Raw genomic sequence first — 72089 nt, 5'->3', positions numbered from 1 at the left:
GGAAGAAGAACAAAGAGTTAGCCTAGAGAGCGAGAGAAGCGGAAGCTACAACTAAGGCAGCTGAAGAAAATCAAGAGCCAACACCTAACTTGCGCCCCGCTCCTGAGCATTATAAATCTTTTACAATTCGGGAGTGCAACTTAGTGCCACACACAAACCCACAAGTGAGGCAGAAGGAGTTTATGATGGTCCTGCTTAAGTAAAAGAAGTAGACTTGGCTAAACTAGGAGAAGATCCTAAGCCTGTCTACATAGCCAAGGACTTAAATAAGACTGACAAGGTTGAACCTGTAGCTCTTCTTAAGGAGTATAGGGATTGCTTTGCGTGGACATACCCTGATATGAAGGGAGTTCCCTGTAGAGTGGTACAACACACCAACCCCATGGTACCCGATGCTAAACTAGTCCATTGCAACCCTATCCAATGAATCCCAAATATGCAAGCATTGTTAAGAAAGAGATCGATAAACTCATTAATCGTGGATTCATCTATGAGATTGAACACTCAGAATGGGTCTCACCCATTGTAGTTATGCCCAAGAAGAATGGAAAACTTAGAGTCTATGTTGATCTTAAGAAAGTCAATGCTACCATGCACTGAGATCACTACCCCTTCCATATTCAGAACATGTGCTCGAACGAGTTACGGGCAAGGAGGCTTATAGCTTTTTGGATGGATACTCAAGCTATAATCAAATTTCGATTTCACCTAAGGACTAAGCCAAAACAACTTTTGTCACTAAGCATGGTGTGTATGCTTAGAGAGTTATGCCATTCGGTCTAACCAATGCACTAACCACATTCCAAAGACTTATGAATACTTCTTTTAAGGACTTCTTAAGAGAGTTTCTCAAAGCTTTCTTGGATGATTTGTGCATTCATTCATCTTGGGAAGAGCACTTAGCGTGCCTAAAAGGGTGTTTGAAAGGTGTCGATTTTATCGCATATCCTTAAACCCTTACAAATGCCAATTTTGGGTGAAACATGGAGTTATTCTTCGACATATAGTGCCCAAAAATGGGATTTCCACTTATGAGAGAAAAATCAAGATCATCTTGGAATTACCCCCACCAACAAACTACAATGGAGTCCAAAGATTCATGGGCCATGTTGGCTACTACCGTCGGTTTATTCTTTCCTATGCAGAAATAGCTCGTCCTTTGTACAAGCTATTGATAGTATTTATATGCACCGAGGAGTGTCAACAAGATTATGACGCACTGAAGCAAGCCTTGGCTAGTGCTCCAATCTTGTGAACACTTAATCGAGATCTCATCTTTCATGTACACATTGATGCCTCTGATTTTGCAATTGGATGTGTCCTACCACAATCAAGTGAACACAAATTGGACTATCCTGTTAGTTTTGCAAGTTGGCAACTAGATGAGGTTGAAATCAATTACACCACTGAGCGTGAAGGTTTAGCAATGGTTTATGCTATAAATAATGTTGGCATTACCTTCTTGCTAACAAATTTGTTTTCTATGTTGATCAAGCCTTGTTGTATCTGGTTAACAAACCATGCTCCACGGGAAGGATTGCAAGGTGGTTGTTAATTCTTCTTGAGTTTGATTTTATAGCAGTGGTGGTACGACCTGGGAAGAAACATGTCATGGTTGATCATCTATCTCGTATACCTAATGGTGAAGCACCAAATGGAATAGATGATGATCTACCTACTACTACACTGTTTAAAGTAGAGGCTATACTACCAAAGTGGAGTGAGAGAATCGTTAACTTTCTAGCTAAAGATTTTATAGAGGAAAAAAAGTTAAGGAAAGATCTAGCAACGGAAGTTGCTTAAAAAAGCAAAACCTTACCAATTAATTATTGGGACTCTAAGGATGACATATTAAGACACTGCCCCAGGGAGGATAAATACTTATCATCATTGAGTAAGCACACCAAGGGGTAGCTAGTGGACACTTTGTAGGTGATGTTACGGCAAGAAAATTACTCCAATTGGGGTATTGGTGGCCCGCGCTCTTTAAAGATTGTGTACTATTTGTCAAAGGATGTGACAAGTGCCAAAATTGTGCAAAGCCACAGAAGAAGGACATAATGCCACTGCATCTTGTCTTAGAGTCAACCAACCATTTGACTTTGACAGGATGCCATTGCAAAAATGGGGCTTGGATTTCATTGGCCCTATTAGTCCTGGTGCATGTGACACACAAGCACGCTTCATCATTGTTACCATAGATTATGTAACCAAATGGGCTCAAGCAAGAGCTTCATGAAAAGCAGATGCCATGTGGCAACTACTAAGTTTCTCTATGAGAACATCGTTACCCGCTTTGGTTGTCCTTTTGAGCTAGTGAGTGACCAAGGGAAACACTTTATAAATGATGTAATCCAGGCGCTCACCACAACGTTCATAATCTCACACTACAAGTCCACACCTTACTACCTATAAGGAAATGGTCAAGCTAAGAGCACCAACAAAGTCCTCGTTTCCATATTAACAAAAACTATTGAAGCTCGATAGTTGTGTCGATCGAAGGAGGTACACTAGGTGCAGCTTCACTTGTGTGTTGTTTGTTACTATGGGCTACCTTTTTAGATGCACTAAAGGGTGTCGATGATTTCCCCTCCTTATCTCAATTATAAAACCTCCTCTTGTTATAGATACAACCTCATCCATAGTAGCTTTATCTATGTGTATTGCATAGTTTTGTGCAGATGCATGGAGTTGTCAAAATATAGGCAGTTCTATTTTGAGATTTTAATATGAACATGAAACTTAGTTGCATATACACTTTAGTTTCATTTATCTTCTAATACCCAGGGAGGGGAGCTGGGGAACAACTAAGATTTAGGTTTCAATCCCCCTAGGCTTGTTATAGAAGGAAGGTTTTTTGGCACACTCAGCACATCCACGACTCAAAAGCATTTGAGGGTTGCTCGATAAAAGGTGTCCTTGAAGGGCAAGAAGTCGTGCTTTTACCATGTTATCACATGTGTTCCACATTATTTTTATGTTATGATCATAGTTTTGTGGGGATATATTTACAAGGAATACTCTTATTTCAATGTACGCTAATTCTTGGATATTATAATGGTTTTAATATATTGATCGTGCTTGTCTCATAAAGATGCAACTAGTGCTAGTTAACCCATGCGAGAGAATGCTTGAGTCATGTAGAAAACAAGCGTAGAAAATGAAAGACAAGTCATCAGCTATTTTGAGCACCTTAGGGACTTCTTGGATGCTAATTTGGGATGGGAACCAAAGTAGTCAGGCCAAGTTTCAGAATGCCATAGTTGGTCTCCGAATATCATACCTCTATTCATGGGTTTCACGCTATGGCTTCATTATGTATGTTTAAATGACAATATTGAAATACAATCCGACCTCAATGCCAAGAAAGTATCTCAGCTCACCCAAATCCTTTATAACAAAATTCTTCTTGAGGAGACCCTTTGCATTCTCAACTTCCTCTCCATTGTCACCCCCAACAATCAAGCCATCCACATAGATGGTGATTGTAATCCCCTTATCACTCTTTTGCACATAGAGTGAATGATCAACATTTGCCATATGAAAGCTAATAATGATAAGTTACTGTGCAATCTTATCATGCCAAGCTCTTAGTGCTTGCTTTAAGCCATACGAGACTTTACGTAGCTTGCACACATAATTTGGGCAACTTAAATCCTCATAACCAAGTGGTGATTCCAAATATCCTTCTTCTTGTAGCTCACCATACAAGAATACATTTTTTACATCTATCTAATGTAAAACCTAGCCTTGTGATGCAGCCACTAAATAACAGCTCTCAAAGTTGCCATCTTGGGCAGCCTTTTGATGCAGCCACTAAATAACAACTCTCAAAGTTGCCATCTTGGGCAATGGGAATAAATGTCTCCTCATAACCAATGTCGTAGATCTGAGCATAACCTTTGGCAACCAATCTCACCTTGTACCTACTAATACTTCCATCTAAGTTGTGTTTTACTTTGTAGACCCACTTACATTAGATAGCCTTTTTGCCCTCAGGTAAAGGCATCAATTCCCATGCCTTATTTGAATCCAATGCAGTCATTTCTTCGTCCATGGCTTTCTCCCAATGTACATGCCCAATAGCATCCTCAAAACATATGGGTTTAACCTCCTACACAACCTTTGCCATGTATGCATAAGGGTGAGATGCATAACCATCATACATCAATCTTTTAACATGGTTTTTGACCCTATTCAACTTGTGTGGTCCTGGATCTATTCTTGGCGTCTTTGTAGCTACCTTAGTCTTCCTTACACTAGGTTTCCTAATAGCTAGAATCCCAATTTCCTCATCAAGGGTCTTGTCCAAGCCACTAGACTCTCCATTAACATATGGATGCTATGCTGAAATGCTAGGCATACCAAGAGACTCATCCACCTTCTCTTTACCTTTATGTGATGCACTTGATGTACCTACAGGATGGATTTTCTGATGCAACCTGCCACTCCATGGTCTATCAATAGACCCACTTCTAGAGGACTCTCTTGGTCTACTCAATGATTGTGATTGCTGACCTATATTTTGTGCAATGACCTGATCAACCCCAATTGAGTCTTTTACAACATTATACCAAGTGCTCATCTCATCGAACAAAACATCTCAACTCACCCTCATCTCATGTGTGACAAGGTTAGCAGCGGTACCCCTTTTTCTCAAGGGAGTAACCAATGAACACACATTTTTCAGCCTTTTGGATCCAACTTACTGCATAGGTCATCAAAAATGTGTATATATGCGATGCAGCCGAATAGCTTCAAATGTGACAAATCTAGTTTTCTGCTAGTATACTTTTCCTTTGGAGTCACACCATGCACTGCGCTATGGGGGTCTTTGTTCATAATGTAAACTAAAGTAATCACCAACTGCTTTAGCCCAATAATGGTGAGACATGCTCTTCTCATCTATATCAATGCATGAGAAACCTTTGCAATGTGCCTATTCTTCCCTCAGCAACACCATTTTACTAGGAGTGTACGTGCATGTGAATTTTCTCTGAATTCCATGCTTTCTCAAGTACTCACACTGAACTCATTGGAGAAGTACTCTCCCCCTCCATTTGACCTTAGGCACGTGTTTACAGGTTAAGTGCCTACAAACCTTAGGCACTTAGTCTATAAACTTGTTTGCTTTTCAGCCAACATTCTGAAATTCTAAAAGTGAGTAAACACTTCACTTTTCTCTTTCATGAAATAGGCTCACACCTTCCTTGTATGGTCATCAATGAAAGATACATAGTAATGACATTCTCCCATTGTCGCCTTTGTCGGTCCTCATATATTTGAGTGCACCACATTAAGTGTTCTCTTACTCACATTCCTATTATGTGGAAATACATTCTTTGTTTGCTTTCATACTTTATGCATTCCATCCACCTTAAACTTTCTATAATAAATTTTAAATTCTACATAGACTTCAATCTGCTCATGACCAATACATTTGTGCCTAATATCTATATCGGCCACAACACCCATACTAATATCTATATCAGCCACAACACCTGCACCTTGTACAAACATAGTAGCTTTCACCTCAGGCATGCTTACATCCAAAGTAAACATTTTGCTCACTCTTTTGCCCTTTGCAACCAAACAACATTTGTTTTGGAAGTCCTCAACATAGCAGACCTCAGGGTTAAAGTGTACCCACAAGCCCTGCTCAACCATCTGCCCAAACCCTACTCAACAGAAACCAAATTCTTTGTTATGTTAGGCACATGAAGTACATCAACCAAGAACCTCATCTTGTTATCCTGCATAGCTAATTGTTGGTATTAGGGCCACGGTTAACATCAAAGCCAACTATGCAGGTTTAAAGATGTCCATGGCTAGGAGCCAACTATGAAGGTTTAAAGATGTCCATGGCTAGGGGAGAGAGAGAGAGAGAGAGAGAGAGAGGTAATAATGCCCATGATTGTGAGACTCAATGAGGATTAGACGTTGAACCTCCACCAAGTGCATGCTTTTTATAGACAAGTAGCCTTATCTTTTGACTCAATCAAATCTAGATTAAGCCTCCTAAGGAAACTTCCAATATATTGCATAAAATCAAATCTAATCCTAAAAGGTTGTTCACACCCAAACACACAACACACAAATATCCTACTACACTCATAAGGAGTGTTCACACACTATACATTAGCTACGGCTTGTCCTTTGTGACTTTGGAACCTGTGTACAATGATAAAAGTTGGGAGAACATGTGTTATCTCCCAACAATGATAAAAGTTGGGAGAACATGTGTTATCTCCAACAAACCCCCTTGCAACAGATGTTTTAATGCTTAGGGATTGATACAATGTTAGATACACATATGTTCTAACAAGTGATACACATCTGGATACATTAGGGATCTAATACCCATAGGATTGATACAAATCCTATATGTTTACACATTCCATAGTGCTCAACTTGGAGTCCTGGTGTAGGGGGCGCTTACAACATGCACCATTTTTTAGGAGTATGATTTATTTTTTTACATTAAGGAAGTCGCGAGATTCGAAGGGTTATCCAAAGTGAAGAGACAGCGTCAAGTTGGTGAGTGATGGATACAGCCACCTAGATGCCTATTTGTGCATAAGATACCCATTGGGGCTCGAGGCTGCCTACATCTTCTTTCCTAGTGGGTTCATGTTTTTTGTGTGCATTCACAGGGCAAGAGAATAAAGGGAGGTAGTCAATACATGGTGCAAAAAAAAAGATGGAGGAGGTTGTACACATAATTATTCGGGAGGTAGGCAATGCATGGTTGTAAGGTTCCTTCCTTTAAAAATGGGAGAAACACTTAAGATAGTCCGCTAAGTCTTATCTTGGGAAAAATTTTCTATTCATCAACACCTTGACCCTGTAGCGATTCAAGGATACGATTCATAGGTATGACCTAGCTCTATCCCGCAGGGGGAGCGTGATTTTCTAAACATCAAATCACCCATAGGGCAATTGATCAAAAATTGGGCAACTACTAGACTTGATTTCTAGAGACAACACTTTTTTCCTCATCTTATGCAAGGCACAGCCGCTGACCTAGTCTTGTAGAATAGAGTTGCCCAAGAACCTAACTATCTAACGTAGGGCTTTCACTTAATCTGTTGGAAAGCTACCCGACTAATCGGGTCCACCCGTCCGTAGGATGGTGCCGTCAGGGCATTCCATCCTCCCACTTTCCACCCTACTCACGCATCAATTTGTTTTCTAATTAATACTACCACACTGTTTGACATAAATAAACATATTCCTTAATTAGGGCCCTTCTTCACAAGGTTCGTTAAAACAGCCTTCTTACACAATACAATCATACCAAAGACAAGATGCAATTATATAAAAAGTTTATACATGAATCCATTTTCATACAAGCTAATCCGGCTCTCTTATTCTTATTCTCCCGATGATCTAGAATTCGGCCTTCTAGCCTCTACATGCTGGGCAAAACCCTACGGGACCATACACCTCATCGTCGACCGACCGCTGGCGAGGACTCAAGCCAGCCTGTCGTCCTCTCAGGCTCCATCGCTTGATCCTCCCGCCCCTTAGAGGGATGTCTGCACACTAGGGTGGGCTTATTTACCGCACTAGCCTGGGCCCTCAGAACTAGGCAGCCTCATAATCTCTTGCCTCAATCGGCGATCCTTATTCTCCCAAAGGTATGAGGGATACCTTGGGCCATTCTCAGGCTTTGCTAATGACGCCGCCCGGCTACACAAGCACGGAACGGAGTTAGCGTTGAAGCCAAAAAAAATCTTGAATTCCAAAGATAACAACTTCAATGCAATTTTCTAAGTATAGCATTCACAATCCATGAAGATAGCAATTTCAACGCAATTTATCGAAAACAACATCACATAATTCGTAATTTCATATAATTTTTATGTCCTCATTTTAAAAGAAAAAGACACCATTCATTAATACTAATTTAGGGAAATATCTCTTATTTTGAAAATTAACCAAGCTAACCTGGCCACCGTTTCCTTGAGGGGCTTGAAAAGGGAGGACTGGAGCCGCATTGGGCGCATCTCCCTCCATCTCGTTGTTACGTGCCCCTCTTGAGGCAATATTTTGCCGTCTCCGAGATGAGGCCATCTTAGTTGTCACCTTGTAGAGCTCGCTGCTACGATCGAAACGCTTCTGTCGGATCTGAATTCCGAGCTCGTTTGCTCACCGTATGAGCAAAAGAATATGGCGCACGAACCCTCGCTTGAGTCAAAAAACCCTTACTAAAGTCTACGCAAATGGGGGGGGTTGTGAGATGTCCTTAAGGGCAAAGGCAAAAACGTGGAGAGGGCTGGGAGGGGTGGCTGCAAGCCTCTCTGTAAGTCTATTCACACGGGGGGGGGAGGGGAGGAGAAGAGTTAAGGACACTGGGCCATAGCAAGAGGAGGGTGGAGGAAAATTGGCTTATCTGAAAAGAGCCAAATGAGGGGGTGTGAGAGGGGTGGCTGCAAGGGCGGCTGTACTTGCAGCAAGTACGCTACGGCGGTACGGACGACGACACAACAGGGCATACGCTACACAGAAATGCGTGTCGACTGAGGAGCACCCCGGGGGTTTATATAGCTGAGGGGTGAGGGTGCGGGCGCTGCGCAAAGCAAGGACGAAAGGACGGTGTACCTTCAAAGGCTATGGATCAGTGGCCTGCATGGGTCTACGGGAAAGGTACGGTGTCAGTTGTCTGGGAAAGGAGTGGTACGCATGTACCTTATCCGGTCTGGGTGTCCACCTAAGGGTACGCGTGGACCATACAGTGGGCGGCCGTCCTTTGGTTCTTGGGCGGCCGTTGTACGGGCGCCCTAGTAAGTGTGTACGGACCAAATTTTGGGGCGGGGTATCCAAATTTGGAGCGCCCGCCTCGATTTACGTGCCGGACCGCCCCGGGGGGGGGATTTTTTTGTCCGGGAGGTTCTCTTGGTCGCAGGGGTTCAGACCGTTCGTCAATCGGACGTGCGGTCGTGCATTTATTAAGGTTTAAAGGTCGCCGTTTTTTAACTAAAATGATTGAAATTAGCGTATAGGCTTGATCCGGTGTCCGTTTTGGATGCTGTAAAATCCTATATTAGGGTAAAATCGCGCGCAGATTCCAAATTTGGGCTCAGAATTTGAAGATTCTAAGTAGAAATGACTCAAATAATAAAATCATTGATACTTATACCATAAAAACTCATAATTACATGGACAATTCTTTATTAGTGAAGATGGGTACGTTACATCCTTCCCCCCTTAAAGAAATCGAGATGTCCTCATCTCGTCATGAATTGGGGATAATCCTTTAAGAGTGTAGCTTCATCTTCCCAAGCTGCATCCTCTTCAGGGTAATCTTTCCACTGAACTAGATGTTCTACAAGAGTTCTATTTCGGAGTTGCCTTTCCCTAGAATCTATGATGCTACTGGGCTGTAATTCAAGGACTCCTTGAGTAGGGATTACAACTTGTTCATCATCAAGAATATGATCAAGACTAGGGACATATGGCTTTAACAAACTTACATGAAATACATTATGGACTTTGATATGGGCTGGGAGTTGGAGTTTATAGGCACTTTTACCTAGACACTTGATAACTGTATAAGGACCACAATACCTAGGGCTGAGCTTCTTATATTTCCCAAGTGATAGAGAACTTCGTTTGGGTCGCACTCGTAGAAGAACTTTGTCTCCTTCCTTGAAGATCCTTTCAGACCTCTTGTTGTCAGCATAATGCTTTTGTCGATCTTGGGCAGCTTTAATATCCTTTTGGATAGCCTTGGTTTGTTCCTCCATCTCTTCGAGCATTTTCCTGGATGCCTCAACTCTTATGGTCGGATCAGAGAAATTTAGAGGAGACAAGCATTCTTGCCCATAGAGTGCTTTGAATGGTGACATTCCTATGCTTTGATGATAAGACGCATTGTAGGCAAATTCTACCAGAGGAAGGTATTGAATCCACCTTCTGGGTTCCCGTCCACAGTATGCTCTGAGAATGTCTTCAATTACTTGATTGACTCTCTCAGTCTGGCCATCGGTCTCTGGATGATAAGCTGTGCTAAAGCAAAGTTGAGTCCCCAGAGCTTGAAATAAAGACTGCCAGAATTTTGAGGTGAAGTCAGAATCCCGATCACTTACTATCCTTTTTGGGAGACCATGAAGTTTGAGGACTTCCTTGATGAATATTCGAGCAACATCAGAAGCTTTGTGAAGGTCTTTTTTGCTGGTATAAGGTGAGCTACTTTGGTAAGTAAGTCCACTACTACTAGAATGGAGTCATATCCTCCTTGAACAGTTGGGAGACTTGTGACAAAATCCATACTAATGCACTCCCACTTCATTTGGGGAATATCTAAGGGTTGAAGCTTTCCAGGCATCTTGACCCTTTCAGCTTTGATCCTTTGGCATGAGAGACATTGTTTCAAGTACCGAAGCACATCATTTTTCAAGCCTGCCCAATGAAAGCTCCTTCTTACCGCATTTAATGTTTTTGCATAACCTAGGTGTCCTGCAGAGCAGGGCTATCATGAGCTTCATGGAGGATTAGTTTCTTTAAAGCAGGATCCTTAGGGATACATAGCCTGTGATTGAAGTAGAGGCTTCCTTCATGAGTGGAGTATCCCTTGATTAGATTCTTTTCTTTCTCTGAATGTCCCCCTTCTTCTACTAACTTTATCATCCTCTGATAATCTGGGTCATGAGATGAGACTTCTTCCACCTTGACCAGTATGGGATTATTTGGCATTGAAATTGCATTCAAGAAAGATTTGCGGCTAAGTGCATCAGCTACCACATTATCTTTCCCAGGGCGGAATTTGATGTCGAAATCATATTCTTGTAGAATTTCAATCCATCTCCTTTGCCGCATGTTGAGGTTAGGCTGGGTGAAGATCCACTTTAGACTTTTGTGGTCAGTTACAAGCTGGAATTTGCCTCCCAAGAGATAATGTCTCCATAATTTGAGGCAATGAACAACTGCTAAGAGTTCCAAATCATGGGTGGCATAGTTTGCTTCATATTGCTTCAGCTTGCGGGAAGTATAAGCGACTAGTCTGCCTTCTTGGCCTAAGACACCACCGAGTGCTAGACTACTAGCATCGGTAACCACTTCAAATTCCTTGGAGAAATCAGGAAGCTTTAAGACTGGGGCAGAAGTAATAATGACTTTCAACTGATCAAAGCTGTTTTGATGGATTGGCAGCCACACTATTTTGCAATCCTTCTTAAGAAGATCTGTCAAGGGTGCAGCTACCAAGGCATAATCTTCGATAAAAATCCTATACCAACCCGTGATTCCCAAGAATCCACGAACTTCACGAACTGATTTAGGGGGTGGCCATTCTAGAATATCCTTGACCTTGGTGGGGTCTACTGAGATGCCATCCTTGGAGACGATGAATCCAAGATACTCAATTTGATGAGTAAAGAAGGTACATTTGCTCTTCTTGGCATAGAGTTTGTGTCTGCGCAGCAATTGCAGAACTCTACGCACATGCTCCTCATGCTCTTCCATTGATTTGGAGTAGATTAGGATGTCATCAAAGAAAACAAGCACAAACTCATCCAAGTACGGGCGGAATATATCTTGCATTGAAGGTTGCAGGAGCATTGGTTAACCCGAATGACATTACAATAAACTCATAGTGGCCATAACGGGTATTGAAGGCTGTTTTGGGTATATCTGCTTCCTTGACTTTGATCTGATAGTAACCAGACCTCAAATCTATTTTTGAGAAGACTTTGGCCCCATGAAGCCTGTCAAGAAGTTCATCGATGCGAGGGATAGGATACTTATTCTTGACAGTGACTTGATTTAGCCCTCGATAATCTATGCAGAGGCGGAGAGTCCCGTCCTTCTTTTTTTGGAAAAGAACAGGTGCTCCCCACGGAGAGCTACTGGGGCGTACAAATCCTTGTTCAATGAGTTGGGAAAGTTGCTCCTTAAGTTCAATGGCTTCAGGAAGGGACATTTTATAGGGAGTTTTTGAGACGGGTTGAGCTCCAGGGATCACCTCGATTTCATGGTCGACATTTTATAGGGAGTTTTTGAGACGGGTTGAGCTCCAGGGATCACCTCGAGGAGGCGGTAACCCTGTAAGCTCGTCAGGGAAGATGTCAGAGAATTCTTGGAGCCAAGAGGGTTCTGTCTCCATACTAGGTTCAATAACTTTGTTGAGTTTGACTAAGAAAACTTGCTGACCCTTACGTGTTCCCTTGAGAAGATGTTTTGCCTTGACTACCCTAGACTTAGGTTTTCCTGTGATCCCGTGAACAGATATTACTTGGCCATGCTCATTTTCAAAAGTGATACTCCCCTGGTTACAATGAATGCTAGCTTTGTTTGCAATTAACCAATCCATCCCAAGGATTCCATCATAAATTCCTAGTGGCAAGACTCTAAAGTGACCATGAGTTTGCTCATTACCCAGCTCAAAATCAAGGTTTCCTATAGAGTGGCGAGATACTACTTCTTTCCCACTGGCTAACTCTACAATCATTTTTCTAGCTGTTTTTTGACTCAAGTTTAATTTTTGCAAGCACCTAGGAGAAAGGAATGAATGGGTACTGCCACAATCAATCAAAAGCTGAAATGGCTTACCGTGATGAGTGGCGGGGGCTTGGATTACACCAAATTGTTTATTCGGACCTTGGTGTTCTACCGCCGCATGGACGGTGGCGCTCTCTTCTTCAGCCGTTTCCAAGGTCAGTTCTTCACTTATAACACAGGCAGTTCTAGCAACTGTTCCTCCGCGGGCTCTGCCATGGCCACTGCCTCTTGCACCTTGGTGGGTAGGGGTTCCACGGCCTTGATTTCCTCTATTACCTTGGGGGAATGATGTTGCCATCTTGGGACAGTTGGCTCTAAAGTATCCCGGCTCATTGCACTCAAAACACAGAGGGCCTTCTCTGGAAGAAGCAGCATACGAGCGGGGGGCAAAAGAGTTGCCTTGTCGCCCTCTGTTGTAGTAGGGAAAATTCTGTTGAGGTTTCTTGTAGGGTTGATCTCTAAGGTTTGCCTCAGGGTAAGATCTCTTTTGATTCTTCGGTTTGTTAGCCTTCATTTCTTTCACAAGGGGCTTAGCTCGTATGAGAGCATCCTGTAATGTGCTTGGCCTCATTGCTTCAAGGCGGGAATCTAGGGGTTCATTTAGCCCTTAGTAGAAACGAGCCACTTGCTGGGAAGTAGTCATAGCTGGGGCATACTTCCGAAGGGTAATAAATTTGGAATAGTAGTCCTCAAGAGTTAAGCTGCACTGTTTAAGACTAAAAAACTCATTCATCTTTATGGACTCATGGGATGGAGGAAGATATCTTTCCTTCACTGCCTGCTTGATGTCTTCCCATGTTTGAGAATGCTCGGTGACTTCCTTGTCACGGCACCACTGTTTCCACCAGAGTTTAGCATCTCCAATGAGGCGAAACCGTGCGAGCATAGACTGATTTGCTACTCCAGTACCAGCAGAGAAATAATCGTCCATCGCCTCAATCCAGACTTCAGCATCCTTCTCAACCTTTGAACCTTCTCCTTTAAAGGAGGGAGGTTGCATTTGCTTGAGCAGGAGCTTCTTCTCCTGGGTATCGGTGTAAAGCGCATTGGGAGGTGGAGGGTGGTCGTCCTCGCCATCATCGTAAAAACAATTTTTAAGATATTACAAGATTCATATTTGCACAACGCTTAATTTTTGGAGAGTAAAACATTGAAATTATTTTATTTCCAAATATTTACAAGGACAAGTTTTATTACAAAGTTCTGAGACTATAATCAGTCTTATTTGCTATGAAGGGAAATTCCTAGGCTTGACTATGACATAAGGGTAGAGCGGTCCACATAGGTGAATTATGGGGGTTCCGCTGTAGTTTCTAAGACTCTAAAAACTGATGGTAAGGGTGGTAAACTCTGGATTGGGGTAGGTCCCAACACTACTACTCTATCAGCAGGTAAGACCCGCATCACTTTGTCATACACCCAACGATCCTGAGGTATGCGAACCCCATCTATAGTCACCGAGGTGTCAGCCCTGGGGGTACCGACGAACCAAAATAAGCGGATCATCTTCAGCTTCTCAATCCAACGAATCCGCTTAAGGTCGGTGGTGAGGTTCCCAATCTGATCTGCTCGGATGATGAAGTATCTCGGCCCACGACTCCAAAAATCTCTACCCCATCCTCTCTGAATACGAGAGAAATGAGGGAGGGATATCTTCTCTAATATCTGCACCATGGTGTCGCGGAACTCGAAATTCGAGGAGTGACTAGCAGTCTCGAAGATGCATTGGAAAACTAGAAATTTGGAGTAGGCATCTTCCTTTTCCTACAATCATTCAAACATCAATTTAATTTATTTGTTTTAGTAGGATGTCTTTACTAATTAGCATTATGTTAGGTAAAACATTTATTACAAAACAGTCCTTAAACTGCAATTCCTAGGAGCCAACCTTGCTCTGATACCAATTGTAAGGTTCCTTCCTTTAAAAATGGGAGAAACACTTAAGATAGTCCGCTAAGTCTTATCTTGGGAAAAATTTTCTATTCATCGACACCTTGACCCTGTAGCGATTCAAGGATACGATTCATAGGTATGACCTAGCTCTATCCCGCAGGGGGAGCGTGATTTTCTAAACATCAAATCACCCATAGGGCAATTGATCAAAAATTGGGCAACTACTAGACTTGATTTCTAGAGACAACGCTTTTTTCCTCATCTTATGCAAGGCACACCCGCTGACCTAGTCTTGTAGAATAGAGTTGCCCAAGAACCTAACTATCTAACGTAGGGCTTTCACTTAATCTGTTGGAAAGCTACCCGACTAATCGGGTCCACTCGTCCGTAGGATGGTGCCGTTAGGGCATTCCATCCTCCCACTTTCCACCCTACTCACGCATCAATTTGTTTTCTAATTAATACTACCACACTGTTTGACATAAATAAACATATTCCTTAATTAAGGCCCTTCTTCACAAGGTTCGTTAAAACAGCCTTCTTACACAATACAATCATACCAAAGGCAAGATGCAATTATATAAAAAGTTTATACATGAATCCATTTCCATACAAGCCAATCCGGCTCTCTTATTCTTATTCTGCCGATGATCTAGAATTCGGCCTTCCAGCCTCTACATGCTGGGCAAAACCCTACGGGACCATACACCTCATCGTCGGCCGCTGGCGAGGACTCAAGCCGGCCTGTCGCCCTCTCAGGCTCCATCGCTTGATCCTCCCGCCCCTCAGAGGGATGTCTGCACACTAGGGTGGGCTTATTTACCGCACTAGTCTGGGCCCTCAGAACTAGGCCGCCTCATAATCTCTCGCCTCAATCGGCGATCCTTATTCTCCCAAAGGTATGAGGGATACCTTGGGCCATTCCTGGGCTTTGCTAATGACGCCGCCCGGGTACACAAGCACGGAACGGAGTTAGCGTTGAAGCCAAAAAAAATCTTGAATTCCAAAGATAACAACTTCAATGCAATTTTCTAAGTATAGCATTCACAATCCATGAAGATAGCAATTTCAACACAATTTATCGAAAACAACATCACATAATTCGTAATTTCATATAATTTTTATGTCCTCATTTTAAAAGAAAAAGACACCATTCATTAATACTAATTTAGGGAAAAATCTCTTCTTTTGAAAATTAACCAAGCTAACCTGGCCACCGTTTCCTTGAGGGGCTTGAAAAGGGAGGACTGGAGCCGCATTGGGCGCATCTCCCTCCATCTCGTTGTTACGTGTCCCTCTTGAGGCAATATTTTGCCGTCTCCGAGATGAGGCCATCTTAGTTGTCGCCTTGTAGAGCTCGTTGCTACGATCGAAACGCTTCAGTCGGATCTGAATTCCGAGCTCGTTTGCTCACCGTATGAGCAAAAGAATATGGCGCACGAACCCTCGCTTGAGTCAAAAAACCCTTACTAAAGTCTACGCAAATGGGGGGGGGGATTGTGAGATGTCCTTAAGGGCAAAGGCAAAAACGTGGAGAGGGCTGGGAGGGGTGGCTGCAAGTCTCTCTGTAAGTCTATTCACACGGGGGGAGGGGGGGGGGAAAGAGTTAAGGACACTAGGCCATAGCAAGAGGAGCGTGGAGGAAAATTGGCTTATCTGAAAAGAGCCAAATGAGGGGGTGTGAGAGGGGTGGCTGCAAGGGCGGCTGTACTTGCAGCAAGTACGCTACGGCGGTACGGACGACGGCACAACAGGGCATACGCTACACAGAAATGCGTGTCGACTGAGGAGCACCCCAGGGGTTTATATAGCTGAGGGGTGAGGGTGCGGGTGCTGCGCAAAGCAAGGACGAAAGGACGGTGTACCTTCAAAGGCTATGGATCAGTGGCCTGCATGGGTCTACGGGAAAGGTACGGTGTCGGTTGTCTGGGAAAGGAGTGGTACGCATGTACCTTATCCGGTCTGGGTGTCCACCTAAGGGTACGCGTGGACCATACAGTGGGCGGCCGTCCTTTGGTTCTTGGGCGGCCATTGTACGGGTGCCCTAGTAAGTGTGTACGGACCAAATTTTGGGGCGGGATATCCAAATTTGGGATGCCCGCCTCGATTTGCGTGCCGGACCGCCCCGGGGGGCGATTTTGTTTTTGTCCGAGAGGTTCTCCTGGTCGCAGGGGTTCAGACCGTTCGTCAATCGGACGTGCGGTCGTGCATTTATTAAGGTTTAAAGGTCGTCGTTTTTTAACTAAAATGATTGAAATTAGCGTATAGGCTTGATCCGGTGTCCGTTTTGGATGCTGTAAAATCCTATATTAGGGTAAAATCGCGCGCAGATTCCAAATTTGGGCTCAGAATTTGAAGATTCTAAGTAGAAATGACTCAAATAATAAAATCATTGATACTTATACCATAAAAACTCATAATTACATGGATAATTCTTTATTAGTGAAGATGGGTACGTTACAATGGTGCAAAAAGAATGATGGAGGATGTACTACAAGAGAATAAAGGGAGGTAGGTAATACATGGTGTAGAAAGAATAATACATGGTACAAGAGAATAAAGGGAGGTAGGTAATACATGGTGTAGAAAGAATAATACATGGTACAAGAGAATAAAGCGAGGTAGGCAATACATGCATGGTACACGAGAATAAACGGAGGTAGGAAATACATGGTGAAAAAAGAATAATACATACATGGTACAAGAGAATAAAGGGAGGTAGGCAATACATGGTACACACGAATAAAGGGAGGTAGGCAATACATGGTACATGCGAATAAAGGGAGGTAGGTAATACATGGTACACGAGAATAAAGGGAGGTAGGCAATACATGGTGCTGAAAAAATGATGTAGGATGTAGTACACAATCATCCTTCGAAAGATTTGAATCTCTACTGGTAAGGAGGAGATTGTGTCAAAGCTTTGCACGGCATTGCTTACAAAAGAGTTGAAACTAGATGTGAAAGACATCACAATACACCAAGGAGATGAATCAAGTAGCCATGTACAAGGATGTAACCAATGGGAGCTTGGTGGGTGCTGCCTTGATCGTAAGCATCGCGTTCGCATGGCCTCCTCTTAACTACACCACATATTATGACCTAGTTAGACAATCTGACTTCATGGTGTGCGCATCATCACATATGCATGCACGTGTTTCGGGCCTTCAATAGCCTCTTCTTCATCTTCACCATCACCCCTTAGTAAGACTAGAAGGCTGACCTAGTTGTCCACTTTTTTTTTTGTATTATGAGGGACATATTTTTATTTATTTTAGTGAGGGAATGGACAGACCACATGCCATTTAGGCACGTGGGATGAGGGGGCGGGTATTGAACCCAAGCTGTCGCGGTGTAGGGCAAGTCCTCCTCTGGTTGTCCACTTGCACCTTTATGAATAAAACAATTAAGGATCACTATCTACTGGCTATGCTAGGTCTCAATCGACGTTGTAGCTCATCGAATTTGTGTTAGTTTCTGAAATAGCAATTGTATAAAATTAATTGTATACTAATCTACATGCCTTAAGTACCATACTCATAGTTTTAAAAGAAAAAAAAAGAGGAAAAAATCACCACTATTTGATTAACAGATGATTGGGGGTTGACTAAAATAAAACAAAAAAACGTCCCAGGACCCAAAAAATAAACTCTATCATTCTGCGAAGTTCGGAGGCCCCCCTGATGCGCCATGGTCCGGCGTAAGAACGTCGCGCGTCCGTGGGAATCCGTCGGGGATTGCGTTTCCGCCGCCAGATCTCCAACAGTCGGTGTGTGAAGGAGCAAATGGAAGCCATACCGGACCCCGTGTTGCAAAACATTCTGTCCCGCCTGGACGTCCCCTCCTTCTGCTCCGCTGCATCTTCCTGCCGCCTCCTCTGGTTCTCCGCGGCCCAAGCGATCCACCGCTTGGAGAAATTCCATCTCCTGGTAAGTCCCCTCCCAATCAAGCCCTTAATTTTTATGTTTAAAGAGTGATTTTGCACCATAGAAAGAAACCATGTGATGGACTCATGGAGAATAATTGTGCTATTTGGTAGTCATAAAGGTGCTTAACCTTATGCTTAGTGGTCCTTTGGAAGTTTACTAATTGCTTAAGCTTGATGTAGTAATTAAGTGCTTAACCTTGTACTCATGATAGTATCATTAAGAGAGAGTTGTGCTTAGAAGACTGTGGTAGTTATTAAGATGTTAACCTCGTGCTGAGGCCATGGTGTTAGTGATTGAATGCCTGACAATTCGTTCAGAGCGAGGTGATGCTTAACCTTTTGCTCAGCATAAAGGGTGAAGGTGACGGCTTTAGCATTTGGTTAGGACCTGACATATCCTAGGTTTGTGGTCTTGTAGGAGCTTGCTCCAAGGAATGATGAATTGAAGCGATTGCTTTGTCACAACTCGGATGTGCGGAGTCTCAAGCTTGACTGTGGGCATCTGGATGATCAAGCACTGAGCTTCATTATAAAACCTCATCTGGAGGAAATTCAGCTGCTAAACTGTGATTGGTTTTCTGCAAGGCTTCTCTCAGAAATCGGACAGCACTGCCCTAGTTTGAGGTATCAGGTCTTTCATTTGTTTTTATTACACTTGTTTTTTGACTTATCATTGTCAATAAAACCGAGCAGGGTGATGCCCCATGTGAGGAGGGTAGGGAGATTTGGGTCTATTTTGTGGACGAAGGTGGGCCCTTGGCAAGTTTGTACCCAGTCTGGAAGGCAGCATCAAACACCATAAAATGTGTTTTGGCATGGGTTAAGTTAAGAGAGAAGACATGACTTGAATTTGAGTGAAAGGGAGGGATGGTTATGGGAGAATCATATTGCACGCTAATTAAGGGGGGGTAAGGCAGATGAACCGGCCATCAGAATAACAGATCCATGTGCACATGGGTAGATAGGGTGTGAGCAAAAGTCCTTGATGTGAGCCCTCCTTTAAGCAAGCAAAGATGTCCACTAAGTGAATAGTGGTTGGCCACAATTGGTTCACAATCTTGCACAGCCCCCTTGTCTCCAGATCTTCTAAAAAGTGACCTTTGCATGCCTTCATGCAGTTTTTCCAATAAAAAAGCTGCTGCTTTTTTTAATGCTTTCTCCACGCTCTTTTTCTTTTTCCCCGCTTTTTGGGTTTTTGGACATGCACATCAACCTCTCCTTCTAACAAGGCTGGTTGCACCTCCTTCCGAATAATCATCTTCAGATTGTAGCTATGCACGTCTCCTAATCTAGGCACATTCTAAGTGACTATGTGTGGTAGACTTGTGCCTAATGTGCAAGTGAAGAACAGAGAAGAGAGAACAATGGAATAGACACACATGCTCGCATGGCTTCGTCTTCGCGTTGTTGGATCTCTAATGCACGCATCTGCAACTCAAGAATCGAACTCGGCTGTGGTTGTGACCCTGCAAGAGGGTCCTTGTGTAGAGGATCTGGAATCTGGGATACAGAAGGAGAGGGAGGAGGAGATGGAAAATACGACGCTGAAGAACGGGTGCGCTCTTCCAGAGCCAGGATCTGCGCCTTCTGCTCTTCCAACTTGGTAGTCTGGTCTGCGATTGCTCGCATCATCTGTTGGAACATCTCTGTAACACTCATGCCTGATGCCCTAGCTGGGGTGCCTGGTGCACTTTGGTCCCAAGGTTCTTGGTCTCTCTCGTCGTCGAAGCTCGCCATGGCAGGAAAACGCACTTCCTTTCCGGAGTGCAATTTGACCATCCACTATGTGTGCGGGAGACTTTCGGAGGCTGAAAACCAACCGTCCTTCGAGGGACAGGAGTCACTCCGAAAGGGGTAGTCCATCGGAGTCTGAAAACCAACCACACGAGCGAGAAAAAATTTCTGGTTTCTTGCTGAATCTTTACACTTGAAGTAGGCTCTGATACCACTGTAACATGCGGAAGCTTCGGGGGAGATCGGTAACTTCAATGCTCGCGACGAAATTAACGCACAAAACTGCAGAAAAATAGAGAGAGAGAGAGGGAGAAGAGGACACAGTATTGGGTCCGTATTGGGTCTCGAATACCCTCTGTAGGGTCCCCACCACGAATGTTGTATTTGCTTTTATTAGAATGATGCAAAACTGAAATAAAAGATTGAACCTGAACCTTCTTGGCTGAGATAGATCTCTGCCCTTGACCTTCAATCCTTCACCCCTTCTACGTTAGCTTGTTGTTGGCTGTCTTGGCCCTTTGATCAGCTTCAGCTCTTGGTGAATTATGAGACGAATGGACTGAAACATGCAATGGGTATTTATACCCCTTCAGGGAAGCTAGTCAGCTGGATTAATACCAGTCGGCTGACTGAAAAATGCTCCACGACCAAAAAATACGGCCTTAAATGCTATAAAATCTGCGCATCACTTAAATCAACTGCTGGCCATCAGGCGCCTTAGTTTTGGCTGCTGGGCAGTCTGTGTGGGCTACCCCACACCTGGCCTATAGCCCTCTAGGGTTGTGTACCCTGTCGGCTGGCTGTCCTACAGTCCTTCCATGGCCATCCCATGGCTGGTGGGTACAGCCAAGGCCTTCCTGGCCCCTATGGGAGTGGTTCTACAACTCCCCCATGCCCATATCTGTCTACACAGTGATCTGGCATCCATTATGATACTAGATACACAGAACCACTGACATCATTTCAGAGGGAGACTCATAGCACGGACTGGCACTGTTTCATGTGTAGGACAATGCACACCTGACCTCAGATGACTGGAATGGAACCCTGCGTGAGGATTATGTTGTTAATCCCTCATATTGTGTACTTATTACTACTTAAGTACTTAACTTAGAGAACAAAAGACTTCAAGAGAACACTTTAGAGAAGATTGAATTGAATTGATTAAACTGAGTACAATAGGTCTCTTATATAGGAGATGAAGAGACACATTTGAAGAGGCATGTCCTTTGACGAAAGGACATGACCATAGACGAAAGGATACAACTTTAGGCTAAGGGATGTGTCTATTCGATGTAGAGGCACAACCATTCATCAAGGGATACAACCATTCGTCGAAGGGATGTGGCTATTCGATGAAGAGGTACATCCTTTGGCGAAGAGTCGCAACCAGTCAAGGGCAGGGGTTCCCTTGGCTGGTTACTCTTTGCATCTGCAACAGGAATCAGCAATGAAGAGAGGATCTGATACATACATTCGTCACAGTCGTGACATTCCCTCCCATTCAAAATAAAACCCATGTGTCAAATGATAGACATCCGTTTGTCAAAGAACTCCTGAAGAAGATTAGGGTACTGCTGTATGTCTTCATCTGTTTGCCAAGTGGAATCAGACTCATCCAAATCCATCCACTTTACAAGAAATTCTGTAGTCAACTTTCTTCTTGTTTCCTTCTGTCGTACGTCAAGAATTACTTATGGAACAAGGATAATATGGTCATCTTCAATTTCTGGTACATATGAAGATAAGTGTGGAACAGGCGAATCTCCTTGAACATACTGTTTGAGCCAAGAAATGCGAAAAGTCGGATGAACCTTCCCCCATGAAGGTGGAAGTTCCAACTTGTAACTGACAACTGAATTTTTCTTAAGAATCTTGAAAGGCCCATAGAAGCGAGGTCGCAACTTTGGAAAAACTGATTTCATTGTTTTGTAGCGGTGAGGTGCCACATATAACAAGACCAAATCTCCTTCTTGAAAATCTGCATGTCGACGATGCTTGTTGGCCTGTTTTTGATATTTTTGTTGCACATGGACCAATTTATCTCGAACTTGCACAAGCACATCTTGCATCTCCTGAACCAACTGATCTGCCAACGCCACTTTGTGTTGTAAAATAAAGTTTGTAGGCACAAGAGGAGTATGCCCATATGTTGCTTGAAATGGAGTTAATCCAATTGCTGAATGATGGAAATTATTATAAGCAAATTCTATGAGTGGCAAATAATCTTCCCATGATGCCAAACGGGATTGAATGTAATGTCGAATCATGTCTTCCAAAATCTGATTGACTCTTTCAGTCTGTCCATCTGTTTGAGGATGATAGGCTGAACTGAACAACAAATTCGTGCCAAGAGATTTGAACAAAGATGTCCAACAATGTCTAGTGAACTTTGGATCTCTGTCAGATATGACGGTCTTCGGCAAACCATGCAATTTGAAGACATGTTGCACGAACAATGACGCCACATTTGGGGCTGAAGCAACTTTCTTGCAAGGAATGAAATGCGCCATTTTGGAAAATCGATCAACCACCACAAGAATCTGAGCATTGCCTTTGGATGAATGAGGCAAAGTGGTAATAAAATCCATACTGATACTTTCCCATCTCTCATTGGGAACTGGCAACGGTTGAAGTAACCCTTGAGGAAGTTGTCGAGAGGCTTTCATTATCTGACATGAATGACAAGCTTTGACAAATTTGATAACATCTTGTTGCATCTCTGAGGCCAGAAGTATGTAGCAGACAAAAGCGGATATGTCTTGTTGATACCAGGATGAGCAGCATAAGGAACTTCATGATGCTCTTGAATGAGAATCTTCTGCAATGAAGTATTGTGAGGCACACAAATGCGATCAGAAAAGAACAACTACTCATCTATGATGGTGTAGGCTGCAAACATGTTCATTTCTGCAGGACTGGGATTAGAAGATTTGAGAGCATGGAACGCATCTCCAAAATCTCTATCAGTCAATTACTCATTTTTGAAACAAGCAGGGATTTCCATTTGCACACCTGTGATGGCAAAATTAGTGGCTCGAGGCATGCGGCGCAAAGCATCTGCAACCACATTTTGAAGACCAAGAACATACTGGATAATCATGTGGAAATTAGCCAAGAATTCAACCCATCGGCCTTGTTGAGAGTTCATAACAGGCTGAGTGAAAATGTACGTCAGAGATTGATGATCTGTATGTACAACTGAATCTGCTCCAAGAAGATAATGTCTCCAAGTCAGATAAGCATGCACGATTGCCAAAAACTCCTTATCATACACAGGATACCTGCTTTGAATGGCTGAAAACTTCCTGCTGTTAAAAGCAATGACACGATCATTCTGCATCAAAACTCCACCAAAAGCACGATCTGAGGCATCGGTCATTACATCAAAGGGCTGGGTGGGATCTGCAATGGCCAAGACCGGGGTTGTCGTCAAGGCATGCTTGAGATCATTGAAGGATTGCTCAGCTTCAGAAGACCACTGAAGTTTGTCCAGCTTTGTCAATTCTGTCAAAGGGGCAGCAATCTCTAAAAACCTATGCACCTTGTTGTGATAAAAGTTAGTAAGTCCCAAGAAAGATCGAACATCTGAAATGGTGAGAGGCAAAGGCCAATCCACAATCGCTTGAATCTTCTTAGGATCTACTGCAATCCCAGTAGCAGAAATGATGTGACCAAGATATTCCACATGGTTCTTGAAAAATTCGCTGCTCTTCTTGTTGATGTACAGCACATTGGTGCGTAGTACTTCAAAGACAATCTGTAAATGCTCTTTGTGATCGACCATAGATCGGCTAAAAACCAGAATATCATCGAGATAAACGATCACAAACTTGTCCAAGTATGGCCCAAAAATTTCATTCATCAAGGTCATGAAAGTGGCCGGGGCATTGGTTAACCCAAAAGGTATGACCAAGAATTCATAATGGCCATATTTTGTCCGAAAGGCTGTCTTGTATTCATCACCATTACGGATACGAATTTGATGATAGCTGGACTTCAAATCAATCTTAGAAAACACCTTTGCACCAAGCAGCTAGTCGAACAACTCATCGATGCGAGGCAAAGGGAATTTGTTCTTGATTGTTAGTTTGTTGAGAGCACGGTAATCAATGCAGAGCCGCATTGATCCATCCTTCTTTTTGACAAGTAAAACCGGGGCTCCGAAGGGACTTTTGTTGAGACGGATGTGACCTTTGTCCAGCAACTCTTGTAATTGCCTTTGTATCTCCTGAGATTCAGAGTAAGAAACACGGTATGGAGCTCGGGTTGGAGGAGGTTGACCTGGGATAAGATCAATCGGGTGATCCACAGGACGACGAGGAGGCAATGTCATCGGAAGATTATTCAGAAACAGATCCTGAAAAGGCCTGAAGAAGGGTTGCTCCAAGTAAGCTGTTGTTGATGACGAGGCTTGAGCACTAGTTTCTGCTTCAATCTCCCGTAACATGACCAAGGATGTTGTACAGTCACGTTTGTGGACGAGGCGCTTGACTTGCAGGGCAGAAACAACAATGATGTGTTTGGCACTGAAAAGGCCACGAAGTTCCAGCTCTCGACCATCATGGTATAACTGGATTGAATGAGAACGAAAGCTGATCACTGGATTGAATTCAAGAACAATCCACGGGCACGCTAGCCAGGATCAATACAATCAATGAATACAAAACAAACAGATATGATGATGTAGGATTCCAAGTTGATGTCAATGTCGAGGCACGAGATCTCTGATGCCGAGCACACCACGAGGATGACCCACAAGTATCTCTCACCGGGCTAGTACCAAAGCTAATATCCAAATCCAAATCCAATGAATCCATGTAACATGCGGAAGCTTCGGAGAAGATCGGTAACTTCAATGCTCAGAAATCAATACTCTTTTTGCGAAGACTGAGTTAACGCACAAAATTGAATGAAGATGTGTAGAAAATAGAGAGAGAGAGAGAGAGAGAGAGAGAGAGAGAGAGAGAGAGAGAGAGAGAGAGAGGACATAGTATTGGGTCCCAAATACCCTCAGTAGGGCCCCCACCATGGATGGTGTAGTTGCTTTATTAGAATGATGTAAATCTGAAAAGAAAATATAGAAATCTTGATCTTTCTTGGCTGAGAAATTTCTGCCCTTGACCTGCAGTCCTTCACCCCTTTGCTTTAGCAACTCCTTGGCTTGTCTGGCCCTTGTTTGCCTTGGCTCTTGGTGAAATATGAGATAACACAACTGAATTATGGCTCACCTATTTATACTCCTCCACAACAGCAGTTGGCCAGCATCATATCCAGGCGGCCAGCAATAAATTGTCCCACGACTGAATATTCAGCATTTAATGCTTAAAAATTCACATAAAAAACTGCGCTTCTTTCCCTAGTTGGCTGGGCATCATGCTCTTGAATCTAGATGGGCTGGGCATTGAATCTAGACTGCCTTGGGGATTGGGCAGCCTGTTGTTGGAAGGTTGGCGATTTCGAGCTTGTGATCTATGGCTAGAAGGTGCCTTGGATTATCCCATAAGTGGAAGCATGGGAAGTTGAAGAGCCATATATAGGCTAGAGTGGCACCTTTGTCATAATCATCTCCTCCGGCCGGTGTTTTGGGAGGTAGCTCACCAAGAGATGGGAGCCCGGTGGAGGGATGCTGCAGTGCCCGTTGGGGATGTTCGTGGTGCTCGATGGTGATGCGTCTCCTACGTGCGTTAGTCTTCCGCTGCGCATTCTGACATGGTATTAGAGCCCGGTCGTGTGTGGTCCTGGGCGGCTCAAGCGTGTGTGGTCCTAGGCGACCCCCTCGTGCCTCGGTGGCTTGCGGAGCTCGAATCGAGGGAGGGTGTTGGAGGGTTGGCGATTTCGAGCTTGTGATCTATGGCTAGAAGGTGCCTTGGATTATCCCATAAGTGGAAGCATGGGAAGTTGAAGAGCCATATATAGGCTAGAGTGGCACCTTGTCATAATGATCTCCTTCGGCCGGTGTTTTGGGAGGCAGCTCACCGGGAGATGGGAGCCCGGTGGAGGGATGTTGCAGTGCCCGTTGGGGATGTTCGTGGTGCTCGATGGTGATGCGTCTCCTACATGCGTTAGTCTTCCGCTGCGCATTCTGACACCTGTATGGGCTGCCCCTAACTTGCCCTACAGCCCTTATAACACTAGATGTGTTGTTGGCTGCCCCTAGGGCTGTCCTACAGCCCTTCCATGGTTGGTGGGTTCAGCCAGGGCCTTCCTAACCCTCATGGGGGTGGTTTCACACTATCCCCATGCCCACACTAAGACTTGGGGTAGCCCTATGAGCTAGTCCCTTTTCCTAAAAGCAAACCCTAACTATCTACACAATGATCTGGCATCCGGTACCATACCAGATACACAGAATCACTGACATCATTCTAGAGGGAGGCTCACAGCGCGGACTGGCACTGTTTCATGTGCAGGACAGTGCACACCTGACCTTGGACTCATGTGCAGGACAATGCACACTTGACCTCGCACGATTGCCTAGCTGACTCGTCCCGGACTGGGCTCACATGGGACCAGTTTACCATCCTAGGTATTGCATCTTCTGTACAGATATGTCTACGTGGCATCCAAGTGCGGGATGCACGTGACATCCCCTTCTGCTTAACTTGACGGAAGCTGCATAGCCTCCAAATAATCCATCAATAATGCTGGATCGTCTTCGAAAAACTCTTTGTCAAGCCATACCGCTTCGTGGGTCCCTTGGTCTTAAAACTTCGTGAGGAACTGTCTGTGTCTTCGGCTTGAGCCATGCTTGAAACGGTGTAGAAGGATCTGTTCTGGAACCATAACTTCTACTTCATCAACAATATCTGGTTCTGCCTCGTCTTTAACTTCTGGAGAGATAGGACTTGCATATGGCTTTAACCAACTGACGTGAAACACATCGTGCATAGTCCAACTCGGAGGTAGCTTTAACTGCATAGGCACCTCATTAATCTTCTTCTGGATGGGAAAAGGTCCGAAGCTCCTGAAAGACAACTTTGGGCATCGCTTGTCCACCTGCTTCAACCTTTGCTTCATAATCCGAAGATAAACCCAATCCCCTTTTGAAAACTTCATATCCCTTCGGTCTTTATTGGCCTGTCGAGTGTAGGCCTCTTGCGCTTTAGCCAACCTGTCTTTAACTGACTCTAAAATCTCCTGGTAAGACTCCGTTACTCTGTTCGCTTCAGGTACTGAAGACGAGGTCTTGGTCAACAATGACTTGAAAGGTCTTCCAAATGCTACCTCATATGGAGTCCTGCCAATAGGTGAAGAAAAAGAATCATTCAAAACAGCTTGAACTAAAGGCAAATAAGATTCCCACTTATCTTGCTGATCGTGGACATAACACTTAAGCACATCAAAGGCCAACTGGTTGTATATCTCTGTTTGGCCGTCCGTCTGTGGGTGGAATGCACTGGAAAAATTCAATTTAGTACCAAAGTTATCAAATAATGCCCTCCAAAAATGATTGGTAAACTTGGCATCTCAGTCTAACACTATGGTCCTAGGAATCCCGCCAATCGGGTACCAATGCCGAATGAACAACTTGGCAACATCCTTGGCGGTCACATTGGCCGTGCAACAAGGAATAAGCATAACAAATTTGCTAAATCTATCAACAATAGTTAAGCACTGTGTATTACACTTACTCGGACTGGGAGGCAGATTTGTGACAAAGTCCATTGAAATATCTTGGAAAGGACCCTCCGGAATTGGCAAGGGCTGTAACAACCCTATCTTCTTTCCACGAGGAGCTTTCACCTTTTGACAAATATCACAGCGTTGTACATATGTAAACACATCGCACCTCATCTTTGGCCAATAATATTGCCGTTCTAATTTCTCCAGAGTCGAATTCATGCCCCTATGACCACCAGTAATGGCGTCATGGGCATCATGGAGAAGAGCTGCCTTGAACGATTTCATGACACAGAGTCAGCCTTTGTAGAAAAGCCAACCATCGCGTATCAGAAAGTGGCATGGTCCTGTGGCATCCAATGCTTGTTCCCAATGTGTACCGAATTCCTCGAAATCCGCGTACGTGTGCTTCATGTCATCTAGTCCTGTACCAAGAAGATCGAGTCTAGTGGTCTGAATCGAAGTCACTTGTCCCTTCCTTCTCAAAGCATAGGCCACTGGATTGGCCTTTCCTGGAAGGTACTCAATCATACCACCGAATTGCTGGAATATCTGACTCCAGCGGTGTTGTCGATCACTCCACTGTGCACTTGGCATTGTCTGAATCCAGCGTAATGCCTGATGGTCAGTGCGAATCTCAAAGTCACGGCCATATAGAAAATGTTTCCAATGTTTCAAGGCCTGTATAACCGCAAGGAGTTTACGATCGTAGACTGAGTAATTTTTCTCTGCAGGCAGTAACTTACGAGACATGTAAGCTACTGGATGACCGTTCTGTTGTAACACACCGCCAATTGCAATATTACTCGCATCGGTGATCACCTGAAATGGCTCGTCCCATGAGGCAAGTGCTAAACAAGGCGCTTCTGATAAAGCCACCTTGAGGTTCTTGAATTCCTCCAATGCTCGTGGAGTCATTCAAATCTTTTACCTTCTTGTCTTCACACCCTTTAGCAGATCGGTGAGATCCGCCGAGAGATCAGAAAACTTGTCTATGTGGGTGGAGTATACCTGGCATATACCCACAAAGGATCTAATGTCATAGGTTGTCTGAGGTATTTCCCAATTGACAATCTCGACCACTTTAGCCGGATCAGGTTGAATGCCTTCGGCACTAATTATGTATCCCAAGTAATGCACCTGGAACAAATAAAATTCCGACTTCTTTTCATTGACTTAGAGCTCGTTGCTTTCCAGCAACTTAAGGACTTTCTCCACATCAATGTCATGCTGCTCAACCGTAGCTGAAAATACGAGTATGTCGTCCAAAAATATGAACACACACTTTTCAATCAAATCTCGGAAAACACGCATCATCATGCGGTTAAATGTAGCTGGAGCATTCGTCAAGCCAAATGGCATGACCACAAATTCATAGTGGGCCTTGTCTGTACGGAAGACTGTCTTGGGGATGTTCCCCTCCACAATCCTCACATGGTGGTACCCACTCTTTAAATCAAGTTTCGAGAACACCTTTGCTCCATTCAGCCTCTCGAGAATATAATCTATTCGAGGCATTGGGAATCTGCTCTTGATAGTCAGCTTGTTGAGTGCACGATAATCGACACACAAACGGGAAGACCCATCTTTCTTCTTGACAAATAAGATCGGGGCTGCAAATGGCGACATGTTGGGGCGGATGAAGCAAGATTGCAACAATTCTTGGAGTTGGCGGTCCAACTCTGATTCCATTGCCTTGGAAAGGCGATACAGAAACTTGCTCGGGGGTTCCGAGCCTGGGAGGAGGTCAATCTTGTGGTCCTCCGGTCTGGACAAGGGGAGCTTGGGAGGGAGACTGTCTTGAAGAAAAATCTTCTGGAACTTTTCATGGAGAGCCGAGTACTTCTCGGAAGCACTAGCCACGGTCTGGGCTATCTGGATGTATATTATCACACAATATGCGCCTTTCCTGATTGCTCGCTTAGCCTGCAAATGGCTTATGAGCGGAAAGTTCGGAATTCCTGGCTCACACTTATCACTGGGGCGTTTGACACATTCCGATTGACCTAGAACGTGTGCTTGTCCCACTTAACATCAGGAAGAAACTTGTGAAACCACTGAATACCCAAAATTATGTCTGCTTCTTCAAGAGGGGCAACCATAAAATCACGCACAAATTCTATGCCTTGAATAACCAACTTGGCACCTAGAGCTTCATACTTGACGCTCGTTGTCATGCCTGTGCTAAAACCCTCAACCTGTTTGTCCACCAAAGTCTGGACAAAACGGGCACGCCTAGCGGCCTGTTCCGTGACCACATCCTCCGTGCTACCGCTGTCAAACAAGATAACGACTCTTTGGCCACCTATGTAGCCAAAGGACTTGAGCAATTCGTTGTGCTCATACTCCTGGTCATGGGCGCCCTTCTGCTTATCTTCAAGCTCCCGGTTAATAATTGCTTTGACTGAAGCACCGGGGTTTGAAGAACTAGGGGCAGCCACTGGGGTCTGTGTGGGAGCTGTGCACGCAAGCTGTGGAGGCAGTGGCGGCAGACTTTGGAGGCTTCTTAGGACACTCCCGAGAAGTATGTCCTTTTGTATGACAAAAGAAACATCTACCCTCCTCCTTGTATTGAGAAAGCTCCTCAGCACTCAACTTGCCACCTGTCTTGCCTGCCTCCGCTTTCTGGTCTGGAGTAAGCTTAGACGCATTGTTCGAGTTCTTGGAGCCAGAGGCTTCCGGACTCTGTCCTATACCTCGTCTGGTTTTGGCCTTTTCCCCCCGAGGCGGTAGCCTTGGGAGAAGCTAGCTGGGAAGTCTTGGCTTGCCACCATTATGCTTCATTTCTGCACTTTGCGCAAGCGAGAGTGCGTCTTCGAAGGTGGCTGGCCTAAACATACGCACCTTCCATTGGATTTGCGTGTCAAGGCCATACAAAATCTGCCCTTTCTTGTCCGAATCAGATAAGCCTAATTGCAAACATAAAGTTGAAATTCTATTGGCAAACTGAAGGATTGGTTGCGCGTTCTGACGCGCTCCCCTGAATTCATCATCGAGTCGCTCAAGGTAGTGGGGCGGTAGAAACCGCTGCTTAAGGTTGCGGACAAACTCGTCCCACACGTAAGCTGCCATACCTAATCTGGTGTGGGCATGAGCCCACTGAGTGCACCAAGGAATGGCCTCACCTTCCAAACAAGTACCAACTAGCTAAGATCACTTTGTCAGTATTTGTCTTTCTAACTGCGGCAAAGTAAGCTTCAAATTGATGTAACCATGAATAAAGAGTTGTGGGATCGAGTTTACCATTATACACTGAAGTTCATTTTCTCGGGAAAATGATTCGAGGGCATTGCCGGTGTCAATCTGGCGTCCAAAGCTACTAGGTAACGCTCGTGTTCCACGTGTCGCATGGCTTCGTCTTCACGTTGTCGGATCTCCAATGCACGCATCTGCAACTCAAGCAAAGAGCTCGGCTGTGGTCGTAACCCCGCGAGAGGGTCCCTGTGTCCAGGATCTGGAATCTAAGATACGAAAGGAGAGGGAGGAGGAGATGGAAAACGCGACGCTGCGGAACGGGTACGTTCTTCCAGGGCCTCAATCTGCGCCTTCTGCTCTTCCAACTTGGTCGTTTGGTCTGCGATTGCTCGCATCATCTGCTAGAACATCTCTGCAACACCCAAGCCTGGTGCCCTAGCTTGGCTGCCTGGTGCACTTTGGTTCCATGGTTCTTGGTCTCTCTCGTCGTCGAAGCTCGCCATAGCAGGAAAATGCACTTCCTTTCCGGAGCGCAATCTGACCATCCACTGTGTGTGTGGGAGACTTCCGGAGGCTGAAAACCAACCGTCCTTCGAGGGACAGGAGTCACTCTGAAAGGGGTAGTCCACCGGCGTCTGAAAACTAACCACACGAGTGAAAAAATTCTGGATTCCTTGCTGAATCTTTGCACTTGCAGTAGGCTCTGATACCACTGTAACATGCGGAAGCTTCGGAGAAGATCGGTAACTTCAATGCTTAGAAATCAGCACTCTTTTCCCGACGGAATTAACGCACAAAACTGAATGAAGATGTGCAGAAAATAGAGAGAGAAAGAAAGAAAGAAAGAAAGATTTTATTAACGTCTTCCAAAAGACCGAACTCGGCCTATGAGACAAATCGGAGTACCTGTATGGGGTATCCTCTGTCATCCCAACAAAATGAAAAAGTACTGAATAAAAAAGCTGAATCTGGGTGTGCAGGGGATGGAGCTCTATTACTAGGAGAATGCAAAGCTATATGCATGGAGTATACAATCATGATATGCAACCTAGCTAGCTCCATCCTGTACCATACTGGGGGTATAAAATGGTATACATCAGTGAAGGGGGTGTCCACAGCTCCCTGAAGAACATGCCTGGGTGTGCTCTGAAGCGAGCGAGTCGCTCCGCACCCTCTCTGTGAAACTGAGCTCTGATCTCTGTCATCTCTCTCTGGTATAGGCGTGGTGTCCGAAAGCCAGGTGTCCTCTGTCTCCTGCGGGCTCTAAGTGTCTCTGCTCTCTGGAGAGTAATTCCCTGCCGTGTAGGGGCTGGGAGGGGTATGGATCTCTGAAAAAATGTAGTAATCTGTGTCTGTCGCCCCCCCTCTGGAGCTGTCTGAGCCTGTAATAATGTCTCTCTGTGGCGCTGTATGTCTAGAATGTATCTCCCCAGTATGTGCTGGTCTGCTGTCTCAAAGATCTGGCGTAGGGAATGTGGCTCTCTGAATAAAATGGGATATCTCTCTCTGATGGCTGTATATGCTCTGCATCTGCATACATAATGCTCCTCACTCTCCACCTCCTCTCTGCACAATCTGCATACCCTCTCCTCTCGGGGGATCCGTGCTGCTCTGCCAGTCTCAATCTCCAATCGGTGTGATGAAACTCTGAGCTGACCAATAGCCACTCGGGAGCCGTGTGGTAAAAAGCCCTCCATGTATCTAGGCCTCTCTATAAATCCATCATCAGTGATACTCATGAAGTGATCTCTGTAGTATAGCATCTTCGGTGGAAGAGGCTGTGTAGGCGATATCCATGTCTCTCGTGTATAGAGCTGCCATAGATCCTGTCTCAATACTCTGTTCCTCTCACTATGAGAGAGACGGATATGTGGTGCATCCCTGTCATACTGGAATGGTGGTAGATGATCCATGTCTAGGCCATGCTGTGAGAACCAATGTGTGACCTGTGCATACCATGATCCTCTGTCTCCTGCCTCAGCCAACTGTCTAGATGCCTGAAAAGCTCTGTATGATAATCTGTCCTGTGGCATCTCTCTGAATCTGTCTAGCAGGCATATAGTCTGAAATATGGCCTCTACCATCATAGGAGGCGTAGCAAACTCTGCTCGGATAATGTCATGAGGTACTGACGGTTTGCTGCGTATCATGCGTGCCATCATGAGGGCCTGTGGTCTCTCTATCTGTGTCCACCAATGGGTAGCAAGGCCTGGCGCCCATACTGCTGCTCCATACATCAATGCCGGTGTGACTAATGTGTCAAATAGCCACCCCTTCGTCCGGGGCTCCTGAAAATGCGCCTGGTGGCACTGTCTCTCTAGCATAGCCAATGCTGCATATCCCCGTGTCAATCTAGCTCTGGTTGCTGAACCCATGGTAAAGCGTGTGGCTGCTGCAGAGAAGGTAACCCCTAGGTACACGTATGATGTCACCACCTCCACCTGGCATCCGGCGAGAGTGAATGTCAGCTGACTCCTGCCCTGTCTCGATGTATGAAAGACCATAACCTTGGTTTTCCCAAGGTTCACAGTAAGACCCCTCTGTGTGCAGAAATCATGGAGTGCATGTAGATGCTGCTGTAGACCACCTGGGGACTCAGACACTAATACAATATCATCAGCATAGAGCATAATATGTACTGAGGTACCTGCTAAATCAACTCCATCTCCGCCTCCCCGTGTAATGAAGTCAGCCACCTCATCAATGTATAACCCAAATAGCGTGGGGGAAAGTGGGCACCCTTGCTTCACACCAATGGTGCTAGCAATAGTCTCGGACATACCTCCTGGACATCTGACTCGCCCAAAAACCTGCTCATATAATGCATAGATGCCCCATGTCATATCTGCTGGTATGCCAAGAGACTGCAGGCGCTGAAAGAGCCTCTCTCGTGGTACTGTGTCAAATGCCTTGCGGAAATCCACAAAGCAGCAATAGAGCTTTCTCTTCCTCACTCTGGCCTGATCAATCATACATCTCAAAGTGAATACATGGTCAGTGGTAGAGAAAGCTCTCCTGAAGCCTGCCTGCCCTGATGAGCGTAAACCTGCTCGCTCAGCATATAAGCTAAGCTCCTGCTCCAGCACTGCACCATAGAGTTTGGCCAGCACGTGGCCAACCATAACCGTCCTGTAGTTGCTCGGATCGAGCATATCCCCTGTTTTGTGAATCGGCACAATGGTGTGCATCGTCCACTCCGCAGGCAAACCCTCTGCTAGTGCCCTGTTAAACAGGTGTGCAAGAAAAGGAGCTAAAGAATCTACTGCATATATGAGATGCTCACCTTGCAGGCCCATATGGTCGGCGGCTCGTCCATGCTGTAGGCGGCGGATAGCTTCCTGTACCATCGAGTGGGTAAAGAAGCTAGCTGTGGTAGGTCGAGGCTCCTGTGGCTGAGGTATAGGTGGCTGCTGTGGGGCATGGTATAGACCCTCTGCATATGTGTGCCATGTCTGTGGGTCTGCAATAGGTGTCGGGGTCCGGGGCTCTCTAAAGTGCCGCCATGAGACAGGGCTATCTCTACTCATGAAGAAATGAAAGATCTCTAGCTCCTGCATCTCTGCGAAGGCCCGCCTTTTGCGGCGAGTAAGTCTCCTCATCTCTCTCCTCGACTCCTGCTCTGTGATGGCTCCCAAAGCTCTCTGTATGCGGAGTCGTGAGTATAGGGCTCTGCACTCGTCATCATACCATCTGTTTTGAGAGAGAGAGAGAGTGTAACACGCGGAAGCTCTGGGGAGTCTTCTTTCAGCCCTAAACACTCTTGGAAAACCTTCTGATGCAAAAACGCACCATCTGATGCAAAAACGCAGGTAGAGAGAGAGAGTAGAGAGAGAGAGAGAGGTGCTGGAAAATTCAGTATATTCTATGGTACAAAAAGGTACCTAAATCTGCAGCCATGGGCTGCCTTACATAAAAAGGTGGTTAACACCAAAATCTGTCCCCTATGGGACCTCTAAGGATCCAAACCCCTAGTGGGATTGAATGACTACAACATAGAGCAAGGGGGCCTTTTTATATGGGTCTTGGACCCCTTTTTATGCTGGTTCAGCCGACCACCTCCATGAGCAGCCGACAGTCCTTTCTGTGCAGCCAGCACCAATGTCTTGCAGCCGACACACTTCTGATCTTCAGCTTGTTCTCCACGCCGGTCTCTAGTCCACACTGCCCCAAGTGCTCTGTACTCTTTCATCTTGGTTCTACTCTTTATCTGGCTGCCTCTTCTGGATCTAGCCCTGAGAATGTCCATGGCATCTATGATGCACATGACATCCCCTCTGCTAAACTTGATGACGGGATTCCAACCTGCTCTTGGATGACTGTCATCATCCCAATCCTATCCCGAAGTCCCTCTGTCATCATCCATTCCTGGCAGCCCTTTTTCTCTGAAAATCCGGTCTGTTCTCCAAGCCACTCTGTCTCTGATGAAGATCTATGCATCTGGTCTTCCTCTAGTCCACAATCCATTCCAGCCCTGACTCTGAACACCGTCTTGGTCTTCATTCCTGGAACTGAGTCTGGCACTCTCACATCACCCTTGGAGGATAAACCTCCCTTGGAACCGTTACCTGAGAACCTATTTGGCTCACGGAACTGCCATCCCCATCTGGCACTGTGGAACACCCCCAACAAACCTCCTGGGAGTTCTTCCCGATCTGTGTTCCCGCCTTGGGCTTCGAATCCGTGTACTTTCGTGTACCTTGGACCTGTACACCATCATATGGGACTGAATCAGTGTTTAGCTTGGCTGAGCCTGATGCTCTGATACCAATGTAACACGCGGAAGCTCTGGGGAGTCTTCTTTCAGCCCTAAACACTCTTGGAAAACCTTCTGATGCAAAAACGCACCATCTGATGCAAAAACGCAGGTAGAGAGAGAGTAGAGAGAGAGAGAGAGGTGCTGGAAAATTCAGTATAGTCTATGGTACAAAAAGGTACCTAAATCTGCAGCCATGGGCTGCCTTACATAAAAAGGTGGTTAACACCAAAATCTGTCCCCTATGGGACCTCTAAGGATCCAAACCCCTAGTGGGATTGAATGACTACAACATAGAGCAAGGGGGCCTTTTTATATGGGTCTTGGACCCCTTTTTATGCTGGTTCAGCCGACCACCTCCAGGAGCAGCCGACAGTCCTTTGTGTGCAGCCAGCACCAATGTCTTGCAGCCGACACACTTCTGATCTTCAGCTTGTTCTCCACGCCGGTCTCTAGTCCACACTGCCCCAAGTGCTCTGTACTCTTTCATCTTGGTTCTACTCTTTATCTGGCTGCCTCTTCTGGATCTAGCCCTGAGAATGTCCATGGCATCTATGATGCACATGACATCCCCGCTAAACTTGATGACGGGATTCCAACCTGCTCTTGGATGACTGTCATCATCCCAATCCTATCCCGAAGTCCCTCTGTCATCATCCATTCCTGGCAGCGCTTTTTCTCTGAAAATCCGGTCTGTTCTCCAAACCACTCTATCTCTGATGAAGATCTATGCATCTGGTCTTCCTCTAGTCCACAATCCATTCCTGCCCTGACTCTGAACACCGTCTTGGTCTTCATTCCTGGAACTGAGTCTGGCACTCTCACATCACCCTTGGAGGATCAACCTCCCTTGGGACCGTTACCTGAGAACCTATTTGGCTCACGGAACTGCCATCCCCATCTGGCACTGTGGAACACCCCCAACAAACCTCCTGGGAGTTCTTCCCGATCTGTGTTCCCGCCTTGGGCTTCGAATCCGTGTACTTTCCTGTACCTTGGACCTGTACACCATCATATGGGACTGAATCAGTGTTTAGCTTGGCTGAGCCTGATGCTCTGATACCAATGTAACACGCGGAAGCTGTGGGGAGTCTTCTTTCAGCCCTAAACACTCTTGGGAAACCTTCTGATGCAAAAACGCACCATCTGATGCAAAAACGCAGGTAGAGAGAGAGTAGAGAGAGAGAGAGGTGCTGGAAAATTCAGTATATTCTATGATACAAAAAGGTACCTAAATCTGCAGCCATGGGCTGCCTTACATAAAAAGGTGGTTAACACCAAAATCTGTCCCCTATGGGACCTCTAAGGATCCAAACCCCTAGTGGGATTGAATGACTACAACATAGAGCAAGGGGGCCTTTTTATATGGGTCTTGGACCCCTTTTTATGGTGGTTCAGCCGACCACCTCCATGAGCAGCCGACAGTCCTTTCTGTGCAGCCAGCACCAATGTCTTGCAGCCGACACAGTTCTGATCTTCAGCTTGTTCTCCACGCCGGTCTCCAGTCCACACTGCCCCAAGTGCTATGTACTCTTTCATCTTGGTTCTACTCTTTATCTGGCTGCCTCTTCTGGATCTAGCCCTGAGAATGTCCATGGCATCTATGATGCACATGACATCCCCTCTGCTAAACTTGATGACGGAATTCCAACCTGCTCTTGGATGACTGTCATCATCCCAATCCTATCCCGAAGTCCCTCTGTCATTATCCATTCTTGGCAGCCCTTTTTCTCTGAAAATCCGGTCTGTTCTCCAAACCACTCTGTCTCTGATGAAGATCTATGCATCTGGTCTTCCTCTAGTCCACAATCCATTCCTGCCCTGACTCTGAACACCGTCTTGTTCTTCATTCCTGGAACTGAGTCTGGCACTCTCACATCACCCTTGGAGAATCAACCTCCCTTGGGACCGTTACCTGAGAACCTATCTGGCTCACGGAACTGCCATCCCCATCTGGCACTGTGGAACACCCCCAACAAACCTCCTGGGAGTTCTTCCCGATCTGTGTTCCCGCCTTGGGCTTCGAATCCGTGTACTTTCCTGTACCTTGGACCTGTACACCATCATATGGGACTGAATCAGTGTTTAGCTTGGCTGAGCTTGATGCTCTGATACCAATGTAACACGCGGAAGCTCTGGGGAGTCTTCTTTCAGCCCTAAACACTCTTGGAAAACCTTCTGATGCAAAAACGCACCATCTGATGCAAAAACGCAGGTAGAGAGAGAGTAGAGAGAGAGAGAGAGGTGCTGGAAAATTCAGTATATTCTATGGTACAAAAAGGTACCTAAATCTGCAGCCATGGGCTGCCTTACATAAAAAGGTGGTTAACACCAAAATCTGTCCCCTATGGGACCTCTAAGGATCCAAACCCCTAGTGGGATTGAATGACTACAACATAGAGCAAGGGGGCCTTTTTATATGGGTCTTGGACCCCTTTTTATGCTGGTTCAGCCGACCACCTCCATGAGCAGCCGACAGTCCTTTCTGTGCAGCCAGCACCAATGTCTTGCAGCCGACACAGTTCTGATCTTCAGCTTGTTCTCCACGCCGGTCTCCAGTCCACACTGCCCCAAGTGCTCTGTACTCTTTCATCTTGGTTCTACTCTTTATCTGGCTGCCGCTTCTGGATCTAGCCCTGAGAATGTCCATGGCATCTATGATGCACATGACATCCCCTCTGCTAAACTTGATGACGGGATTCCAACCTGCTCTTGGATGACTGTCATCATCCCAATCCTATCCCGAAGTCCCTCTGTCATCATCCATTCCTGGCAGCCCTTTTTCTCTGAAAATCCGGTCTGTTCTCCAAGCCACTCTGTCTCTGATGAAGATCTATGCATCTGGTCTTCCTCTAGTCCACAATCCATTCCTGCCCTGACTCTGAACACCGTCTTGGTCTTCATTCCTGGAACTGAGTCTGGCACTCTCACATCACCCTTGGAGGATCAACCTCCCTTGGGACCGTTACCTGAGAACCTATCTGGCTCACGGAACTGCCATCCCCATCTGGCACTGTGGAACACCCCCAACAAACCTCCTGGGAGTTCTTCCCGATCTGTGTTCCCGCCTTGGGCTTCGAATCCGTGTACTTTCTTGTACCTTGGACCTGTACACCATCATATGGGACTGAATCAGTGTTTAGCTTGGCTGAGCCTGATGCTCTGATACCAATGTAACACGCGGAAGCTCTGGGGAGTCTTCTTTCAGCCCTAAACACTCTTGGAAAACCTTCTGATGCAAAAACGCACCATCTGATGCAAAAACGCAGGTAGAGAGAGAGAGAGAGGTGCTGGAAAATTCAGTATATTCTATGGTACAAAAAGGTACCTAAATCTGCAGCCATGGGCTGCCTTACATAAAAAGGTGGTTAACACCAAAATCTGTCCCCTATGGGACCTCTAAGGATCCAAACCCCTAGTGGGATTGAATGACTACAACATAGAGCAAGGGGGCCTTTTTATATGGGTCTTGGACCCCTTTTTATGCTGGTTCAGCCGACCACCTCCATGAGCAGCCGACAGTCCTTTCTGTGCAGCCAGCACCAATGTCTTGCAGCCGACACAGTTCTGATCTTTAGCTTGTTGTCCACGCCGGTCTCCAGTCCACACTGCCCCAAGTGCTCTGTACTCTTTCATCTTGGTTCTACTCTTTATCTGGCTGCCTCTTCTGGATCTAGCCCTGAGAATGTCCATGGCATCTATGATGCACATGAGAGAGAGAGAGAGAGAGAGAGAGAGAGAGAGAGAGAGAGAGAGAGAGTGACTAACTCTCTTAATCTCTCTCTAATTACTCCTTAATCCCTCATTAACTGTAAAGACACCTATGAAGGGTCACACCCTTGCACATGGGTCACTATCAAAGGACATGTCTATTCATTAAAAGACACACCCCTAAGTCCTAAGGACATAACCATTGATTCAAGAGCCACACCCCTTCACAGGGATGTGCCTCTTCAGTTGTACCCTGTCGGCCTCTATTTAAGAAAGGCCCTTGTCTCAATGCAATCACTCAGTCTTTTCCTGCAATATTTGTCTTATGTTCATTAATTAAGTCTTAATCATGTAAGTAAAACTATAAAAGCTTTACAGTGGTATCAGAGAAAACTTTTTCCGCCCTATGACATGCCCAAATCCTAACCCTAACCCTAAAATCAGTCAGCCCAAACCCTAAAATTGGGTGTAGCAAGTGTTGAATGGAAGAGCAGGAGAGAATGCCTCATCAAATTCAGCCCCCAACTCCCAATTTTTGCTGATTATTCCGGGCCAGCCATATACAGAAAACTCTTGAACAGAGGCAAGACAGCACATAACCCCTCAATACGGAGGCTTACCTTTCAGCCGGCACCCTTTCATGGACAGGCACATCTCCATTGAATCTGCGCATCCCTTCTTCGTGGATTTTCCTCCAGTCGGCTGCCCGTTGAGAAGCGCACGTTGACTTGCTTTATTTTATATTAAAAAAAAAAACGTACACACCTAATACCCACTCCAAAATGTTATGCCTCTAAGGTTCTAGTTGCCACGTCTACAAACACACAAAAAAAAAAGAAACAACCTTACTTACGAATCCACGCCAACTGCATGGGCAGTTTTCAGCTTGCGCCCGCCGCCACCCTGCACACGGTTCAACGTGCGCCAGCCTGTAGCCGTCTCTCTTCTCCACGAATTCAGCCCGCCCCAGCCCTCTTCATCGTTTGCATCCTGTTGTCCACTACCTTTGCTTGGACTAGCCGCTTGTAGTTGCAGATTTTTGTTGGATTGCCGGCCATCATCTCCTTGGTGCTTCTACAGCAACAATATTATTTATGGCAATCCTCTTCAGGTGTGATTTTTCCATTTTATTAGGCATTAAAATCTCACATAATGTGGAGCATTAGAATATCGAAAACCTGTCACTTTATTCTTTTGTGTGCCCTCCACTCATTAGGGGCCAATCACTTTTTACGGGTTTAAGAGCACCTCTTAGATCACGTGGACACACATTACCCTCTTCTCCAACGGCTTATGGCAGAGGAAACCTATGAATTCAGTTATTTACAGGATACACCCTCACAGTCTATAGTGCCCTCTTCTACCCATGTTTCCCCACCGGTCTCTGTCCCTGTTCCAATGAGTGTGCCTCCCTCTTTACAACCCACTCAGTACCGTGTTCAGATAGGCACACCTACTTCTCACCTCCGAGAGTTCGATGTGTGGGTCATCCGTGTTCGTACTTCTGCACAGGATCTGGATCATTACTGTTTTATACTCAGGCGTCATCCTTACCTGGGTGCTATTCTTCTCGAGTGCAGCATCATTTTTCATGAATATTGCACCTATTCTGAGAACGTTTATCCATCTTCGTTCACAGTGCGCCCTTCTACACCAGTTATACACCTTTGACACCAACAGCTGTCCCTACCCATGTACCTTCTTCTCCAGTAGCAGACTCTCGTGCAAGCCCAGTCCCAGAGGATTGCCCTCATTATACTGGATGGTCCATAGCTGCTTCACCAGCACGTAGCCTCTCCTCACGGGATTTCCAGATGCCGCACCCTCCAGTCGATGGTTCTTACTAGAGCCCAATGGCATCATCAGTAGCAAAAACCCCCAGAGCCTCGTCACCCTGCAACCTCTACATCAGCATCTTCTCTCATGGCTGAACCTGTTGACACATCGGCTCCTCCAGAATGGCAGCAAGCTTTGCAGCAACTTCAGCAACCGTTCCAACAGCAACTCCAGGCGTCCATGGCATCCTTGGCTTCACAGATCCAGCAACTCCACACGGATCGCCACTCCCACACAAGTTTAGTACTAGCAGCAGATGTTTCAGCAACAGTACCAGCAGACGAAGACGTCATTCCTTCCGAGGTAGAAGGTGACGATCTTAAAACTCTGGATCGTCTTTTACAAGCCAGTAAAACAAAGAAATTGGAAATTAAACCCCTTGAACCTTATGGTGGTCAGCGCAATAAGCGCATCTTAGACCAATGGCTCTACAAACTGCGATTATACTTTGAAACCATGACCCTTTCATATTAAAAAAAAGTGTTTTTTGCGGTATCCCTCCTCAAAGACACTGCTTTATTGTGGTGGCAACGACAATAGCACGCCAGAAAATCGGTTACAACGTGGGGAAAATTCGAGCGAGTCCTCCGTAAGTAGTTCATACCTACCAATGCGGATTTCCAAGCCCGTACTCGCTTACGCCATTTGGACCAAAATGGTTCCTTGGCCTCTTATATCTCCCAGTTCACCAACTTGATACTGGAGATTGACTCCTTGTCCCCAGTGGTGGACGAACTTCATGCCTTTGTTGAAGGTCTTAACCCCACACTGTGTGCCGTTGTTCAGAAATATAATCCTATCGATCTTGCCGATGCCATACGATATGCCGAGCGCGTTGCAGACATTAATTCTCGAAATTTGGTCTCTTTCGGTCGAGCTAATGCCTTTCAAAAAGCCAATGGGTCTCATATGAACCGAGATAGTCGAAGAGAATCTTCTGGCACTTCTACCTCCCGGCCTAATCTCCAATGGAATAACTCTCAACACCCTCGCCAATCAGAAGAATCGTCCTCTTTTCAGTCTTGACGTCCTCAGTCCTTTCAACCACACAATTCGGATCGTGGACGGGACCAAGGACGTGACCAATCTCGCAATCCTCGTCCTTCCACTGTCCTTTCTAGAAGGTATCAACAAAAGACGAACGAGTGTGCACAATTTGCAATGGACCTCATCGTTGGTTTGAGTGTCCCAAAAGACCAACCCATCGACAGAATTCTAATGTTGAACCCTCCACTTCCAAGGAGAAACCCCCCGTTGGCTGACAAAGGAAAGCGTGCGGTTAATCACCATGCTATTGCACATGCTTCGGTAATCACCGCTACTGCCACAGCTCAATCTGCCTCTTCACCGTTACCCTAGCGGTCTACTCAGGTTTTGGTTCTTCAAGGTTCTATTTCCAATCACCCTATTCATGTGCTCATTGACAGTGGGTGTTCTCATAACTTTGTGGGAACCACCTTGACCCAGAGATTGAAGATTCGGACTTCTCAAAGTGCTGTTATTTATGAAGTAGAGCTTGCCTATGGTTCCACATCCTTGTGTAACACCGTTGCCAAACACCTCTCCTTTCGAATTCAACACTATCGTGACAAATTGGATTTCCAAGTCATGTCTTGGGCACATTATGATATGATTCTTGGTCAAGAATGGTTGTATCAATATGATCCCCTGATCAGTTTCCGGAACCATTCCATACAATTTGCTCAAAATGATACGCTTGTGGCACTCGAAGGCATCAGAGACCAACCTTCTACACCAACCCTTTCAGCTCCTCAAGCAAAACGGTGGGTCCGCAAGAGTGGTTGTTCCTCAACACTTTTAATGGTCTCTTCAGCCAATGATCCTCCCAAGGACATGGATACGAAGATGATGTACCTCAAGCAACCTTTCTTTGCTCCATACTTGGATCTTTTTTCTCAGGAGCTTCTTGCGGTGCTCCCACCTCGGTGACCAGTCGACCATGCTATTGATCTCCTTCCTGGCAGTCCTCCACCTACTCGTGCTCCATATCGAGTTTCTTTTACGGAATCTCAGGAGATACAGGGACAACTTACTGAACTTTTGGAGAAAGGACATATTCGACCAAGCAAAAGCCCTTTTGGAGCTCCAGTACTTTTGGTGAAAAAGAAGGATAAGTCTATGCGCCTTTGCATCGACTATCGTGCCCTTAATAAGTTGACTATCAAGAATTAGTATCCTCTTCTGCGTTTTGATGAATTGTTTGATCAATTACTCCATGCAGAGGTCTTCTCCAAAATTGATCTTAAGTCTAGATATCATCAGATTCGCATTCGCGAAGGTGATGAATATAAGACAGCTTTTCGCACAAAATATGGTCATTATGAGTACTTGGTCATGCCATTCGAGTTAACCAATGCCCTTGCAACATTTATGAGTCTGATGAATGATCTTTTTCGTCCTTTTCTGGACAAGTTTGTTATTATCTATCTTGATGACATCCTGGTGTTCAGTCGTAATATGGAAGAACACAAGGCACATCTTAAGATCGTTTTCCAGGTGCTTCGTGATAATGCTCTTTATATTAATCCAGGCAAAAGTGAATTCTTCAAAACATCCTTGGAGTACCTTGGACAAGTTGTTTTAGCAGACAGTATTTCTGTGGATCCGAAGAAAATACAGGTTATTATCAATTCACCAACTGCCACAAACATCCATGATGTTCGTTCTTTCTTGGAACTTACCAACTTCTATCACACAAAGGTTCATCGATTTTCAGAACTAGCTGCTCCTCTCACATAACTTTTAAAGTCCGCTCGTGCATTCCAGTGGACTGAAGCCGCAACACAAGCTTTTGAAAGCTTAAAGATAGCTTTGACAACAACTCCTGTCATGGCTATTCTTGACCCTACTCTCCCTTTTGATGTTTATACGGATGCCTCTGATATTGCCACTGGTGCCGTCTTGATGCAACAAGGACGTGCTATTGCATTTGACAGTCATAAGCACTCTGCGATTCAAGTAAGATACCCAGTATATGACAAGGAATTTTTGGCTATTGTTCATGTCTACCGTGCATGGAAACATTATCTCCTTGGTGCGGATTCAGTGGTGAAAACAGATCATCATTCTTTGAAATACATCTTCACGCAGCTAGTTATGAATGCTAGGCAAGCGCGTTGGGTCGAATTCTTAGCCAATTTTCATATGACAATTGAGAATGTTCCTAGTCTTACCAATGTGGTTGCAGATGCCCTCAGTCGTATGCCGCCAGCTTCGGCCTTGGCTATTTCTACAGTTGAAATGGATATACCTCAAAGTTCAAGGATCGTGTTTCAAAGGATCATGATTTTGGAAATGCATTTCGAATTCTCAATTCTCAGAATGCAATTCCTTCCGAATTAAAGATTTATGGAGCATATACATTAGTGGATGGTTTACTATATTATCAGGATCGTATTTGTGTACCTCATGATACTCATGTTCGAAGAATCTTGGTGAAAGAACATCACGAGGTCACTTATGCTGCACACCCAGGCATCAACAAGACATATCGTCTTTTGACAACTACATACTATTGGTCTTAAATGAAGCAAGATGTTATTAAGTTTGTCATAGCATGTCTTTTGTGCCAACGTATGAAAGCTAGCAGACAAGTTCCTGCTGGTCTTCTTCAATCACTTCCAGTTCCCAATGAATGATGGGAAAGTATTAGTCTGGATTTTATCACTTCATTGCCACGTTCTTCTAAAGGCAATACACAGATTCTTGTGGTGGTTGACAGATTTTCTAAGATGGCACATTTCATTCCGTGCAAGAAAGCAGCCCAGGCTTCGGATATTGCAATATTGTTCATACAGTATATATCTTCAAACTTCATGGGTTGCCAAAATCTATAGTTTCTGATCGAGATCCAAAATTTACAAGACATTTTTGGACTTCGATATTCAAGTCTCTTGGTACAAATTTACTCTTTAGCTCTGCTTATCATCCACAGACAGATGGACAAACGGAACGAGTTAATCAGATTCTGGAAGAAATGATGCATCATTATATTCAGTCTCGATTAGCTTCATGGGAAGAATATTTACCTTTGGTGGAATTTGCTTATAATAATTCTTATCATTCAGCTATTGGAATGACACCTTTTCAAGCAGCTTATGGCCATACTCCCCTTGTTCCTGCTAACTTTGTTCTTCAACATAAAGTGGCTTTAGCAGACCAACTCATTCAAGAGATGCAAGATATTCTGTTACAGATTAAGGATAAGATGGTTAGGTTACAAGAGCAATATCAACGCAGAGCTAATAAGCATCGTCGTCACATTGAATTTCAAGAAGGAGACTTGGTATTATTATATATTGCCCCTTATCGATACAAGACAGTGAAATCAGTCTTTCCAAAGCTTCGTCCAAGATATTATGGACCCTTTCGAATTATTAAGAAGAACTCGTCTCTCAGTTATAAGTTGGAGTTACCGCCTTCTTGGGATAGAATTCATCCAACTTTCCATATTTCTTGGCTCAAGAAGCCTGTGGGACGGTGATTTTCCAGTTTTAGATGTTTTGGATTATGTTCCAGAAATCGAAGATGAACACACTCTTAATTCCAGAGACAATTCTTGATGTCAGACAGAAAGAAACACGACATAAGCTCACTACAGAATTTTTGGTTAAATGGAGAGATCTTGATGATTCTAACTCTACTTGGCAAAGTGATGAAGACTTATAATAATATCCAGAACTTCTTTCAAAGACAACCATCTCTTCTTAGCTGGACTCTTATTTTAAGTGGGAGGGAGAGTCACGATTGTGACTAACTCTCTTAATCTCTCTCTAATTACTTCTTAATCCCTCATTAACTGTAAAGACACCTATGAAGGGTCACACCCTTGCACATGGGTCACTATCAAAGGACATGTCTATTCATTAAAAGACACACCCCTAAGTCCTAAGGACATAACCATTGATTCAAGAGCCACGCCTCTCACAGGGATGTGCCTCTTCAGTTGTACCCTTTCGGCCTCTATTTAAGAAAGGCCCCTGTCTCAATGCAATCACTCAGTCTTTTCCCGTAATATTTATCTTATGTTCATTAATTAAGTCTTAATCATGTTAATAAAGCTATAAAAGCTTTACATGTAGAGTTAGTAGAAGCCTGAGGGTTTGCATCAGACCATGGTTTGCATTTGCATAGCATTCATCCCCATGTGCATGGAAACTATTGCAAAAGACTTAGAACATTATTCAACAGTTTTACCATATTTATTAGCATTATTTTAGCATTTTTATCATATTATTTCAGCATTTACCTCATGAGCAAGGCGTGTAGCATTTAATGCTACGCCAGGTCTGTAGGCAACTGACCAGCACCATAAGCCCATATAAATAGTCATAAGCGATTCAGCATTCAGCCTCTTGGATCATCATCGATTGGAGCATAGAAGCATACATCAACATAAAACGCATCATCAACAATCAGCCCAAGGAAGAAGCGCTTGTTTCTCATCCTACACAGCAGATTTCAGCATTTGCATTCATTATCGTTTTCTCCATCATCTTGGGTGAAGGTAAACATAGCATGCACTTTCATTCATGTTGCATATTCACAGCCTAGAACAGCCCCAAAACAGCCCATCTCTCAGCCACAGATTGCAGTGTTCCTACAGCCCCTTGGAAGAGTGCATTGGCCTTGAGATTGGACATCATTGGTGCTTCTACAGTCATGTACAGTTCAGCCTGACTCTTGGTCTTCCGAAGGTCTTGTGCTTGGCTTATCTACAGTCCGAAGTCAGTCATTCTCTTCAAAATAATAAAGCAAATACTCCTAGTAATAGAAGGGGGTCCTTCAGTGGGTAATTTTGGACCCAATAAGGTGTAAAGATCTCTCTCTCTCTCTCTCTCTCTCTCTCTCTCATCTCTTAAAGTGTGAAGTGATAGTGGATTGCTAAAGACTCGCGAAACTTAGGATAAAGAAGGCGGTGTGAGATTGTGTGTGACAAGATTCTATATCTATGCATAATTCCGCTACATGTTACATGTCTCCTAGAAGGGCTCCTTGGTCTCGCTTTGGCTCCTTCACTGGAGCTCTACCCATAAATAAGGCGATTGAATGCCTTCTTCACAAATATTAGGACGTTGTCGACAGAGCTAGTTGGTAACTCCAAAGCTCAGAGGACCGTGGGTGGTGGCTCCTATTTCCAAGTGTTCTGTCTAAAAGTTGCTTGGCAAAAAAAGACACCAAGAAGAAAAAAAGAAAACAAAATCTGATTCCTCTAGTGTAAGAGGATACAACGTCTTGTGTATACAAGAGAACACTCACAAAGAAGACAGACGACTCGGGGTGAAGGGTAGGTAGTAGTAACAAGGGCGAGGAGCATATGCTTTGATATCAAATGTTGGAAATAGGGTTGCAAGAATGCGCACGTGCGTACACATTCTTAAGCATGGATTATTATACGATAATCTTGGTTTGCTTTTTTACTGCTTTCCTACCAAACTGTAGGACACACAAGCTCAAGGGAGCACACAATGAGATGATAGATAGATAATGAATGTGTGTTGTACAAAGATGATATGTATACCCAAAGATGGGTTTATACTAGCATTGGTTAAAAACCTAAAGAAGAGGGAAAAAGTGCGCCGGCCGGTCCTAGTGTGTTCACACACGTCACTACAATTGCAAAGAGGAGAGTTGAGAAAAGTACATAAGAACATCAGATTGGGTCCCAACTAACCCTCTCAAGGGCCCCCACACTGGTTGGGGTATTTGCTTGATATATTGATGTTACATGCACGGAAGCTCTGCGGCTTCTTTCAGCCCTAAGAACCCTTTCATAGGAACATATAGATGCAAAACACAAATACAGCGAGAAGAGAGATGCCCGTGTATTTTCAATATATTCATATAGTACAAAAAGGTACATGTTTCTAGCAGCCATAGGCATGCCCCAAAAAGGTGGAAAACCCTATCCTACCTATCTACTGTAAGCCAACATTTGTAAGGTGTTAGATGATTGAAATGATTCTTGGCTAAGCCTTATATAGGCTTTTGGACACCCAATCATGCTGGACGACTGCTGTCAGCTAGCTTCAGTGGACATTAAATGCCATTAAAGCTGCTGACCAGCCCTTGAATGCCTAGCAATCCTAGCTGACCTGGTCCTGATCCATGGGGATCCATTCTGGTGTCCTCATAAGCCATGTGTATGCCCTAAATTGTCTGTTTAAGCTGCTGTCCACTAGGGATTAGCTTGGGATTAAGCATGTTCATGTGCATGCACATGACAATTGCAAAGATGATGAAAGACAGAAGGCTTACTTCCTGTCCACTTGACATGACTGAACTGGATCTGATTGTTTTGGGCTGCCCAAGATGGTGCATTTTTTGTCCCAAATAGGCAGCCCTGTTGATGCTGATTTGGCCACCTCTAGAAGATGGGATCATCATCAACAAGAATTGGAGAATATCATCAAGGATTCATGATTCAAGCTCTTGCTTGAATCATGAATGTTGGAGAAAAAACACATGTATGGCTGTAAACTGCACTTAATGCCTTCAAAGCCACCCATAACACACGCTTCATAATGGCATACATGCCTCGTGATGCTTCCAAGCATTATGCATCCATAACCAACAAGTATGGGATTGTCCAAAGGGAATTTCCAGTAAGCTAACTCACTATTATCAAGCATCATTGGAGCCCTCAAATGCATCTAACCCCCCATCAAACCCTTCCAATGTAGAGGTAGGTTGCCAAGTAGCTTCTTCCTTGGGTAATCCTTGCCATTTAACTAAGTATTCACCAATGTACGATTGCAAAGGACCTTGTTCTAGTGCCCAAAATCATTTTCGGCACATACTCAATTATCTCCTCATTCATTGGAGTTAGCTCATCTTGCACAAGCACTTCCTGTCCAAGGTGTACCTTTAGATGTATGATGTGATGCATGAAACACATCATGAATCTTTGAAGTTGATGGACGCCCCAAGTGGTAAGCAATCTCACCAACATGCCTCAAAACCTTGTATGGCCCATAATATTGATCGGCTAACTTGGTGTTTGTGCTGCCCTTAAGAGCACCATATCTAGTCTTCGGAATCCTTAAGAGGACCCAATCTCCTTCCTTGAATTCCAATGGCCTCCTATGAGCATTTACATAGTGTCTCATTCTCTCTTGAGTTTGCCTCATATTAGTCTTGCATTGATGTAAGAGTGCATCCATCTTTTCCATCTCTTTTGCATTAGGATTTACTTCCTCTTGCTTTTGAACCATCATTGGCATATTCACTTTATACCCACGGAGTGCTTCATAAGATGACATGCCAATACTCTCATGATGTGTGCTATTATGAGCAAACTCGGCAACAAGTGGCAACCATTCATTCCAAACACCTTGTGTATCACGGCAATAATGCCTCAAGTTTCCACCCACTTATTTGTTGGGTGTTGGACTCACACACTCACACACACAAACCTGCACATTAGGGTTAGGTGCAGGGTAGAGAAGCTCACACACAGAAATGAGAGAGAGAGAGAGAGAGCCAAAAGTGTGGTATCCACAAAATGCAAGTCAACCCTTGCATGTGTGCCACATCCATATAATATAGAACTACAAAATATTATGTGTGTCCTTTCACACTTGATGTCCAAGGGGAAAAACCACATGGGAAAAAGTGCCCTTGGTTAAGCCCTGTTCACACATAGCACTACCATAAGTGAGCATATGCCTACAAATCCCCCCTGTAGTGGAAGTGTGAACCTGTACAAGGTAGCAGATCACTCTCTGTATGAGAGTAAGCCCAAAGCTTTGCGGAAAGCTTCAAACTTTTCTCGAGGTAAAGCCTTTGTGAATAGATCTGCAACATTATCCTGTGTAGGGCAATAAGATAAACTGATCTCCCCTGCATGTAGCCTCTCTCTGACATAGTGATAATGAATCTCTATGTGCTTGGTACGTGCATGAAATACTGGATTTCGTGCCACGGCCATAGCACTCTGGCTATCAGTGAGAATGGTGGTGGGTGTCTGCTGACACTCACGAAGATCAGCCAATAGTCTCCTCAACCATACACAATCTACTGTAGCTGTAAAGACTGCCCTGTACTCAGCCTCACAAGTAGATGTAGCAACAGTGGGTTGCTTTTTACTCAACCAAGATATGCATGAACTGCCAAGAAAAAAACAATTCCCACTGGTGGATTGCCTGGTATCGTAATCACCAGCCCAATCTGAATCACTGTATGCATAAAGCTGCAAGCTGCCCCCCTTGGGATAGAACAAACCAAGATCCAGGGTACCCTTAAGATAACGAAAAATGCGTTTGACTGCTTGCCAATGCTTTGTGCCTGGGCTGTGCATGAATTTGCTCAACAAAGACACCCCAAAAGATATGTCTGGCCTCGTGTTACACAAGTAAATGAGGCATCCCACTGCCTGGCTATAAAGGCCGGCCTCAAAAGGCTCTCCAATATCATGCATAGTAAGCCGTACACCTGGTTCTACCGGAGTAGAAATGGGCTTACATTCATCCATGTGAAACCTTTTTAGCAAACTTTTTATGTACTTAGTTTGCTGCATAACAATGCCATCATCTGTATGCATAAACTGTATGCCGAGATAGTAGTGTAAAGGCCCCAAATCTGACATATCAAATTCAGCTTTCAAATCAGCTTTGAAATCTGAAATTTGTGCTTTGCTTGTACCTGTAATGAGCATGTCATCTACATACAAGATGACTATGAGAATATCGGCATCGGTTTTCTTCACATACAATGTGCTTTCAGCTAAACTATTCTCAAAACCTTGGCTGGTTAGATGAGCATGTATCTTATCATACCAAGCTCTTGGAGCTTGTTTTAACCCATACAATGCTTTGTGCAACCTGCATACTTTATGTTCCTCACCAGGAACTACAAAACCAATGGGCTGATTTACATATACTTCCTCCTGTAAATCCCCATTTAAGAATGCAGTTTTGATATCCAATTGATGCACTTTCCATCCTTTATGGGCAGCCAATGCAATCACAGATCTTATTGTGGTCATTCTCGAAGTAGGAGCAAAAGTCTCTTCATAATCTATTCCCTTTTATTGGGAGTAACCTTTAGCCACAAGTCTTGCTTTGTACCTGTCAATAGTACCATCAGACTTTCTTTTGACTTTGTACACCCACTTTGTGCCAATTACATGCTTGCCTTTAGGCAATTCCACAAGATCCCATGTATTATTCTTCATGATAGAAGAAATTTCAGCTTGCATAGCTTGCAACCAATGCTCATTCTCATGTGCTTCTTCATAAGAAGAAGGCTCTTCTGAATCAAAGAGACCACCCATTGCGAATGCAGACTCCTCACGATGTACATTCAAGGCATGGCTGGAACTAGCCCTTGTTCTACCTGTGAGTGGAGCTGCAAGTTTGCTTTCTTGCAAAGTTTTCAGCAACCATCTTGGCACTGACTTGGCTGTGTCTATGGCTGTTTGCTCTTCCTTGACAAGATCTTCCACTTCTTCCACAGAAGGGGGCTGAATGGCTGGCTGGTCCACATGTTCTACATGTGGATTTTCTTGTGTAGGGGCTGGCTGATCTGAATCCCCCCTAATTGCAATGGGTAAAAGTCCATCAAACATGTTCTGTATGCCTGTATCATTGCTTTTATACAAGCTGACCATGGGCTGTTCTGAATTTTCAGCAAATACGACATCTCTACTCACAAAAAGCCTTCGTGTAGTTGGATTATAAAGACGGTATCCTTTGCTTTCATTGCTGTAGCCCACAAAAATGCATTTAATTGCTTTGTCATCAAGCTTTGTTCGGAGTTGTTCTGGCACATGTGCATATGCCAAACACCCAAATGTACGCATATAATCCACTGTTGGCTTTCGGCTATACCAAGCCTCAAATGGTGTTATGGTTTTCAAAGCTTTTGTTGGACACCTGTTCAACACATGAGTTGCACACATTATAGCTTCCATCCAGAATTTGTGAGGCAACTTTTGTGCTTTCACCATGCATCTTGCCATCTCCATGAGAGATCTATTTTTCCTCTCAGCTACACCATTCTACTGCGGTGTATAAGGCACAGTACATTGGTGTTTGATGCCCTTTTGAAGCATATAATCTTTGAATGCATTTGACATGTATTCTCCACCTCTATCTGAGCGAAGTGTTTGGACTTTACATGCACACATATTTTCAGCCATTGCTACAAAGTGTCGAAAGCATGTAAACACATCTTCTTTTGCTTTCAAAGGGTAAGCCCAAGCAAACCTGGAGTAGTCATCAATGAATGTGACGAAGTAAAGATGCCCCCCTATGGATGGTGTCCGCATTGGACCACATACATCACTATGTATGAGCTGTAATTTATTTTCAGCTCTAACAGCTCCATCTTTGGGGAATGGCTTCCGATGCATCTTTCCCAAAATACACCCCTCACATACATGTCTTGGCGGAGACTCAAGAGGCGGCATATTATCAACCATATGATGCTTCTGCAAAAGCATCAAACTCTGAAAATTTACATGCCCAAAACGAGCATGCCATAGCTCTGCATCATGCATAGCAGGAGTGTGGGCAGCCACTGTATTTGCATCATAAGGGCGCTTGTCATAGCTGTCCAGCTTATACAAGCCTTTGTATCGTGTTCCAGAAGTGACTATTTCATAACCCTTTGATGGGTCTTTTACCAAACACTTCCCATCTTCAAATTCAACCTTTAAACCTTGATCGTTTATGGCTGAGAGACGGAGAGCAGATTTTTCTTTATTCCTGGAACATACAATACATTTTTCATACATATATTGGCACCATTGGCTGCAATAAGTATGACATTACCAATTCCCTTTACTGGATATGTGGTATGATCTGCACATGATACAGTGCGTCCATTTGAAGCATAAACCAAGTGCTGAAATACATCTTTGCATGAAGTGATGTGGCTCGAAGCACCACTATCAAAATACCATGATGCAATCTGTCTGTCAGATGCAATGCAAGACATATCAGTGTCTGAAGCACCTGGTGTGTCACTAGTGCATGTGACCAAAAAAGTGTACTCTTCCTGGATTACATTAGCTGATTGCTTTGCTTTGTCATCCGAAGAGTCTGCTACTGCATTGCCTGCTTCTTTCTTTTTCTCTTTTGCAATCCTTTTCCTACATTCACTGATGTAGTGTCCAGGCTTATGGCAGTAGTGACATTTGCCCTTCTTTTTGGGCTTGTTTGCATCCCCTTTGTCAGACTTTTCACCACTAGAAGAGGGCTGTCCATGACCAGCCTTGCTAGACTGTTGTCCCCCATGCTTAAAGCTCTTTGCTTTACCCTTATCCTTGGCTGTAAATGCCTTTTCTCCACCACGGTTGCTCGATATGTTTGCTCTTGTTTGCTCTTCCTGCAAGAGTAAACCCACGAGCTCTTCAAAAGTGACGGGATCACCACCTCCTCTCATCGAGAGGTTGAGAGAGGTATGAAAGCCCAAGTAGGAAGGCGGTAAAGAATGAAGAGTGTTGGTGACCATCTGTCTGTCTGGGATAACCTCATCAATGTTGAGCAATTGTTCCTGCAAATCTTTCACTTTGGTGAGATGATCTGCCATAGAGTCACCCTCATCCATAGAAAGAAGATCCAATTGCCTCTTCAAGTAGGCAACCCTTGCCTCGTTGCGTACCTGATACATTGCTTCCAATGTGTCCCATGCAAGCTTCGATGTCTTGCATGAACGAATGTGCGGAATAATAGTCCTTTTCACTGAAAGGGCTATCAATGACATGGCCTGTGCATCTCTAGAGTCCCATCTCTTCTGCTCTTGTGTGGGAGCAGGATCTACATCAGGAGCTCTTTGAGCACCTCCCCTTTGAGGCGTGGCTGGCTGAATGGTATGTGGGCGTGTGTCATCACCGCACACGATGCCCCAAAGCCCTTTGGCTACCAGCAAATTACGGATCATAAAACTCCAGAGGGAGTAGTTAGATCCATCCAGCTTGTCCTCCTGGGTGAGCACACCAAATACATCCGTAGCATTTTGTGCCATGTCAACAAAATATAACTGCAAGCAAACCAAGCACCAATGTGCACTGCCAGGCAACCAAATGTCCTGCGCAAATGTATGCCTGCAAACCAAAGCAAGTGTAAACCTGCACCAAATTGTCCAATTACACTCAATGTGTATACATAGGCGACAAATTGCAGCTGTAATGCTCAATTACATGCTCCAATCAGAAAATCCCCAATTTTTATGCACTCCAATCGCTTCAATGTGCATCTAATTTGCCAATTTCCTCAAAAGCCCCAAATTTCTGCAAATGTATGAGCTTCAATTTGCCAATTTTGACCTCAATTTTGAAAACCCCCAAATTTCTGCAAATTAGAGAGGTTCAATTTGCTGATTTTGACCTCAATTTCAAAAACCCCCAAATTTCATCTGCAATTTCATTGTCTGCAAAATCGGCATATGACCTGTGCACTGTAATGGCTGCAGATTTTGTATTTGGGTTTGATAAAAAATTTTGACAGAGAAATACCTTCAGGCTTGCAGAGTGTAGGCTGGGAGCACAAGGAGGCAGCTGGATGGCGGATGGCTTTGGGCAGCCAACGGGGAGCTGAGCTGAAGCTTACGGAGCTGATTGGCGTTGGTGTCGGGCGAGCCAGAAGCGGAGGACTGCTGAGCGCTGGAGTCGGGTGCTGGAGAGCTGGAGTCGCTTGCAAGCAGTCGAATGCAAATGTTGGAGCTGGTTTGCAGGTGTTGTGCAGGTGTCGTGCGGGCAGAACAGTGGAAGCAGCAGGGCTTAGGCGTCGGGCGAGCAGGCGCTGAAGGTGACGGGGCCCAGGTGGAAGCAGCACGGTGCTTAGGCGTCGGGCGAGCAGGCGCTGAAGGTGACGGGGCCCAGCTGGAGGTGTCGAGCGAGCAAACACCCGCCTGCAGCACGTGAAGGCTGGTGCGAACAGCGCTTAGGCGTCGGGCGATCAGCACGCGAACAACATACGGGCAGGCGAAGGCGGGCGGTCAGAGCAAGGCGAGCACTGGTGCGTGGAGCGAAGAGGCGACGACGTGGGCCGCGGTTCAAGACGGAGCACAGTCGGCCTGAACGGAGACGGGCAGGAGCGTCGGAGTCGTCTGCCGGCGGCTACTTCGACGGAGTGCAGGGCGACGACTGGGACGTCGACGGAACGGAGGGGCGACGGGCCTGTGCTGACCGTTGACTGATGGGACTACGGCGGCTGTAGCGCTGACGGAGCTGGGCGGCGCTGGTGTGGGTCGCCGGCTTCAGGGCGGTGCCGCCCGCGAGGCTGGGCGGAGGTGGTGGGCTCCCCACTAGTGCCGCCCGAAACTGGTGGCCGGACGGCTGAGCTCCGACGGACGGAAACACAGCGGCGACGGAATCCGACGGACGGAAACACAGCGGCGACGGAATTTTGCAGCCTGCGGACGGAATTTCACAGAATTTTTTCCAGCAGCAGCAGGTCTCCAAGGCCAGCTCCCAGCTCCCTGCTCTGATACCAAATGTTGGGTGTTGGACTCACACACTCACACACACAAACCTGCACATTAGGGTTAGGTGCAGGGTAGAGAAGCTCACACACAGAAATGAGAGAGAGAGAGAGAGAGAGCCAAAAGTGTGGTATCCACAAAATGCAAGTCAACCCTTGCATGTGTGCCACATCCATATAATATAGAACTACAAAATATTATATGTGTCCTTTCACACTTGATGTCCAAGGGGAAAAACCACATGGGAAAAAGTGCCCTTGGTTAAGCCCTGTTCACACATAGCACTACCATAAGTGAGCATATGCCTACATTATTCACCCTCTCGGTTTGCCCATTGGTCTTGGGATGATAAGTTGCCATGTGCATCTTGCACTTGGATGCCACATGGACATATCTGAACAGAAGGTGCAAGACCAGGAGTGACAACTGGTCCCATGTGAGCCTAGTCCGGAAGGAGTCAACTAGGGTTCCGCTCTCATGTGTCCAAGGTCAGTTGTGCGTTGTCTTGCACATGAAGCAGTTCTAGTCTGTACCGTGAGTCTTTCTCTGGAATGATGTTAGGTGACCCGAGTGTTTGGTTTGCAACCAGATGCCAGACTAGAACTGCTTCATGTGCGTTGTCTTGCACATGAAGCAGTTCTAGTCTGTACCGTGAGTCTTTCTCTGGAATGATGTTAGGTGACCCGAGTGTTTGGTTTGCAACCAGATGCCAGGCATATGTAGGAAAAGCATGTAGGATTGCATATAGAAGGGGTCCAGCTCTTAGGGCTACCCCAGAAGAGAGATTCTATCTCTTGTGTGGGCAGTGGGTAGGTTTTAGGCCGCCCAAGAAGGGCTAGGAAGACCCTAGGCTTTGCCCACCAGCCCAATGAAGGGCTGGGCAGGTTATGTGGTTGGTTTCGAGACTCCGGAGGACCACCCTTTCGGTGTGACTCCTGTCCCTAGAAGGAGGGTTGGTTTTTAGCCTCCGGAAAGTCTCCCACATGCATAGTGGATGGTTAGATTGCGTTTCGGAAAGGAAGTGCATTTTCCCGCTATGGCGAGCTTCGACGAAGGGAGAGAACAAAGAACTTTGGAACAAGGAGCACCAGGCAGTCTTTCGAGGGGGCATACATGAGTATGCACGACATGTTCCAGACAATGATGCGAGCAATTGTAGAATAGAGCATTAAATTGGAAGAGCAGAAGGCGCAAATCTTGGCCCTAGAAGAAAGAACCCAAAGAACCCGTTTTCTAGGCCCTTTTTCTCTGTCTCCTCCTCTCTCCTTTTGTTTTCCACATCCCACTAGCAGATTCTCTATCGGATAACCCTTCTGAAGGGTTAGGACTGCAGCTGAGTTCGACTAATGGAGATTTGATTGCTGCTGCACAAGAAGACACCAGGCAATGCGTGGAGCACAAAAGATTTCTTGCGGCCTTAGAATTGTTATGTCATTAAGGATAGATTTTAGATTGGATGGTTCGGATCCTCAAGCTCGTTTTAAAGCCAATTTCTATTCCAGGGATCCATTGGAATGCTTTAAGTTTTGGAGTCTTTGGTTCAGAAGCATCAATGTGTTGAGCTTCCAGTTGTTTTTGACTTTGGGAAGATGAGTTCAGGCTCTATGGTCTCACTTTCAAGCAAGGGTTTATCTGGTCATAAGAGCAATGTGAAGGATGTTTCAGGGGTCTCCAAGAAGATGGTTTGCTTTGTTTCATCAATAGAGTACCAGGTGTTGAGACCAACCAATCACCGCCAAGGACAATCTCTTCTAGCTCCTCAGGGGTAACTTGAAATTCACATTGGTGAAGGACTCTTGTTCCTCTTCTAAGATACTTTCTGGCATAACTAGGGAGGATAACTCTACACATGGTCCAATACCACTCCCTTGTGTCGGAGCATGAGACAAAGTCTCGTATTTGAATAGGATTGAGCAATGACTCGGCTCGACCGTAGATGCATAAGCACTTAATCATCTACCACCAGTGCTAGAATTACTTTGTTGAGGTTCTTTCTATGAATTTTTAAAACATTTATGATGTTTTTGGGATTTTTCTATTGCTTTCTCAATGTTTTTGCTTTTTGAGTTTTCCATTTTTTTGAGTTTTGTGAGTTTTTATGGTTTTTGATGTTTTTGAAATTTTCAAGATCTTTCAACAACAAAACTATAAACAAAAAGATAGATGATGAATGAAAAAGTGCAAGGTATATATGAACAATGCAAATATGAACTTTTTCTTTTGACAGGTTTCTTTGCTTTCTAGAAGTCCAATTGGATTGGCAATCCGGATTTGGATTTTTTAGATCAACGATCCATATCACATGTGATCTAAAAATTAGGATGATCCCAAAATAAATGATGTGTGAATTAAAAAGGATTTGAATATCAAGAATGATCTAAAAATTAGATTTCGGCGATCTGGGATAGGTAGCGATCCGGATTTTGCATCGCGCGATCCAAAATAAGATGATTTGGTTTTGGGATCGACGATGTAGATTTGTGGACGAGGATTGATGGTTTGATGGTTTGAAAATGCATTAAAAGAAAGTGTACTTCCCGTGTATAGCAGGGGTCTTTACTCTTTATACCCACTTACAAGAGAATACTTGATTTGTATCCTTGATAGCCCCCTTTTTCAGCTCAAGTGTGTTGAAATGAAGGCCATTTACACTGATTGTCCCACAATACTCTCTTTCTATTGTGGTCAATGATTTGAATACTTTTGATCAACAATCTGAAAATTCAAAGAGCTAAATTTATGTTTTTGGCTTTTTCAGGGTTATTTCAGATGTTTTTTTGGCCTATTTGGCATAAATAGTGATGCATAGTAACACCTTAATGCCAAGATTAACCATTCAATGCATCTTAAAAATAACAAATACCAATGAGGTGGAGGACAGATTTGCCTTGAGCATTCTGCGAGCGTGGGAGCTTCTGAGACTGGGGCTTTCTCAGAGACCTACTTGTGATGAGGAGCGGGCCAGACAGCCGCTCATCTGGAGCCCCGCGGTACGCACAGAGCAGGGTCATATGCTGGGCTCTCCGCCTCGTCTAGCCTGGGGACCATTGGCGGCAGGCCCAGCACACAGTTTTGGAGATTGGCAGGCCTTTTGCAGTCTCTCGGAGGAGACCTAGGCGGAGAGGCTGAGTCACTCAGAGGGGGGCTGATTATGAGGGATGACATTCAGGGGGCACTCACTGAGGAGTGGTTCATGCCTTTCGAGCCAGCGGCCCCACGGTGGATGGGAGCCTTTACACAGTTGGAGATCTTGATTGCTGTCAGAGCTTGCATTGAGGATGGCAGATGCCTCTACTATGAGATACAGGAGGAGGGCAGACTTCAGAGAGTGGAGTAGAGTCGCCTTTGGTTGCAGAGTGCATCTTTCAGAGGATTCGGGTAGTGGCCGCCGCTTCTCGGAAGTGGCATATTGATCCAGACCCTATAGATGTGGACTCTGATTGGCGCATATGGGCATATGCTGCGCACCCGTTGGCCCGAGACCCTGGTGAGTACGAGTGGCACGATCCTTATGCGTCCCCTGAGGCCACAGAGATCACCTTCTTCCAGTACACTGTTCGGTTGGGGAGGCATATTTTGACTGCGAGGAGGATAGTCTCTCCAGCTGCATCGGAGCATTGGCGGCTACAGGGCCTCTCACAGGAGTTCCTGGAGGATTTTTGGACCAGGCTCTGGGCTAGTCGACAGGCACGCAGGATCTCGACTTTCCAGTGGCTGGTTGCCCACAGGGGCTCTGCAGTTGGCACCTGGCTTGTCTACAGTGGCCTTCCGTTAGCCTGCGTCCGATGCGGCCACCCATTGGAGACACAGAGACATTGCCTTTGGGATTGTCCACAGGCGCAACAGATTTGGTTGAGGATGCTGCGCATTTTGGCCCCCCTCTCTCCAGAGGGCATGTATACGTGGGGAGCCGCTGCATGGTCAACTTCGTCAGGGCCTGCTCTGGGATACGAGACGGAGTAGGACAGCCAGGCCATCGGATTCATTAGGGGCCAGCCTCGCCTCGTTCCTTCACCGGATTTCTCGTCTGCCGGATGGACACAGGAGAGGGATCTACGATGGGAGCTCCTCAGCAGCCTCACCATATGGTTCACCTGGAGAGCCCGTTGTTTCCGGGCCTTTGAGGGGAGACTGGAGCCACCAGCAGAGACTGTTCGGGCTATTTGGCAGGAGTTGATTCACACCCTGCGAGGACAGTATGACCGCATCCGGGGCGACTCGGATCGAGCGATCTTGCGGCGCTAGGCCTTCCACACTACTTGGCGCAGCGGCCCGTTCTATACTCTACACGCGGGTACCCCCCGTTCGCACTACAGACCACCTGTGTGGATTTCTTCCCCCCCCCCCCCCCCCCTCCCCCTTATTGTATGATATAGCCTCTCAGTTATTTGTACCTTTATTGTACTTTTTTGCACCTAGGGAGAGTCTCCCTAGCTGCCTTGATTAGATCTCTGCTCTGCCTTCTTATGAGTAGGAGAGGGTTTTTTTGTAGCCCAGTGGGCGTTTTTTTAATTATAACTAATGAAAGGATCTTTTCTTGGGGAAAAAAAAAAAAAACAAATACCAATGAGGTGATAGCCCAAGTGGTGAAGGTGTTTGCCTTAGGACTAGGAGTTCATGGGTTCAAAACACCACAACGTGCTTCCTTGGTGGCATCGCGTACGGCTTACGGGCGGGCACCAACGAGCAATGAAAAACAATAACTACGGGAGGATCTTGGGCCGAAGGCTAGTCGAAAAAAAACTACCCGTTTCTTGTAAATAATGATTAATTTTGCAACCAGGTCTTTGTCTATGGAGCTTGGTTGGCGAGATGAAAGCAGAGGAAGTGGCATTCACAGTGTTGGCTTGGAGGCTTTGCTACAACGGTGCTCATTCTTGGAGGTTTGTAACCATTGTGATCTTAATTCATTTCAGACCATTTCCAATTTTGAAACTCTTTGGCATCCAGTGCATGATGTGTTTAAACAGGAACGAACCTCTAGAATTGAACCTTGACATTGATGGATGCAGTCTCTTTCCTTAAAGGGCCAAGAGTCTTGCTTAGATTCCTATGCATATGCAGCTATTCCACGACTTGCCTCACCGACTCTGAAAGTGCTAGATCTTGGCTATGTGGTAGAAAGGAATGCCAAACTACTGTTCAGCCTCAGCTTGGATCACATACAACCACCACAGGGACAAATGACTTTTCGACTGCAAAATCTGCAAAAACTGTCCTTAGTTTTGGATAGAGTCACAGATACATTTGTGTTGATGATATCTCAAAATCTACCATACCTGTTAGAACTAGAGCTTCAAGACGAGCCTGCAGAGGAGCCTTTGCTGGCATTTGATCTAACTACCACTGGTATCCAACATCTTGGGGCCTGTTTGAAGTTACAGAGGCTTGTGCTTGTTCGTAGCCAGGATGTGTTTCCTGCAACATTCAAGAGAGTGGAAGATCTGGGTTTCCTTTTGCTGGCTGAGATGTGCACAAACTTGAAGAGTATTAAACTGGGTGGCTTTTCTCGTATTTCAGATGCGAGCTGCAGACACATTTTACACAGTTTCTTGAATCTGCACACCTTTGAACTGCTCAAGTCTCCCCGGGTTACAGATCTGACATTCCGTGACTTTTCAGCAATTCCAATTATGCTTGTGTCAGTGACTCTAGCATCGTGCAATCTAATAAGTGATTGCTCTATCAGACAATTATCATACTGTAGAGACCTTGAAACCCTTAATCTCAAAGGCTGCAAGAGTGTGGGAGATAAGGGTCTTGAAGCCATTGCAGGTCTTGACAAGCTGAGAACATTGAACTTGAATGGTCTTGACATTAGTGATGAAGGGTTGTCAAGATTGGGTAAAGGGAGGACACCACTTGTGTTTCTCTCACTTCGCGGTTGCCAGAGGGTTAGTGATAATGGGATAGCTGCCCTTGTAGAAGGACCCATTTCACGGACACTCGAAGGTATTGATCTGTCAAACATATTCTCACTAACAGACAGAGCAGTACTTGACCTTATCCGTAGTGGAATGCGAATTGTTGATCTAAGGTTGCGTGATTGCTGTGGTGTTGGGGACACCTCTGTCATTGCTTTGGCAAGTATGACTTTCAAAGGCTGTGGCTTTGGTGGAACTCTTAGACTCCTAGATCTGTGGAACTGTAAAGGTGTTACATTGCTTTCAATTGGCTGGTTCAAGAAGCCTTACTTTCCGAGGCTGCGCTGGTTGGGACTTGGTTGGAATAGTCTTAGTAAGTCAGTTTTGGATTCTTTAAGCCAGGAACGCCCTTATGTTCATATACTTGACCATGGGCTTGAGCTAGATGGTTGTGATGCTGAAGAAACCCATGAACTCTATCAACCGCGCTATGAGGAAGAAGACGAGCTTGAAAGGTGGCTGAGAGCCGGTTGAGCTTGCAGAAAACTAGTCGAGGTAATGGATAATGATCTCTCTAGGTAGGCTCCAAATCCTTAAGATTATCCCTTTCCACACTCTATTATAAACTTGCTCACTTGTTACCTCCTCCTCATTTACAATGAAGTTTCTACTAATGCATGATGATTGCACCTAGATTTCAGGCTTTAATTGCTAACTAATGTATTCTAGTGAACTTTTTAGCTTGTTAGTAACAATTACTTACGAAGTGCAATGATTATATTAAAGTGAGATGCACTATATCTTACGAGCATGGATGGCTAGAGCCTTTTTGTTGCCATGTTATAGAAGGTGTGTTTTTGTTTTGGAATGAGTAGGCATGCCAATTATGCCTTGCAAAAGTACTTGTGCTCAGATATTAATAACTTTCTACTATAAGTGGACTTCTTAATCAACCAATCTGCTAATAAATAGTCTACTTCAGGAATTTGATCCGAATTGACATTTTCTTTCCTTGGCAGCAGTTGGTAAGTTTTATGCTATTATATAATAAATCAATATTCAATATTCCTAAATAAACACTAAGCTTTTTATAGATGGCATTGGTCCTTTATAGCATGTATTTTTTGATAGTTAAGATCTTAAGACATACCAATCAACATTTTGTCCTGAATGGCTCTACTATTGTCTTTGGGAAGATACAATAATGAACTAGTTGTTTTTCACAAACTATTTTACAGCCTGCATAAATGAACTTGTAGCCATCACAACTTTCACCAAAATGCTTAGATTTAATTATATAATACTTCATATTAAAGTACATGTTAAGTTGGTGGGAGCCATCCAACCTCTACACAAACGAGATGAATTGGCAAGTGCTTGTTTTATTCTTTAGAGCTTGTGCACACCCTCGGAAGGTTTCCCTTCTTGTTGAACATGAAAAAAAAAAGGGGAATTTTTGTAGTGCTTTTACAAGAAGATAATAATAGGCTTGTTTTTTTTCCCGGGGGGGTAGAAATAATTTGTTTTTGACAAAATCCCAATACATAGTGACCTTTTACAAAAACAACCCAAAAAAGTGAGTGCTTAAGCTCAACAAAGATTGAGTTGATTGAGTTGGTTGAAAAAGGGAACATAAAACAGCTCATGTGAATCTCAGGACAATGATGATTTGAGAGAATGACTAAAAAGAGGACCTAGAGGGGGCCGTTAATAAGGAAGAGGAAGACTAACACTAATGACTTCACAATGATAGATTCGACAACAATCTTAATGGCTCAGATCAGCAAGGAAGTTTCTTTGATTAGTAAGAGAGTCTTTGTGTGTTGTGGTAATAAATGTTTGGGGCTAGCTTTGTAGTTAGCATATCTACAAATTTTGGAATTGCCTTAGCTAGACTATGGAGACTCGAGAGAGGTGCACAAAAATGGGTTTTTTGGTACCAACATAGATAAAATTTCCTTTGGACCAATGTAATTTTGAGGCATCATCATGAATAATGTGTGAACTTTATCATGGGGCAATTGAGCAAGGATAATATAGAGTGTAGTTAAGAGTAATAGTTATGCGCTAAGTGCATAACTACTTCTTTATGGCTTCCACATGTTGCTAATCTATTATTGGAGCCCTCCATGTGATTCTAACTTGTATCAGATTTTAGATGGTTCTCCTTTTGAAGTTTTTTAAGTTAATTTTTGTTTGTTTCTCTTTTTGGAGGGTTGACCCACACTATATGAATGGTCCTCATGCATATGCAATATAATATAAAATACAACTTGCAAGTTACAATCTCATTATGACAATGTTTGAAAATAATAATTCAATCTTTCCTATTATAGAAAATTTGAATTATAAGTGCACTTCAAAACAAACACACACCACCATATATAGATATCATTTACAACATACGACTCTAAGCGGTGAATGGGGTTTGAACCTGTGACATCATGCCAACATCCTATCCATCCTTTGATCTTTTCAATTAAATGTACCTTGTATTATGCCAATAAATAAATCTATTAATCAATTTATTATTACTTGATTAAGGATTTTGATTATTCGAGATCTATCTACATATGATCATCTTGTTTGAGCAGTAATAAGTTGCCACAACCATTGGTCAGTTTGTTACCACGATCATTGGTCAGTTTGCTAGTTACTTTGTTTGTGGTGTTCTTGTGCAGCCTCTTCTCTTCATAAGCCTTTTTCTTTCACCTTGGCTTGATGATATGTGCTAAAGTCTTTAAGATGGTGTATATACATATGGCTCTTTAACGCTTTCAACACACACACAACACACAACCCCCCCACAAATAACAAGGGGCTCACTCAACTGAACTGCACAGACCCAATTTGGGTGAAGGTGAGTTTGAAGAGAGGAGACTACATACCCATGTTGAGGGATGACCAAGGAAACAAAGCCTTCCACCTGACCCGACTGGAAGAGAAGCATGTGCTAAGATCTCGCAATGCTGAGAAAAAGTCATCCCCCAATCATTGGCTGTCAAATGATGGCATAAACAAGATTGTTGCTGAGAAGCTTGATAAGAACAACTTCCATGCTTAGAGGTTCAGATTGACGAATTTCCTGATGGGAAAGGGCTATTGGGACTACATAGAAGGTGAGCAGCATGAAGAGGCACCGGAGATCAATCCAATTGTTGTAGATGTGAAAGAGTTTAAGGATTGGAACCAAGGAGCTAGGAAAGTTATGTATTGGCTCTCTATCAGTATACAGGATACCATGATTGGGCACACACAGGATGCCAAGTCCGCCAAGGAGGCGTGGGACACCTTGGTAAAACTCTATGAAACGAATACCAAGGCACGAAAGATACAGTTGAAGAATGAACTTCATACTGTGGAGAAAAAGAGTCTGTCTGTGAATGACTATGCATTGAAGATCAAGGGTATTGTGGAATCCCTTGCATCTATTGGTGTTTCAGTAGATGATGATGATAAGATGGAAGTCTGTCTATGTGGTCTCGGGCCACAATACAAGGCGTTCAAGACGTCTATTTAGACTTGGAAAAACATTTCAATTTCACAGATTTGGTGTCTGTGTTGATTATAGAAGAGAAGAGCTTGGGTGAAGACCAACAGCCTTTACAAAACAAAAATAGTTCAGAGCAATAGGCCTTATACACAAGTTCAAGAAGAGGACGAGGTAGAGGAGGCCGTGGACGCGGCCAAGGAGGTGGCCGAACAGGTAATCAGAATTGTGGCCAGCAGTAGCAACAACAACAGTCTAAGAATTCACAAAAACAACAACAACACGCAGGTGGAAGAGGCCAATTCAGAGGCAAGGGGAGTCAAAGAGGTCGTGAAAATTGGCAAAGGGAGTATAATGATACACGTGGATGCTTTTATTGTGGTGGTAAGCCTGGACATGTGCAGATTGTTATAAGAAGCATGCTGACATGTAAAATGAAAAATTGCAGCAAAACAACTATGCATCCTCGAGCAGGCCATGTTTGAAAATGTTGAAGCAGCACATAAAGATGATGTATGGTACGTTGATTCAGGTGCTTTGAACCACATGACAAGTCATGGGGAGTGGTTCAAGGAGATGAAAAACCTTGAAAGACCAGATTTTGTGGAAACAGGGGATGACACTACTCATCCAATTTCCCATGTTGGAGATGTGCCATTGTCTATGCAGGATGGCAAAGTGAAGTACCTTGCAGATGTACTTCATGTTCCGAACATAACAAAGAATCTGGTTTCAGTTGGCCAAATGATTGAGCAGGGTTTGTAGGTTCGGTTTAACCCTGATGGTTGTTATGTTGAATACTTTAAAGACAAGTGCAGGTTGGTTGCAAAAGGCAACAGAGTGGGCAAAATGTTTACATTGAATGTAAACATGCCTGAAGTGAGTGCTATGATGTTTGCAAATGGTTCAGGAATTGTTGCAGACACAGACATTTGGCATAAAAGAATTGGACATGTGAATGTGCAGAGAATGAAGTCTATGCAGACTAAAGGAATTGTGACAGGGCTGCCAAAGTTTAAAGTTAAAGGTATGCAGAAAATATGTGAAGCATGCCAATTTGGAAAGCAAACAAATCATGTATTTCCACGTAACAAAAATGTCAGCAGAAATGCACTAGATGTTGTGCATTCAGATGTATGGGGTCCTACAAAGACCATGTTTATGGGAGGCTGCAGGTATTATGTGATATTTATTGATGACCACACAACGAAAGTGTGGGTATACTTCATGAAGGAGAAGGGTGAGGTGTTCACTCACTTTTAGAATTTCAGAGTTATGGTTGAAAAGCAAACAGGGAAATATGTAAAGTGCCTAAGGTAAGATGGAGGGAGAGAGTACTTCTCCAATGAGTTCTCTGCATTTTTTAAGAAGAATGGTATTCGGAGATAATTTACATGCAGATACACTCCGCAGCAAAATGGAGGTGCTAAGCGGAAAAACAGGCACATTGCTGAGATTGCACGAGCATTGATGAAAGAGAAGAATATACCGCATAGCTATTGGGCTGAGGCTGTTTCTACAGCAGTTTACATCATGAACAAGACTCCAACTGCAGCCATACATGATGTAACTCCTCCAGAGGAGAGGTTTACTGGTAGAAAACCTGATTTGTCTCATTTGAAAGTCTTTGGATGCATTGCAATGTGCATGTGCCAGATGAGCTAAGAACTAAGCTGGATCCAAAAGCTGAAAAATGTGTGTTTATTGGGTATTCCCTTGAGCAAAAGGGATATAGGTGTTATAACCCTGCTGCACGTGAGTTGAGGGTAAGTAGGGATGTTGTTTTTGATGAGATGAGCAACTGGTATACTGCTGAAAAAGAAGCTGTTGGGACTAATGTGAGTTGAAATGTGGTTGCACAAAATGCAAGTCAGCAATCACAATCTTTGAGTGGACTAGGAGAGTCCTCATCTAGTGGTTCAGTTGATAGACCATGGAGTGGCAGGCTACGTCATAATACCAGTCCTGCAAATATGATTAGTACATCACATAAAGGCAAAGAGAAAGTGGTTGAGCCCCTTAGTATGGCTGACATTTCTGTAGGGCATTCTCATGTTGATGGAGAGTCTAGTGGCTCAGAGATGAGCCTTGATGAGGAGCTTGGGATACCAGTTATGAGAACACCTGGTATAAAGAAGGCTATGGAAGCCATGAATGCAAAGCTGTGAAGATCTAGGAGAGTGAAGAATCATGTACTACAGAGGTTTACCTATGATGGTTATGTAGCACATCACTATGCGTACATGGCAAAAGTTGTACAGGTTGTAGAGCCCACATGCATTGATGAGGCTGTTGGAAATGTGTGTTGGGAGAAAGCTATGGATGAGGAGATGGATGCACTATATGGAAATGAGACTTGGGATTTAGTGCAACTGCCTGAAGGTAAGAAAGCCATTGGATGCAAGTGGGTGTACAAAGTAAAACATAACAGTGATGGAAGCATAAGCAGGTACAAGGCTAGATTGGTAGCCAAAGGATATGCGCAGACATATGGCATTGACTATGAGGAAACTTTCAGCCCAGTTGCCAAGATGGCAACACTGAGAGTTGTGATAGTAGCAGTGGCTGCATCAAAGCAATGGTCTTTACATCATATGGATGTAAAGAATGCATTCTTGCATGGGGAGTTGCAGGAAGAGGTGTATATGTTGCAGCCACCTGGTTATGAGGATAGTAGCAGTGGCTGCATCAAAGCAATGGTCTTTACATCATATGGATGTAAAGAATGCATTCTTGCATGGGGAGTTGCAGGAAGAGGTGTATATGTTGCAGCCACCTGGTTATGAGGATGTGAGTCACCCCGAGCATGTTTGCAGGTTGAAGAAAGCCTTGTATGGCTTAAAACAAGCACCAAGAGCATGGTCTGACAAGATTTCTAAATATCTTGTCACTATTGGCTTTCATGTAGCCAATGCAGATTTCTCACTGTATGTGAGACACAGTGATAGAGGGGTTGTGCTTGTTGTCATCTATGTAGATGACTTGATCATTACAGGGGACCATGATGTAGAGATCTTTGATGTAAAGATCTTGCTAAGAGAGAAGTTTGAGATGAAGGATCTGGGGGAGCTCAGATATTTCTTGGGCATTGAGGTGATTAGGTCACCACATGGTATTGGATTACTGCAGAGACAATATGGCTTGGACATGTTGTCCAAGTATGGTATAACTAAGCCTATCTCAGTGCCATTGGATCAGAATGGCAAGTTGAGTGCACATTCAGGAGAGATTTTGGAGGATCCTACTATATGTATAGGCACAAGTAGGGAGCTTGATCTACATGACAATCACTAGGCCAGATTTGAGCTATGCTGTTGGGTTGGTGAGTCAGTAGGTTCCTCGAAAGTCGCATTTGGATGCATTGAGACGTATACTGAGGTATGTGAGGTCTACTTTGCATTGTGGACTATTTTATGAAACTTGAACAGAGATATGTGTACATGAGTACACAGATGCTGATTGGGCTTGTAGTATCTCAGATAGAAGATCTACTAGTGGCTTCATGTTTTCTTTGGGGAGTGCTGCTATGACTTGGAGCAGCAAGAAGCAGCTTGGGGTTGCTTTATCCAGTACAGAGGCCAAGTACAGAGGTGCTGCTATGGCAGTATGTGAGGTAGCTTGGTCGAGAAAGCTACTTGCAGATTTGGGTCTATCAGTGGATAGACAAGTTGTCATTTTCTGTGACAACATTAGTAATATACAGTTGGCCAGGAACCCAGTTTTTCATGCTCGCACGAAGCATATAGAGGTCCACCATTTTGTTAGAGAGAAGGTTTTAGCAAGAGACGTTGGCCTTGTTTATGTCAGTACACAGGATCAGGTCGCTGACATCTTCACCAAAGCATTGGGTACAGAGAAGCTCCACAGATTCAGGGCTTTGCTTGGTGTACATGAGATGGAGTTGAGCTCGAGGGGGAGTGTTGAGATATCGGGCTCATCTAGTGAGGCGGTGGACACTGATGACCCGCCTGGGGGATAGGCCCCACACTTACACCACTGGCATGGTTGGTGAGATCATGGGTGATATGCGGCCAGTGGGATGACAGGCTGTGTGACAGCCACTCTAGAGACTAGCATAGTTATAGCGCCAGCTCATTTAGTTGGGTTCACACTATAGAGTACCCTAGTATGTATTTGGTTGAGTACCTTTTCATATATGTGTACTCTTATCTTTGTATATGGTGTGTTGAGTGTTGAGTGAAGAAGAAGAAGATTTTCAGCCTCTCACCTTGTGTGCTCTCTTTTAGGGTATTGTGAGTGTGTGTGTGCTTGCAAGAGCTCAAGCTCTCTTCTCCCCTGCATCTTTTCAAAGAATTCTTCAAAGCCTTCAAAGAGTTTCATCTCTCCCTATGCTCTTGGAAGTTTGGAAGGCAGCAAAAAGCTATAAGGCCCTCCCGTATAACATCAACGAAGGAAGGAGTGATCAAACTTATCCACAAGCAGGATAAAAAAGACTCCATTCACAATTGGCACCCTATCACGATGCTTACCTCGCTTACAAATGTTTTGCTAAAGCCATGGCCATCAAACTATCGACACCTGAAGTGGATCTATCGAGAGCAAAAAGGCTTCATCAAAGGAAGATACATCCTAGATGCTACCATTGCTATGTGGGAGGGAATATAGCACGCACAACACTCTAGTAGACAGGACTTCATGTTTTTCAAAATAGACTTGACAAAACCTATGACTCGTTAGAGTGGGACTTTATGCTCCAATCCTTGGCAAAAATGGGTCTGTGTCCCCTTTTCATCTTCCTCCAGAACCTAAGGGCTAGAGTCTCAGTAAATGGTCTCCTAACTAGGCCCTTTTTGACTTAAAAAGATCAATTCGGCAAGGGTGCCCCTTGCCCCCCTGTTGTTTTCCATTTCAATTGATGCTCTGGGTTGGCTGGTCTAGAAGGTCATGCTGGAGGGACAACTCGGGGGGATCAACATACTAGGATCGACTAGAAAACTGTCTTCAACAATTTGCAAATGACATGAATGGGCTGATTCACAATAAACCCCAATCCCTTAAGACCTTTTGGCTCTACATGCAAACTTTTGTCTCACCTCAAGGTTAATCACACAAAACTGGGATCAAGGTGCTCGTGGAGGAACCCCTGATTGGCTTCTACACCAAGGATGTGAAGTGATACAAGAAGGTAAGATATTCATGCTTCCTAGGAATCCCAATGGGGTCTGGGGTAACACTTCATTAAAGGTGGACATGGGTCCTGAGAAAAATTCAGGCCAAATTTGAATTATGGAAAGGCTTCCAACACGGGATGGCAAGCAGAATCATAGTTTGAAAGTACATCTTCATGGCGTCTATTATGTATTTCTTAGTACATCCTCATGGGCTTTGTTGTGTACTTGTTGGTCCTCAAAAGCTTGGATTCACTATGTAGAAGCTTTATGTAGTCCGGGGACTCCAATGTCTACAAAATCACCAAAGTGCCATGGGAGACCTGCACAAGGCCCAAAGAACATGGAGGGTTGAGGATCCCCAATCTCAACCTTCTTCTGGCATGCAGACTAGTAGCAAGCAAATGGGTCATCAGGAGCCGTTTATAAATTGCAAAGAACAAAAAGTAGGGCACCTTACCATGCTTTTACCCACTAACCACTTCTTGCAACTCTCACTCTCTTGAAGATTAACTGCTTCAAGGTGGCCGTCTTTGACGTGTGAAACTTTGAATCTCACCTTTCCTTAAATGTCAATGGCTAGATGTCTTGGTGGCTTACTTATACAAAGGAAATATTTATTTGTAAGCTAGCCTACTTTTGTGAATAAACTACCTAAGTTTTATAGATTTGTGGGCATACTTTTTGCCTTAGTATATTCCTTTCTTTGTAAAAAGAGGAAATCCTCATCCCGTGTTTGTAGAAGAATCTTATGTCATGTTTCTACGAGATTTGTAAGCTCATCATCATGATCATAGGATTTGTTTCTATCACCATGAAGGTCCTAATTCTAATAAAAGGAATATCTAGAGAGGTTTAAATTTAGCACTCTAAGCTATTTACTTACTTTGGGAAAAAAAATCTCTTTCCCCTTAAGTTCTTATGGGGTTTTCTCATTAAAATGGCTACCTTTGACACATAAATATTTCTTCTTTTGGAATTTGAAACTAGTATAAAAAACTCTAACGAGAAAAAAACATCACTTAAATCTCTCTCTCTCTCTCTCTCTCTCTCTCTCTCTCTCTCTCTCTTAGGTGCTCCAAGATGACTCTTAGGGTTCAAATTCATGACCTCTTGGGCAAGGTGGGAATTGAGCTAGACTCTTAGGCAAGAGTCCTCAAGGTCATAGTGTAAAAAGGAAGTATAACATCCCAATATTATCTATTATTTTTCATATTTTCAACCAACACATGTTAAAATAACTTTTTTAATTATGTGTTTTCCATATACATACTTTTCTATTTTCCACTAACTACAATCCCCTTCAAGTTAAGTAATAAATACATTTTGAGAGTATTCATCGAACTCCAACCATAAAAAAATGATCTAAATAGTACATCAAGGTTAAAGGTAAAATTATTTTTTATATGAGATAACAAAACATGTAATATGGCATCCCATGAAAGTCTTAATCCATAAATTTGATTTATTTTTTGTATTGACAACATAATTTTTTTCTTGCGCAATAGTTATATAAATGCAAGAAGGCAATTGACTAATATACCATGTATTGAATACATTATATTATCTTACTTCATGCAAAAAATGTTGGGAGTGGAGACTACATTTATAGATGGGGTATTCTCCCTCTACACGTAGGTGGATTCTTCTCTCTCTACATATGCAAATTGACTCCTCTCTCTACACGTAGATGGAGTCTTCTCTCTCTACATATGCAGATGTACGTTTCTCTCCTCCTCCTACAGATCTATGCTTACACCTTATCTCTTCTCTCTCTACATGTAGACATATGTTCATGCCTCTCTCTATATGCAGACCTATCTCTATTTTTGAGGGTGGTGTTAGCACAAGAGTCGATGTGGAAGCCACTACTCTCCATTCTTTCTTTTAAGCTTTAGAGTTTGTGTCAGAGGCATTTCTTTGGGTCTCCACACCCACTTGAATTTGACATTTGAGGATGTGTTTATGGGGATCTAGGGCACGT

At 44.4% G+C, this 72089-nt stretch overlaps 1 protein-coding gene across 1 annotated transcript; it reads left to right on the top strand.

The window, feature by feature from the left end:
• Window positions 1-18038: 18038 nt before the first annotated feature.
• Window positions 18039-62272, top strand: LOC147634252 (F-box/LRR-repeat protein 10-like). Its single transcript, XM_086805380.1, has 4 exons — window positions 18039-18323; window positions 18741-18946; window positions 60406-60505; window positions 60635-62272. The coding sequence occupies exons 1-4, from the start codon at window positions 18180-18182 to the stop codon at window positions 62018-62020; spliced, it is 1836 nt and encodes a 611-aa protein (XP_086661506.1). The 5' UTR covers window positions 18039-18179; the 3' UTR covers window positions 62021-62272.
• The last annotated feature ends 9817 nt before the right edge of the window (window positions 62273-72089 follow it).

The sequence above is a fragment of the Cibotium barometz genome, chromosome 11 (genome assembly GCF_041138505.1).
Source record: "Cibotium barometz isolate CiBa-2024 chromosome 11, ASM4113850v1, whole genome shotgun sequence".
In the NCBI taxonomy this organism is placed as follows: Eukaryota; Viridiplantae; Streptophyta; class Polypodiopsida; order Cyatheales; family Cibotiaceae; genus Cibotium; species Cibotium barometz.
This window is presented reverse-complemented; position numbering and strand designations above follow the sequence as displayed.

What these genes read in the sequence shown, in the direction of transcription:
- LOC147634252 (XM_086805380.1), top strand. Translation starts at nt 18,180, where the DNA reads ATGGAAGCCATACCGGACCCCGTGTTGCAAAACATTCTGTCCCGCCTG. An exon ending in TGGAGAAATTCCATCTCCTG is followed by an intron (nt 18,324 to 18,740) that starts GTAAGTCCCCTC and finishes GTGGTCTTGTAG; the next exon opens with GAGCTTGCTCCAAGGAATGA. An exon ending in AACGGTGCTCATTCTTGGAG is followed by an intron (nt 60,506 to 60,634) that starts GTTTGTAACCAT and finishes TGATGGATGCAG; the next exon opens with TCTCTTTCCTTAAAGGGCCA.